Genomic DNA, 65,823 nt, shown 5'->3' on the forward strand with positions numbered 1-65,823 from the left:
GACTCTTTTAACCGGGGTTCAAGTTTAAAGAGACACATGAGAACACACACAGGAGAGAAACCTTTCAGCTGCTCAGTTTGTAAGGACTCTTTTAACCGGGGTTCAAGTTTAAAGAGACACATGAAAACACACACAGGAGAGAAACCTTAGAGCTGCTCAGTGTGTGATGGAAGATTTCACACGATTACTCATATGAGAGACAACCGGCTTTATTTATTTATTGATCCTCTCACGTAAAGAAAACAAATACAAATGTATACAATACAAACATCCCCAAAACATGTCCAGCAGCATTAAACATGTTGCACCTATTACAGTTATTGTTTTATTTATTTATTTCTTAAGTTGTCATAATGTCTGTTAATGTTTTATTTAAAGAACTTCTAATAGCCTTGTTGTTGAGAGGTGCTTTGGCAATGAAATGGCCTTTTACACCTATTACAGTTATTGTTTTATTTATTTATTTCTTAAGTTGTCATGATGTCTGTTAATGTTTTATTTAAAGAACTTCTAATAGCCTTGTTGTTGAGAGGTGCTTTGGCAATGAAATGGCCTTTTACACCTATTACAGTTATTGTTTTATTTATTTATTTCTTAAGTTGTCATGATGTCTGTTAATGTTTTATTTAAAGAACTTCTAATAGCCTTGTTGTTGAGAGGTGCTTTGGCAATGAAATGGCCTTTTACACCTATTACAGTTATTGTTTTATGTAAGGAAACCAAATGTATGATAACATCCTGAATTTGGAATTGTTTTTCTCATCTGTATCATCTTCCCTCGCCCCCAGTGAGGGTTTGGCTGGACACACATGCTTGGACATGAGAATGCAGATGTTTTGCCCACACTCCCAGCACTGTTGCTTGATGTGTGGAGAGCCCTGCTGGGTCTTCCTCTTGCACAGCGAACACACATCTGCAGCACCAGCGCCACCTCCTCCCGGTTTTCCGGGCGTCTTTGAAAGAAGCTGTTGAAGTTCCTTCTGTATGGTGGGGTTCGGTGCCTTTGCGATGCGTGCCACCGTCACTCTTTTGGGGTCAAACACATCTCACTGTTAATAATAACATGCGTGTCCTTACTTTTTTGGGCAGAATCCTCGCTAAGGCCTTAACGTTATAGATATGGGAAGAAATTTCTTCATGGATTATACTGTACCATTTCTTACAGCATGATTTCTCTCACCCTCTTGTCATTCATCATATTACACAAAGAAATCAGTTTTCTTTACAAAATTAAAACAAATGTATTGTGTTGACAGAATTTTCTGGAATCCATTGTCATTAGTTATTATTGTACTGGAGCACAAACCCTGTTTATTTTTTTTCAACCTATTGATAAGTATTTGTAGCTGGCAGATTTGTACATGTTTTGACAAAAAAAAGACATAAAACTGAATAATTTACAAAAGTTGTTATATGATTTCCGAGCAGCGCAGATACTGTAATCCATTTTTTCAATAAAATATGACATTGATGCCATTTTAAGTTGCAACCAAGTGTACTTTTAATGTAAAAATAATTATACATTAACTTGCAGATAAAGGCATTGGAACTGTGATGTGTTTGGACGAGGGGCTCCTTCATGTAAAGAAGCGAGTAGTTGGTGGTTTGCCTGTGAAGAGGAAAGAGAGGCAGCGTTAAACCATCAGATCCTCGAACATTTCTTTTTTCTTTATTTACAGTATGTCAGATAAACTTTGCATCAGATAGTAAACAGTTCCTCATGAATGCGCTCTGTTTTGTCACATCTCATTTCAGTCCAACAACAGATGGTTGATTTCTGTGGTCAGATTAGATTCGATTAGAAAACGTTATGAGTTTCCCACTGGGGATTAATAAAGTTTTCTCATCTAATCTAAACATGACCACAGAATAATGTTGATAGTTGGTATGAGTTACTTACAAGTATAAGTTATCGCCTCAAAATAAAAAACGAACTTTTTTTGTTTTAGCCGACCATCATACTGCGATATTGAGATCAGAGTTGAAGAAGGTGAGTTTCCACTGAGATAATTAACTGTTCACTGACAGCTGCTGATGTTTCAAATACCTCGATGTGTTTAGTCTAAAATCAAGTCCAACAACTTGATTGTACAGCGGAGGAAATACAGATTGTGGACATGTCCTCAAAAATATGGTCTCAAACAAACTTCACATCATCTTATGTTTCAGAGTAAGGTGGTGCCTTCTTAAGAAACAGGAACAAGGCAAGTTTGTGAAATATATTTAAAGCCACAAGAGAGAAGTACAGATATGTGGTTCAATACTAAGAAATAGATCGTTAAGCAGCATACATAGGCTACTGAAATTATGCTCATGTGACAAACAGGCGACTGATGGCAATATTTTGGATTATAAAAATTCTGATTACTGTATATCTGCTGATATTTCTTTTAAACATTAACACATAATATAAACAAACAGTTTTTAATTCAATCCTATCAATTCGATGTGTATTTCTAAAAGATTGTGGCCAATATATTAATAAATATATACTGTATGTTGATAAGCTTGTCAGTGCTGTCTTATGGACAAAGACTTTTGTATCTTACTACAAACGTTCCTGGATTGCATTTAAGAAAATACAAGAATTAAAAAGTTAGTTTATTTCTAATGCTCAGAAACGCTCGATAGTAATACATATTTTAGCTTGGAGCTTGGTTTTGCTTTGCTAGTGTACGGAACACAAAACCCTGCTGATGTCAAAACAACAAAGAAAAACATTACATATAATGTTGGTTATTATTTTATAATAACTAGTATGCACATGATAGAAAAATAGCATCTTTCAGAACTTTAAGGCTCTGTAGATTATGTGAATATACAGACAAAAAAATCTTAATTTGTGTAAAAAATATAATACAGTGTAAAAATGCATAAGGAAGGGAGTAGAGTAAAGTAGAGGATGTGTTTGGAGGAGGGGCTCTATCAGTGAAGTCTATTTAGTGAAGTGAAGACTGAAGAGAGGCCGTGTTAACCATCAGAACCTCAAACATGGACGTTCGTCAGACTTTGATCTGCTTCTTCTTTTTCAGTGAGTACGCTGACTTTCTGTTTCTTTCATTCTCTTATTTTACGATGTTATTTCTTTCAGTCGGTCAGTTAAGCTTTGCAGTGGATGGGAAACAGTTTCTCATGAGTGAAGTGTGTTTCATCACATCTCATATCTGTTCAACACACATTGTTGCTTTCTGTGGTTAAACAGGATGATCGGTTTGTATGACTCACTCAGTGGTGTGAGAAGTACTAAGATCTTGAAATACTATAAATAACACTGTAGAAATATTCCGTGACAAATAAAAGCCATACACTCAAATCTTTACTTAAATAAAAGTACTACAAGTATTCAGAGGTAAAAGTACTCATTATGCAGAATGACCTATTTCATGCCATTTCAAATGAAATGGTCAAACTCTTAAGTAAATCTGAAATACAGCTGCAGATAGTTCAGTAGAAATTCAATCTTGCAAAACAAGCTGCATCCATTGGATGAATTGGGATCAATTAAATCTTTCGGCATAAAGTCTTTGTTTTCATTAATAAACCTCTCATTCAATAATGTTTGTGCATCTAACAAATACTGTGAAGTAAACGTGTTCAGAGAGAAGACAAAGCTCATTTTTGCCTTTTATCATCTGTATCAGTTTGACTGTTTGTGTTGATTCGCACCAAACAGTCAATGTACCAACGGTACAGACGTTAACTACAAGCTAGCCAGCAACAGACGCACAGTGCGTGTGTATGTGTGTGTGCGTGTGTGTGTGTGTGTGTGTGTTGAAAAACAGAGACTCCATCTCTTTCAGCAAAACAATCAAATAAAATGAACAGCAATTACAGCAAACTGTCTCACAAATTCTCAGAGACAACAAAAATAATCAACATCAATAAATATTACATCTCCGAGAAGGAGTAATAAGTATACACTTTTATGGTCTTAGCTCTTCTCCATAACTCAAACTATGAACTCAATATTTATCAATACTATTTTTCAGAATTTATTTTCTTGTATATTTGTGTTTTCTTTCTCGTAAATCTGCCACTTTAATCTCAGAAAATCGTTTTTTCCTTCTAAATGTGTGACTTTGTTCTCTGAGTCTTTTCTCTGAATATTACCCCAAACTGTAATAATATTACAGTGACCTTAAAACCCCGTTGTAAGAATGTTACACAGTTTTGATGTTTAAAATCTTGGCTGAAAGAATACAAATTAAATTTTTGTTGTATTAAATTATTACCCCTCAGTCACAGACTAATTGAACTGGGTAGTTTATCTCAGTAGAGGAAGGGAAGTCCAGATAATAACTGTTGATTGATCATCCTTTCAACAGCACTGCGGGGCAGAAACACTGGCCTCATCAATGCAGACATCATCCGCCGACCAGGAACTGAAGGAGGAAACGTCACAGTTGCATGCAAATTCAATTTCTCTGGAAAAAAGAAGATCTTCTGTAAGCCACCATGTAAAGAAGGAGACATTCTCATTGAAACAGAGGATGTCACAGCTGAGAGTGGCAGATACAGCATTGCATATAGAGAAGGATTGTTTCCAGCATCTTATACAATTCTGTATGTGAGCATCACAAAGCTGACTAAGTCTGATGCAGGAGAGTACAGATGTGGTTTGCAAAGATCTTTCCGATTCCCATTATCATACCAGGATATTGAGATCAGAGTTGAAGAAGGTGAGTTTCTTCTGAGAGGATTAACTGTTCACTGACAGCTGCTGATGTTTCAAATACCTCGATGTGTTTAGTCTAACGATTATATTTAGAGCTGCATTTTTTCATCATTGTAAAAACTGATGAATGCTCCTTTAAAACCAGCAGTTCAACTGTAAAATATCTGATGAATTCAGACTGTCCCACACTACAGCTGATCTGAATAGTGATCAAACACATTGAGTACCTTCTGCATTTCTCTGTATGATTAGAAATTCATTGATACATTCGCAGAGAATTGAAGTGAAAAGTTACCACAGATTTATTTGTATCTGTATAATTACTATCTGATTGTGTAGTTGTGTGATCATTGTTTTTTGTGTTTCTGAGCTCCAATCTCTTCAAAACCAAACGTGACTCTCCAACCTCTTCCCATCAGCCTCCACACTGACTACAACACAGTTGAGCTCCAGTACAGGAAGCTACACACCTTCATCAGCCTCCCCTGAAGGTACCGAGCCGTCTCAAAGGGAACAGACACCAGCTGCAGGTTGGAACATTTTATTATGAATTTAATGATTTCAATATTTAGTTGATGTTATTATTAGCTTGACAGTTATGCAGGCTCCCAGATATATTGCAAAATAAAGTGTAAAACAAACTTGTTCCTCTGCTCAAACTACCACAGGTGTGCTGCTGTATGTGCGTCTGACTCTGGTCATCATGATCATCATACTGTCAACGGCTGTGCTGATAATCTGCAGGAAGAAGGCCAGTGAACCCAAAGGTGAGGCTACAGGAAACACACACAAAGGGAACTCAACGTCTAAAACTCTTCACTGAAAGCAAACAAAACACACACTTTGCCTGTCATGCCAGATGTGTAAGCAGTGGACCTAATCTTCTGAACCACATATTTTTCAGAACCTCCTGTAGAAGCTGTGTACGCTAATATCACAGAGGTGAGTTTGAGTAAATTTGGGATATTGAGCATTATTAATATTGAAACCACCTGCTAATAATACAAACCTGTTCTCCTGCAGGCCAAACGGGTGTCTGAGGAGATCAGAGAGGAAGACGAAGATAGCAGAACTCCTCCTTTCGAAATGTCTGCAGTTTAAACTTTCTACTGAAGCCAGTTCTCAGAAGCAAGTAAGAATAAATTGTGAAAGGAATTTAGCTTTGGGTTCAGATCACAGTATCTTTACACTTCATCTGCTAAAATCAAGTCAAACAACTTCATTGTACAGCAGAGGAAATATTTTTGCAGTAGCAGAATACAAAACAAAATGGTGGACATGTCCTCAAAAATGTGATCTTTTAAACAAACTTCACATCATCTTATGTTTTAGAGTAAGGTGGTGCCTTCTTAAGAAACAGGAACAAGGCCAGTTTGTGAAATACGTATATACAAAGCCACAACAGAGAAGTACAGATATGCAGTTCAATACTAAGTTAACAGTTTACATGAAGCAGCATACATGCTGAAATTATGCTCATGTGACAAACAGGCGAGTAAACTAAAAAGAGTGCTGCAGGAATGAGCCCTAACACCCAGAATTGGGTTAGTAACTAAAGGTTACCTCATCTGAAAGTCAATGTTTTTATTTTTATTAGTTCAGTTCGTGACATAAAATAAGTCAGTTAATATCTCACTCTTGAATTTTGAAACTTTTACATGTCTTAAAAAAACAAGTGGCTAAATGAAACGACTGAAGTAGTGGGGACTTGAAGTCATTCGACCGCGGTGTAGTTTGTTAGCGTTTTACTTATGGTGATAGTATTTACCCTTTAAAGATCATGAAAGTGATGATCTTACTGAACAATTCAGTATTATACATGTTTGTTTGATACATTACATCATCCCTGCAGCACTCTAGCAGCCGGTTGATACTGATGGTAATATTTTAGATTATAAAAATTCAGATTACTGTATATCTGCTGATATTTTTTTAAAACATTAACACATCATTTAAACAAACAGTTTTTAATACAATACTATTAATTCTGTGTGTATTTCTAAATAATTGTGACCAATATATTACTTTTACAGGATTACAGGATGATCGGTTTGTATGACTCACTCAGTGGTGGAAGAAGTACTCTTAGTCTTGAAATACTTTAAATAACATTATGTAGAAATATTCGGTGACAAATAAAAGCCATGCAGTCAAATTTTTACTGCAGTAAAAGTACTACAAGTATTAACATCAAAATATATTTAAAGTATTAGAGGTAAAAGTATTCACTTTGCACTGGCTTCCTGTCCAACAAAGAATTGACTTTAAAATCCTGCTGTTGGTTTACAAGGCACTGAATGGTTTCGGGCCAAAATACATCTCTGATCTGCTGCTACCTTATGAACCATCCCGACCCCTCAGGTCGTCTGGGACCGGTCTACTTTCTGTTCCCAGAGTCAGAACTAAACATGGAGAAGCAGCGTTCAGTTTTTCTGCTCCACATATCTGGAACAAAGTCCCAGAAAGCTGCAGGTCTGCTGAGACCCTCAGCTCATTTAAATCAAGATTGAAGACCTTTCTGTTTGCTGCTGCCTTTAATTGAACCATGTTCAATTAATATATTAATCAATTTCCTGCATTTTACTACTGCATTTTATTTCTTGCACTGTTTTTTAATGTTTTAATGAATGTTCTTAATTGTTTTTAAATCTCCGTTTCTTTTGCCTTATGTTTTGATGCTTTTAATGGTTTTATGTGAAGCACTTTGAATTACCTTGTTGTTGAAATGTGCTATACAAATAAACTTGCCTTGCCTTTATGCAGAATGGCCTATTTCATGCTAATGTAGCTCATTATTCTGCATTTTAATTATTGATGCATTAATGTGTTCATCACTTTAATGTTGCAGCTGGTAGAGGTGGAGCTGATTTTGACTACTTTATGTACTGCTGCTTAGCTGATACAGTTTCAAGGGGTCCTGTTTGGGGACATCAGCAATGCATCCCTGACTTTTGCAGATGATTTTGTTCAGAGTATAGCATGTCGAAAAAAGTAATAATATAGCATTTTGAAAAAAAAAATAGTCATAGTATGTTGAAAAGTCATATTACAGCATGTTGAAAAAAAAAAAATCATCGTACAGCATTTAAAATAGTCATGAAATATGTAATAGTATATGCCCAAAACAGGCATACAAAAGTCATATTAAAGCATGTTGAAAAAACTCATAAAGTCATAAAGTGAATAGCATGTCAAAAACTTCATAAAAAGTCATAGCATGTTGAATAAAGTTATTTTATAGTATGCTGAAAAGATTCATTAAAAAAAGCATAACGTAGCATGTCAAAGAAATTCACAACATAGTAGATAAAAAGTCATAAACATTGAGTGTTGTAAGTCGAAAAAAGCCAAAGTATAGTATGTTGAAAAAAGTCATATGGCATTTCAATCAGGAGAGTTCATTAGAATTTAACAATAATTTATTATACATGCATTCAATTTGCAAAGTCTTTGGCGACTGGACTCGACGAGGGGTCGGGATGCTGAGGTCAGATGAGGCCTAATCCCCCCTGGAGTCCAGACACTGGTGGTGATGATGAAGCGAGTTGCTGCAATCCACTGCAGCATGTCTGTGATGCTGACTGGAGGTGACTGGGGTGGAGGGTCGCGTCTACCTTGAGCTGAATTGACAACTGACAGCAGCAGAGAGAACACCTTTGAAAGTTTGACAGCAACGATGTGATTGGCTTTCAGGGAACTGTGCAGAATCTGGTTGGTTACTTTAAGTGAACGCCCCCAATCAGCTGATGAGGGAGAGAGAGACAGAGATTATGAATGAAAAGGAGTGTAAAGAGACGAGTCTTCCTCACTGAACTGAACTAACTGTCATTAAATAAGTCATTGCATAGCATGTGAAAAAAAGTCATAAACGGTTATGGTATAGCATGTCGAAAAAAGAAATTCACAGAAAAAAGAATTCTTTGTATAGTTAATTTTTTTAATAAAAAATCATAGTATAATGTGTCAATAAAAGTCATAATATAGTAGGTCGATGACGTTGTTTACTCTGTTCTTCGGGTAGAAGCACGCTTTGACTGCAACCACGCCGAAGACGCTTCACCTCATCTGTACTGCACTTTACATCTGTAGCTTCAACACCGTGCATTTGTAAGGTAAAAGGTATTAGGAACCAAATGGTGCTTTGATTGTCATTTGGGGTTAACACCGTCTCATCTATGACTTTACTGTCAACAGGTTTCATCAAGTACGACTACCAGCGGATGTCTAACTGTAAAGACATTTCTTTAAACAGTTTCTGTTTGAAGTGAAAGAAAATAACTTTGGTAAAAATAATGAATTCGAAGAGAACAAGCAATTTACATTTTTTAATGAAAATAAACTTGACATAACATTGGCAGTTTAAACAGTACATGGTCTATCTTTTATTAAATATTTTTATAAACATTTTTCATCCACTAATATCCTTCAGTTTTGTGTTGCAAACACGATACAAAATATATGAATTGCTCTTCCCACAAGTTAATGTCCCAAACATGTTGCTTTCATCTGCATCAGTACATGTGGCAGCAACAGCTGAACCAAAAACATAAATATTTCCACAGAATAACTTCACGTGACGCCACGAAGGCAATGCTGCCAAACTGCTGCGTGGCTTGTCCATATTGTATGTCCAAAACATACAAAAAACAAATTCATTGCACTTAAAATGTAAGAACAATCATCATAAATGGAAGACAAACACTTGGTAAATATTTCCCTTTACAGCCTTATAGTGCTCAAAGAAGAATACACATAACTGATACAAAACAATAAAATAAACACGTGAGGTTAAAATAAAAGGTGAAAATAAATGCCGTGGCACATTAAAGGTAAACACTGAGGAGGAGGATGAAGGTCAGCTGACAGAGTGATGGCTGCATAGAATCAATATCACAAATCTCAGAAGACAACTTTGGACGATTGTGTGCTGTCGTTCAAGCTTATATTTAACATATAGTTATTTAGTAATCGTGCTTCTTTAAACCTCTTAGTTCACCAACTTTAACAGAAGAATCCCAGCTGTTTGTTGACATGTGCTTTTTTTCCTTGATGGATTTTGACAAAGATAACAGTTTAAATACATGATTCTACTGTTTCAGTGCAAACTATGAAGCATGGAGTCGTCTTCACTGCTTAGAACAGCAGGATACAAAGCTGCAACAGGAACATGTCTTCATGTTCCTCCAAGCTTCGCTCCTTAACTTCAACTTATGTACAACTTATATTTCTGCTGACCAATGACAAATAAAAACATTTTGGATCAAATTGTTTGTCTCAGCTTTCAGGCAGCCACTGGTTTCATTTCCCAGCAGAGTACAACAATCAAATTGCTCTTGTGATGACTGTGAACAGGGGAGGGGAGGGGAGGGGGGGGGGCAACTTATTATTTTATCTGTAGATCATTTTCTCGTTAAGTCGATAAATTGTTTTATGAATAAAATGTCATGCAATAGTGGAAATTACTCTTAATTTCCCTGTATTCAAGACAATCTTTTACTGTGACGTTACACAGTTTGATTTTCAAGAGTGTGCTGCATGATGTACCAGAATGAATGGAAAACAGTGGCTGCATGGAAGGAAAGACAAATATCTTACAAATACTACAACATGGTTTTGCAGCATTCAAATGTTGATTTTAAATTTGAATGTGAACGTAATGAATGAAGCCTCGAACTGTTCGGTACAGCCATTATTGGCTAATTCAAGCTAATGAAATGGTCATTCCCTTCTTCCCACTTGGTGTTTTTGAAGATGATTGGCGCTCAGAGAGGAAAAGAACATTTTTTTTGAAATAACCAAAACAAACCCTACTTGAACCCTCAGCTTTATGCTACAAAACAACCTGAAACACGATACCATGAGAGTACCCATCAGCTCCTCTGCTCCAACACTCAGACTCCAAAATACAACAAAGTGCTTTTAACACAAACACACACACACACACACACACACACAGGAAAACAACATCAGAGGAAGACCATTGAAGGGAAACCTCCAGATGAAGAATCATATTTTAAAACCAGAACCTCGTTTACAACTGAATTATCTGATTTGCATCATCGGCTCAGAGTTTCATCGTAAACATGATTCTTCATCTGGAGGATTATTAGCAATAAATACATCTCAGTGAATCGGTCAGATTTCAATGTACAATAATACAAGAACATACTTTACACTTTTAATGTAGAACAATATTATTATCCTCGTTACTTAGTGATGAAATTAAGAGTCAGGATCGTGAAGCAAGAAGGCAAAGTGCAAAAACAACAGAGGCCCGACAGGAAGTGTTTGTGCTGTAGTCTCTCCTCCAACATGACCGTCTGTAGGACATGGTGACCACTTTGGTTTTGGATAAAGCAGATTTTACTGCTGCGACATGGAGGAAAAACAGCCACAACCCACCTGATAGAGGCCTCTGGTTAAATATCTGTCCCTTTATGATACAGTAAAAGAATAAATAACAGAATAAATTATTCTTTCTAAGGTAGTTTATGAACAGGAAGGTCTTGTTGGTACTTGATGTTGCCTCAGGAAGTCTGTAGCTACAGCAAGTTCCCTTCAAGAAACACAAACAACGTCTTTGCAGTTATTTCCACCTTTACAAGCCGTCCTGTCCCAAAAACATCATCATAATAATAATAATAATAATAATAATGACCGTCGTTACAGGCCTCTTGTACCTTAAGTGAGCTGGTGTGTTTGTTTCAGAGCCTCCATCCGTAATTTATTCTCTCAATAAACTCATTAAACATTGGTCTATAAAATGTAGGTTAACATATTCAAATGGTTTGTTTTGTCAGAACAAGAAAACCAGCAAACGTTCATATTTGATTCAACATGGTATCATGAGTTCCATCGCTTTGGGACACGAGAGACCCTCAAAAGGAAACACCTGTTGCGTCCCCCAAACTTGGGCAAAAGAAGGAATCTTTCGGGTTGCATCTGAAGAAGCCTTGAAATGCAGAGCATGTCGGACACGGTGTTTATATGACAATGTCAGTGATGGTTTCATCTGTTGCTTCTTCTCATCATCACAGCATGTTTCTGAGGATGCACTGCTTCTCTGTGACCACCAGAGTGAGCAGCCGTCTGCTGGTGGAGGGACGACAACATCAGAGCAAGACAGCGGTCAAAATACAGAGGAGAGGTGGAGATAAAGTGTCTCGTTTGAATCCCTGGATCCGGACGGATGAAATAGAAAAACAGCCAAAATTCAGGTGCCCTTAGGCAAGGCACTTAAACATCGTAATATTTGTTACAGTAAAGCGGGCTCATGATAACCTACCCCTCGATAAATGAAATCACGATCAGAGCAGTGAAGAAGCGATTGAGTGGCGGTGTAAACATCTTCAAGAAACATGCAGAAGCCTCGAAAAATCATGCCGATAATTCAGAAAAAAGCCGACTGGACGTTCAGAGAACGAAGGCTGTAACATCAGGACTGCACACAGAAAAGTGCTGACGCAATGTCATCAATGCGAGCGAGAGACCAAACTAAACGTCTGACCAGTGAAACCAGTCTGAAGAGAGGACAGGATGCAAGGAAGCACTGGGAACTGCAGTCACCACAGTGCTCGATCAATTCCCTCCCATGGATGTATTGCTTGAATTGAATTTCACAACAAAACATCATACAAGAATAAGTGAATGTTGTTCAAATCTTTGCTATATTTTCTGAAAACACTCAGCACTTTTGATTTAAGATGCTTTGAAAAGCAACGATTGTCAAATGCACAAAACGTTTTGTTGAGTGACTGTCATGTCAGCACATTTGAACTAAAGTAAGGACGGTTATTTTTAGCCTTTATCTCCAATGTCTTCGTTCTCACAGTCTCAGTGTCTTCGGCCCACAGTGTTACACAAACAGTCAACTCTAAAGTTGTCAAGAAATTTGGGAAATTGTAATTGTGGGAACCTCATGGCAGTAATTTGATTGGACGTGAATATGAAAGTGTATTTTAAAATGTCTCTTCTGATGAGATTTAGTTTGGAACTAATTTTCTCCACTGATTTGAAAAATTGTGAAGCGATCCTGTAAACCTGAAGAGGGTGCAGGTGCAGCGGTAAAACTTGAAGGGAAACCTTTGGAGTTTTTGGGCCAATACTCACATTCTCAACTGCAGAAATTTCAGAAAGGATTACGCAACTGTTAAACACATAAACTCAGATTTAACCAAAATGATTAAAGTTTCAACGAGCAAACATTAGAGAGCCGTGTTCAGCAGAGTTTCCATCACTAAGATAGTGAGGGAAACCTTACAACAACAAAACAAAACATAAGAAAGAAGAAAGGAAGAAAGACATGCTTTTGAGCTTTATGATGAGTGATTCTCGTGGTGCTGTTGAGCCAGGCATCGGTCCTGCTGCTGAACCATCGATCACAGTGTGTCGTCACTTTGGTGTTTGAGGGAGGAGAGCAGGCGGTGTTGTCTGTGATGCCGAGCCGTTGGGCTGTCGTACTACCATCACAGTGTGGATGAGCTTTGGTGTCTGCGTTGTGAGCACAGAGGAGGATTACTTCGTACCTCAGAGTCGCTGGAGGGCGGGACCAGCGTGTCACTGCTTTGACTGCTGCAGCTGCACCAGCTTCCTGTAATGCGGCATGACTTTGCTCTCCGGTAGGTAGAGCGCCATCTCCAGGGCCACCAGGATGGTGAACTCAAACGATATCAGCTCCCTCCTGCTGATCCTGAAACGCTCCTCCAGCTTCTACAGAGACGCAACACAAAGAAAAGCACGAGAGACACAATGCCTTCTTTCAACATGGCTTTTTAACTTTCTCTTTTCCTTTTCATTGGCCTATTAGAGGATGAATTTCGTACCTTTTGAAGCTAAAATTCAGTGTTGAGATTCAATACCTTCTTAAGGTGGCTCTGAGGTGAAAAGTGCAACTCTTAACAAAACACAAGTGTAAAAACATGTCATCAGGTATCTTCTCACCACAGGGCCACCCTACTTACTTAAATAATGCCAAAATCAACGCAATTCTGATATGACTGCATCAAAAGCATTGATTAATGGTTTAAGTTATAAAAGTTTCAAATTAAATAAATAATTACTAATAATTAGTATAAAATCTGTTAATCTGAGACAGGATTCATCATTATACATCCCAGTAATCAATAGATTATTTACATGAATCTGTCAACAACATGATGATGTCTTTAGACTTGTTTTAACAGTCTAAAACCCCAAAATAAGGTTTACAATGAAATAAAACAGTAAAACAGCAATTTCTCACATATGTTTAACATTTTTGCTTCATATTTGATGTAATTGATTGACTATTAATTTACTAATCAGATCAACATTTTGTGATAAAGCTGTTCAATATGGTTATTAAACAATTGTAACCAAGATAAGAACTGACTGGAACATTGTATTGTTGAAAAACAAACGTGTCGGTACTTCCTGGAGTAATGGAGACACTGTTTCTACCAGAAACATATTGTCATTTCTGTGCCGACGTTTCTTTTTACTTATCAGCTGACACACACGCTGATTTTTCTTTGATAAGCTCAAATTTCCACTTTACCAGTTGGGATCTGATGACAACACTACTACGGCAGATTGTTCTCTACGGTGTGAGGCCAGTCGTGAGTTAACTGTGAAGGACAGAAACTGACCTGCAGCTCAGAGACGCTGCAGGTCAGTTTCCATCTGCTCAGGTAGATCAGCTTCACAACATGAACTCACTGACAGGCAGAGGTAACCACCATGATCCTATTCTCTGTGTGTGTGTGTGTGAGAGACTCACATCTATGAGGTGTTTGACCTCCTGTTTCTTGAGATCACTGCTGATCTTAGCAGCCAGTAGGATGCAGGCAGCTGACACCAACTTCCTGTAAAGCCACAGCAGTAAAGAGGAGCTCATGAGAGAAGATGATGACTAATGGACCTGGAACAGGTCAGATTCATGTGTTTTTACTTCATTACAACAGTCACATAACATTAAACGTCAACAGGCAACATCCACAGTGTTGAGATTTTGGACAAAGACATGGGGATACCACATTTACATCCAAAACAAAGCCCCTGATTTAGATTGAACTCTCCAGTCTAACAACATGCACTGTTTGTTTTGCACTGCTTTACCCCGTGGGGTACGTGCAACGAACTGATGGAAGCCAGAACTAGCTAGTTCTGCTGAAACAACATCTAAAGTGGTGTTAAAACGGTAGAAATGAAAGTTATACCAAACACGGTCAATATGAAGGAGAGAATTCAGTTTTCAGTTTCTCGACAGGCTAGCAGCTGTTTTAAACAGAGATGGGTCAATAATCTATAGAACGTCTTGAATAAATCATGACAATGGTAATAGGAAAGTGTTGATGTTTTTTTTTGTTACCACTTTTATGATATTAACTAAAAATGAACACAAAAGAGAGCCACTCCGACACCACACACTGTGGACTCAGCACGCACACCGTCAATTAATGTCCATATTACCGATCCATGTTGCATATGTGTTCTGTTAAATAAACATAAGAGGCTAATATGTATACATGTAAAGTACCTGTTTTGTTTATTGAGTCGACCCTGCAGCACCAACTTCTCAAAGTAGACGAACGCCATCGCGATGGTGACGGGCTGCATGCCGCAATCCTCCCCAACTACTCTCATCTCGCTCTTCAGACTGAGACAAAGACCGTATGAAAGTCAAAGGCAGGTTTGATATTCTTACAGTAGTCTCAGCAACATGTAGAATGCCGTGCTGTATATAAAAACGAATTGAGTATTTTATTGTCATAATAATACATTTCAAGGTATTTTGTCAATTCACTTCAAATACTACCTGCGTATCTTGCTGAGTGTGAGTTTAACGTGAGGAAACTTCTCCTTAAACGTCTCGTTCATGTCTTTCTTCAGATCAGACGGTTTGACGTATTCTATGACCGTTGTCTGGAGGATGAAAGACGAGAGGAGAAAATGTAAAGTAAAACAGAACAAAGGAAAAGGAGCGGAGGAAGAGAAGAATGCATAAACAGGAAAGGAGAGACGTGTCGTCATGTGAAAGTGTAAGCACAGACATTTAAAAGCCAAACAACGAACCTCACGATGAAGTAAACACCGACTGCTTCACTCTGAGCACAAACTGCCAACAGTACAGCCATGCCGATGCCTGTTAAGTATCCTTGTGCTTTTATCGGTATTTATTAAATATTAGACATCAGTTAATTAAATAAGTGTTGTGTATGTGCAGTTCACAACCTGGAATAATGTCGGTTGAATCCTGCTTCTCAAAAATGAATGAATGTCTTTAATATTGATATGAAAGACCAGCTTTACAAGTAGTGTGAGAAGAATGATGGGAGTAGTTCATGTTTTTATTTTCAGGTATTGGGGGAGAAAGCCACGTCAACTCACATCAAACACACATAATAACAGAAGTCCTGAGAGGCAAGTGGACCTGGTGAACCATTTTCTAAATTGAATCTAAACTAAACTGTGAACAGGTGAAAAAAGGTTTTGCCAGGATAGACTTTCTGTGTGTGTGTGTGTGTGTGTGTGTGTGTAAGTTTGTTGTTGTAATACTCATTTCTGCCACAAGAGGTCAAAGTGCACCACTACACAATGTTCTTAATAGGGCTAAAAGCATTCATGATTTCCCTAACGGCAGAAGAGCACCTATTGAAATACATTTAAAGCCAAGAGAGATGTGACATTACACAAGTTGCTAACGGCTAACGCCTGTACCGCATCTTTAGAGTACATGGAAATAATGGATCTCACCAGGGAGAAGACATGAAGCTTTAAGTAGTATTTACAACATGTGGCAGAGGTGCACTTCAGCCTCTTGTGGACAGAAATAAGTGTTACAACAACAAACACTACAAAAAAATGAGAGAAAACATTTTGTATCAGATTTAGAAAATGGGGGCACACACACACGGTGATCTTCTCGACAGATTAAATAGTAATGATAAAGCATGCGTGTGTCCGTAGTATTAAATTGATCTCAGTGGAAGGATAACACTAAGCTGCTGCCTATAGGATAATTATGTTGATGTAAAAGAGTCATCTGTCGTCACGCACAAATAATCCCTGGATATTTACTGCTGACACATGTTAGGAGTTGGGTTTGGAGAATTGTAATCAAATTGTAGAATGATATGTAATGCAGCACATTCTTGAAATAATCAAAAAGTGTTTTTTTTACCATGTAGGAGGCGAAGATCAGCACCCGTTTGTGTTTCCCACAAGGCCACTGGGGGTCACTGAGGAGGTTAGGGTCGTAGTCCGTCACATCTTCAAGACCTTAACACACACACACACACACACACACACAATATGATAAAAAATATGATAATCAGAAATTAATTTGTCAATAAACCACATGATTGCTCGAGGTTTTTGTGACGAGTTAGCCTGCTAAGAACAGATGTGTGAATGTGAATACGGCACCTTTGGAATCTGAGAGACTGAATAGACGTGTCACAAGAGGACTAAAAATATAAACCTGCTATCAATATGCACACTAACTAACACACACGCACACACACACACACACGCATGCACAGCTGTGTTGTGTTAATGAAAGGTTCCAGATTAGAAATAGAGGATAATAAAGGGCTCTGTCACTGTGGGTGAGTTTATAGATAGCAGAAGCATGAGACACACAGTGTGCACGTACACACGCGTGTTTAAAATACAACAAGAACTCCAGTACGACTGCAACAACTCTCTCTCTCTCTCTCTCTTCACCCAACCACTCTCAAATCTCATCCCTCTATCCTGCATTTGCTCGTCCTTCTGTATTTTTATTTTCTTTCTCTCTGCAGCCATAATCACACCTCTTCTGCTTCTACTTCCTGTCACAATGTTCTCACGCTTACTCTGAATGCAGGGACGCATCAACTAGCAATATTGCATTTTATTTGGTGTAATGGTATAACCCAATATTTAGGGGTATGGCAAGGCACATCAACACTATTAAATAACTACGTCTAGAAGGCCACAAGAAGAGTTTAGACCTCTGTCAAGCAATGTCGACAAAAGTGAAATATAATGTGTGTAACCGCCCCATCATTTGGATCCGCTCCCAACTTTAATGGGCTCTTCCTTTGCCTGTGCTACACCCAAAAACAGAACCTCCTTGTCGGAGGTCACAACACGTGTGTATGCATGCATTACCCAGGTCCAGCCCCACAGCGCTGCTTAGTCTGCTAGGTGGGCAGCTCCTGCCCTGCATGCTGTGTGTACTCCTGGAAACTGGAATCTGTAGCGTCAGGTCGCTGGTCGACGACGGCTTCTGCCTCACCAGTGCGTTAGTAGAGTACAGGAACTGGGCGTACGACACAGACTGAGGCAGAAAAAGAGATGAATTCATAGGATCTGAATCAAAAACCTCCCTAATCATAACAACATCTGACCGTGTGGTTATCTACCCTGCCGTAGGTGTCCAGTTGGAAACCCTCCAGCCCCGGTAGCATCTCCAGGGTGGTGGAGATGTTACCAGACGAGTGTCTCCTCCTCGGGTGGTTTAATGTAGGGTCACTGGAGAAAGACAGAGAGAGAGAGAGAGAGAGAGAGAGAGGTTGTTAAGGTGACGTGAGAACAGAGTCCTTCCTGGCAGCAGGTTTACCATCAGGAACGTAAATTAAGGACAGTTCAGATAAAAGATTCACAACATAAGGAATGTGAGCCAGAACACTGCAGCAGTTTAAATTCCTCAAAAGGCAATGGCTGTTGGTCTGTTGGCATCATGAAAAACTGATCTTGCTGAAGAGGTGCAAAGTGCATGTGTATGTGCATGTGCATGTGTATGACGTGAGTATGACGTGACGTAAGCACGCACACAGCAGTTGTAGATTACCATGTGAAACTCTGTGTGTGTGTGTGTGTGTGTGTGTGTGTGAACGTGATAGAGAGAAAGGGATTAGGAGAAGTTTACATAACTGTAATAACATCTGTATTTTCAGCTATCCGAGTGTGTGTATGTGTTGGAGTTAGAGAGAATAAGAGACCATGATAAGCGTAATTTCTGCTCCATGTTTATCTGTAAAGTGTTTATCAATGGGAAAGTTTATGTGTGATTATGTCAGTGTTTTTTCTTTTTGAGAGTGTGTGTGTGTGTGTGTGTGTGTGTGTGTGTGTGTGTGTGTCAGCCGCTAAAAAGTCCTCAAGTCAAGTTAGGAGGCTCTTAGGCACATGGGAAAAAATTGTCTTCCCGAGGCAACTCCTTTTTCTTCGTCTCTCAGTAAGGAAATCACTTCCTCTCCTCCCTCTTCTTTCTGTGGCCAGCTCTAGCTCTTCTGCTAAGCTCCCCTCCTACTCTTTCATCCAGCCAGACACCGACCTAAATGTGTGTGCATGTGCAGGTGTGTTCATTACCTGAGGTAGAAGCTTTCTCCGTAGGGTAGAACAGAGAAGGCAGCACACAGAGACCTCTTCGCACAGATCAGCACGATCCTGAAAGACAACCAAACACACACATTGGTGGTTATTGGTATATGGTTGTTACAACATCTGTCCGGTTGTCTGTTTGTAAAGGAAACATCAGGAATTAACATCGTCAAGGTGAACAGCAACCTTCCTTATGACACACTTTTAGCAGACTAAAAACAAACAAAAAACTAAGTCCAAAAGCTAAGAGCTCCCCTGTTTATCAACCGTTATTAATTGTTAGAGGTAAATATGACAATTAATCGTGATATTGTTTTTAGGTTATATTGCCCCTCTGGTCAGAGAAAACTCCCCACGTCTGAATATAGCGTGTAACAGATTGATATAATATTGACATTTTACCAATAATGTAATACTCTTCAGGTGGTTATTTCTTTTCTTACTGATGACGTAATCATTTTGAAGAAAAATTATGTAAAAAACTGTTTGAAATTTGGAACAGATGGCAAGCAGTACATTGTTATCAAGCAAATATACATACGTTATTGCTCAAGTTCTTTTATGATTGAGTTCAATTACATTTTGGATCAGGTGAAGCACACATTAGATTGCATTTGCAGGAAATGATTACATTATTGGGTGCAGAACCCTCAGCTCAAATAAACCATAAACCATCTCTCAGTTGTCGACACAGTCGGGTATTTTATCTGATCCGTGTTCTACTTTGATGCAGTCATTACCACGTTGGCTCTTTATTATATTTTGCACTGTATGAACAACATTCACAATAAATATCAGAACTAAACTAAACTGATTTAATTTTGAAACAGATTTTCCTTTTTCCAACTGTTGTTTTAGGCACAAGACTCAACCTGTAAACAAGTGAAACAGACGTGTGTTGGATGATATTTCTTTGTATTGTGAAAGTCCCTCGGGGTTTTCTCAGGTTCACACTCATTAAAACGGGACTGCGAACACATGAGACACCTTGCAGTACCTCAGAGTGCTATTACAGGAACACAAACCCAGTGGATGTGCTGAGCTCCAACACGACGCTAAAAGACCACAAAACAATCATATCTCTCTTCAGCATGGACTTGAATGTTTTGCCGAACCCTCAAATGACACTTTCCTAACTGACCCAAGTGTATCTCACCAGAGCTTATTATCAACTTGTTATAACGGGGTTTCAATGGAACAGAGTGCGAGTGTGTGTATTTCTTATTGCAGATCCTCTGGAGTAGAAATCCCAGTGGAGCAGAAACTGCACATCCCTCGCCTGGTTTGTTTCTCACAGGAACATGTTTACAGTCATTATCTTTGGCTCAGGCACCAAAGAGACTGGAAGATGATTCACAGTGTGTGAAAACATAAACACACTTATCTTTGACTCTGTCATGCTGGTGATGAATCATTTTATCTTCTATATATATAGATATATATATATATACACACACACACACACACACACGAGTCCTTTATACAGCCACTAGACCTCAAATCATTAACCTTGACTTTTCCTGACAGCCGTACACGTTAAAAACAGACCACACAGTGTTTGAGCTGCAGCTCCACACAGAACTGAGGTTGACCACGGAAACAACATCAAGTCCATCCTGAGACTGTCCGAGGGAACGGCACCAGACGCTAATACAGACAAATCAATCGAAGACACCGACCGGCTCTGCAGCTAAGCAGAATACTGGCAGAGGGAGCAGTAAGTCTACCGAAGGAGTTACACAACCTGGATTAAACAATATGAGCGAATAAAATACAAGCTTCAAAGAGGAGCAAATCCGAATCTTATAACAGTCTCCGGAGCCGGCACTCTTAAGGCCTTTACACACCGGGGGGGGCGTGACGAATACATGTCACATGATTCCAGTTTCATCTCTGTGTACCTCAGTACCTGTGACAGTACCTTTACAGTTAGAGCCTCTTTAGCTTCTGTGCTGTGAAGCATTCCCCACTGAAACGGAATATTGGAGCGGTCTAGAGTTACATGAGGGTTTTAGATCAAATCCTTTGCATTTGACTGGGCAATTAAAAAGTGGGCAATTCATCATCCCAGGAGGAGGTAGAACTGTTTCATGAAGTGATTCAAAGGAGACAACCAAGGAAGTAAATGAAACACTCTGGTTCAAAGAGCTAAATATGTAGTTGTCTTCTGGAAAAATACATGAAGTATTAATGTTGGATTTTACTGTGAATAAATCATGTTTAACTTTAACTTGGCCACATCTTTATAACTGAACTGTGGAAGAAGTGACCGTCCTCTTCGGCCCCTCCTCCTCCTCCTCTGTCTGTCCCATGAGACAGACGAGTTTGGATTTAATGCTGTTGCTGTTTGTGTGTCCACTCTGACACACACTCGGCTCGTTCCCTATGATGCGTGGGAAAAGTGGAGAGCAGGAAGTCGCCGGGAGCTCAGAGGAAACAGCAGAAGCATCAAAACAGGTCTGCTGGAAATGAGACTCTGCTGGGAATTCTGTGCCCTCCACAAATCCATTTACTACCACACATTTCACAACACCGGGGGCACATTATTCCATGATCACTTTAAAGAAAAACACCAGACGAATGCCACTGGGAGCTGGACCCACACAGGATGTATACTCTAGCAGGTTTTTATTTTTTTTAAACTTGTGCTGCTTTTTGTTCAGTTAGTTTACTCAGAAATACCATCAATTGACACATAGGTGGTACTTTATATCTTCTGGGACAGTTTAAATGGACAAAGTAGTGCACAATATACATGTACTGATATTGTAAATCCATAAGAAGCTTCACTTTATTATATTAAGCTATTTAGATTTAGGTGCACCATGACAGCTATAGTTATAGATATACAGACAATCATTTCACGATTGTCCTACTTTGACTATGACTAAGAACTGCTGGAAGCAGCAAGCTGGAAGCACTGTTATTGTTGGTCACCCATTTAAAATCTCCCATGACCCAGAGGAGGGTTAAGCCCTCCTGCTTCAGACTCTAACATTTGCTTTTCTCTTTAAGCCGCCGTCTCTTCCCCGTAATGCCATGGTGACTTGGCTGAACAACAAACAAGAGCTCTGCTGCTCTTAGCTGGATTTATTCTAAAACAATCAGCCCTCAGTCTATTATTATCTGATGAGTATGTCTGTGTTCCTTTGACACAGAGCTCTGACTTATACACAAGGAAGGACAAGGATAGAAGACAGTAGAAGAAGAAATGGACAGAATGACATTGTCCAGGCTTCAGCTCCGTTCCTCACCTGGAGAGTGAAGGCTGCACACTTCCGCACGTCAGCAGTTTGTAAAGGTTCAAGGCTGAAGAGACTAAGCCAGAGTGGAATACTCAAAGTTACTTTCACCTTAAGAAAACTTCTACAAAGAACTACCTTAAATGACTGTAAATACAGTAGAATATATAGTATAGGAGATTTAAGAGGTCATATTTCAGGTTGGGAAATACCGTTTGTGGCTTTAAATGAAAACATTTTAGGGTTTTCTTCCAGCTGGATGTGATCAGAATAACTCCACATGGGGTCTAGAGTAAGTGGTTTGATTTATCGCAGATTATAGCTCTGAGAACATAGAAAACACAGGTCTCTCGGTCAAAAAACACAAAATTGAAAAGAATAACAAGGTAAATTGCACAAAGAATAGCTGTGTCTTTCTCTGAATTTAGACCCTAAGCCCACTGCCATGACCTCGCTGTGCTTAGGTTTTGCTCTGTAACGCTACACGCTGGGATCGACATGCTGCTCAACCCACGTCTAAACCGGGACAAAGACTCGGCTGCAGCAGTGGAACAATGTGATGTGTGCTACTTTCAACTTTTACCTTTAAAAAGGGATACAAACCCACCACTGCATTACTGGACAGGCCACAGGATTTGAACCTGTGGCGTTGCAGACAACAGCAACTGCAGAATAATGTGCGTGTCTAACCTGCTGCCTCTTGTGTCGTATTGTTTCATGTTTTTGATGAAGTGCATCTTCTTGGTGTGTCGAGGTCTTGGAGAGCCACCGGAGAGGTTACGAGTCCTACGGGGAGACAGACAGACATGGAGATAAATGAAGGGTTTCGATCACATTGTAGCAATTCATGAATAAGGATTTAGAGCATACACACAACATTCGATCTGAAATCAAATTGAACATAGAGTACAGTGATTAAGAACAATCATTTTGGTAGTTACTGAAACCCGGTATTAAACGGGCCCCGGGGCTAAAGACTGTAGTCTTTATCATCACGCTAAAGCCCCTCCCCTGCTCTGTCGGGGCTGAAGTCCTTCTCGCACGCACGCACGCACACGCACGCACGCACGCACGCACACGCACACGCACACACACAACTGATCAGAGAGGCTGCGGTGGAGATAATGAAGCGAACCAGGTGACGTCAAGTTGACAACAACTGCACTCGTTACTGTAAGTGTAATAAAACCGTAGCATATATGACGCCAATACATATCTATAGATCTGTTCAACAAGCAAAAACTGTGTGTTAACATATAAAAAAAGCAATACTTTAATCTGCTCTGTCCGCAGTCTCTCATCCAATTCATCTGTATTACACAAGTGCAGCGCACTAGCTCAGCTAATTGCGGTTTCTTGTCTCTTCGTGAATGCTCTGAATGACACACGCGCACGCGCACACACACACACACACACACACACACACACACACACACACACCCCCCCACACACACACACACACACAAACCCAAGCCCCGGAGAGAACAAGAACACAGAGCTGCGACGACATAGAGCTGTTACACAACTGTGAACATGTGTAACTTAATGTAGAAACATGAACACTTGTGCTCACAAACAGACAGACAGACATCAGACAGCATCTGTTACAGGTTTTGTATGACTGACCTGGTGAGTCCACACCACATGGAGTTTGAAAACACACACAAACACACACCTGCTTCATTTGTGAAGCAGATGTTTGAGGGAGCTGTGTGTGTGTGTGTGTGTGTGTGGCAGTGACATCTGGGTAGTTTGATGATCCTTTAACATTCCACCCCAAAACAACAATCCACACATTAGTTTTGTTTATGAGGTACGAGAAGCGTCACTCTGTCCTGTGAGAGTGTTTTGTAGTCCTAAGCAGCAACATGTAAACATTTGATTTTGGTCTGAATCAAAGAGTGAGGGCTTCTTTCTAGAGCCACCGTTTCACTTGGATGTTGTGTGAAGCACAGCACTGTTTCAAGGGTTTTCTTTTAATTTGAACGAAGCAAGTCACCAATGCATTGATATTTTTGTCACTCAATTGAAAAAAACTCAAACCAACCCCAGGACCCTCCCAGCGGAACTGAAGTGCCTTTGAGCAGGGCACAGCTGCAACCTGACCCTCTGTAGGATATCCTTAATGCGTTTCTTCTTGTTTGTGCAAGTATGTTAACATTAGCAAGTAGTAAGGCTGTAGTTTGAAAAGTTTTGTTACAAACGGCAAAACGTTTTTTATTGCTTTACGAAAAATCTCCATGTTGCTCTACAAACATCTGTTTTTCATTTAGCAAACAAAGTCAACCATCGCATCATGTTGAATGTTGTATAAACACAAGCAGCCACACAAGACCTTTGTCAAAATGAAATATCCTCACATTGGAAAAATGATAATTCAAATCAGGAGCTATCTGATAAAATAAGTAAACACGATACGTCCAACGAGACATTTAATGACAATTTGTACTGTTGTGGTTTTTCTTTCCCAGGATGTTACATGGAGGAATAATGAGCTGGTTCATATTCAGTGCAGCAGTAACTAACTGTAGCTTACTCATCTCATGATTGATTGCTACCAGTAACAATTAGGACTTAAGTTAACAACGTGTTTGAATGAACCACAAACAAACCCCTTAATTACAATCATGAGGTTCTTCAGCAGTGACAATTAATAAGGTTTATGATAGCAAATGCTAAACAATAACAATCTATGTTAACTTTAAATCATTCCTCTCAGCTTGGAGGCGTCCATAAGGAAAACACTGAAATCACAAACATCAACAATATCTGGCTGACACCATTGCTCTCACAGTCTCTCTAAATGTGTCCCAGTATCTGAGCTGTGGATCTGCAGACCAGTGGCCCATTTCCATGAAAACCTGCTGCGTCTCTCTGGGATGTTGTGGAAACTTTCCTTTCTGTGGGAATGGAAACATCCAGTCTGTTGTTTCGCCTGCTGCTGAGAAGGATGATGATTGGAGTACAGTTAACCTACTTTTAGAAGAATACTTTCTGAACATATGACATTTTTCTTGAAATGTTTTTATCCTTGTGCCATCAAGCTAAGACCAACGAGCCGAAACAAAAACAGCAAAGCTTTCCCTCGTTGCTGTCACATTAGGTCCGGCCGATTACAAATGTTGGAGCAGGACAGAGCTTCAGACTTCAGAAAATATTCACTCAGCTGCCCGTTTTGTGCATAACCTGCAGCTGGCAATAAGTGATAGATATGACTATACATTAAAGAGCACCAACTGTATGTTTGAGAATGACCGCTATAACTTCATATTCATGACACACTTTTACCACACACACTATTTAAAGGATGGCATTGAACTGAAATTCTAAGCTTGAAAGAATCTGACCAGATGTTTTAAGAAGGGATAAAGTTTCATTCAATTTAATCCAAGATACAAATAAACACCGACACCACACCAACGGCAGGTGTCGTACTAAATACTGCACCGAACACGTCGCTGCCGTCTCTGTCCCGACTCGTCCTCGAGGATCAATGATATTTGCTCTTGTTGTATCTTGATGAGCGAGCTGACAGCTGCTTCCTCCTCACATACAGCTTCCACTGATCAGAGGCAGTGAAGCTCAGAATAGACTCTGCACACACACACACACACGCACACACACACACGCACACGCACAAAGTCGTGTGTCTTACATCACTAGATTAACAGAATCCTCATGCTTCTTCTTCTGCAGGATTTACCGCAGGATTTTTTTTACTACGTATGATTTTAGCACAATTTCAGAAGCTATAGTAATAAATCATTTTACTACTCGTGAACTGTTCAGGAAGCTTTCTTAGAAGAGATCTAAACGGAGTATATAACTAGCAGCACGTGACTGCAGGGATTTTCCCGACTGTGTACCTGCAGAGTATCTTCAGCAGATTCATTTGTATAATCCAGCTCTGCTAATGGGGTTGTTCTTCTCACTATGATTGTAATCCAAATGTGACATAACCTGGGTAAGGGGTTTATGTGACGGCCGGGATTAATTAGATGTCTGTATGATGGAATTAGAAGAGTTTATACAAACACACTGTATGCATTTGAAGCAGGGCGTCTTTGGAGAATGGCATGCTGCATGTTGGGGACGTTCAAATGTTCACTGAGAACATAATACTGCAATCTGGATGTGACTGATAAGTGTGTGTGTGTGTGTGTGATTAGCATCTATTATCAAACCGGACCTCACATGCACACATACACACACACACATGGTGATAGGAAGACTGCGGCGGCCTGTTCACACTGATGGTGAAACACATTAACCAGTCAGAAGTTCCACTCTGCAGCTCTAAAGTAATCCACACTTAATACCATTCTCATGTTGTAGTGTGGACTGAGACATGTTGGGTTTACACACTTAACCACAGTATGGAAACCTTCACGGACAATTTTTTTTAATTTCCTGTTTTTCCGGTGAATCTTTATGTATCCATTTATGGTGAAAATGTCTAATTACAGAAAAGAAAACACAACGTTCAGGTGCCAGGTGAAATTCAAAATATAAAAATACAGTAGGATGTCAGTCAGCCATTGGCTGCAACGACTCTTATACATTTTTTATTTTCCAGGATTAAAAAATATATATATTTTACTTTTGACTGTTTAGTTGATCCATTACATAAAATCCAAATATAAAATCCATTTTAGTTTCAGGTTGTAATCCAGCAAAATAGGAAAAACACCAAGTGGGATGAATACTTTTGCAAAGGCTCTATGGCGGTGCTCAGCTAACTTTAATCAGCAGATTATTGATAATGAATATAATCTTGTGAAGGTGAAGTGTTTCTTGTGATTTATCCACATTAAAGGAGGACACGGTCCGCAGGAAAGTTGATGATTAAGATAAATCATGTGTGTGTTAGGGGTGTGGAGGGGAGTGGAGTTCAGCTCGGTTTTCACTGGAGACTCTCCAGTGGAGAGTCGTGCATGTTTAGAAAAACACACACAAGATGATGTCAGTCAGATTCCATCTCTTCTTTGGGTTGTGTGTGTTGGTCCAGAGGGTGTGTCTAATCAGTGATTTGTGCTGAATCTGATACGTTTCAGCTTAAGGAAACAAAGTTCAGCACAAAGTTTTGGGAACAGAGCAGCTTAAACTTGCATGCAGTCAAGTTTTATGTGTGTGTGAGTGAGACAGGGGAAGGAGTTTGACAAAAAATGTAAGGCCAAAGTCAAAACAAAATGTATCTGCTTGTACGCGAGTGTCACGCTGATCAACCAAATTGCAATTTTTGTCGACAAAACACTGCTACACAAGTGCTGGAGCAGTGGAACCAGGCACAGTACTTGATTGCAGACATTTCAAGGTAGTTTTGGCAATTATTATTCATATTATTTTGAAAATGGTCAAATTCTGATGATAAATGTTAATAAAAAATGTGCGCAGCTTTACACCCATCAGTATCAACCTTTAACATCAGTTAGCACTGGGCAATATACAGAATTGTGATACAAGACGAGATATGATCTTAGATTTTGGATATCGTAATATAATGACATGTGTTTTCCTGGTTTTAAAGGCTGCATTATAGGCAAGGCAAGTTTATTTGTATAACACATTTCAACAACAAGGTAATTCAAAGTGCTTCACATGAATCCATTAAAAGCATAAAGGCAAAAGTAAAGGAGATTTAAAACATACATTGAAACAACAATCGATGTCTCCCTGAGACATTACGCTGCACGCAATCAACCATACACTGCCGCAATTCTGCAATTACTCGCACACAAACCACGGCTGGAAAAGATCTCTGCCGATCTGCGTTTTATAGTGTACGCCTTGCACGAACTCGGTCCCGGAGGAAATGGCGATATATTGTGCAGTCCTTTTAAAACCATTAAAAGCATCAAAACATAAGGCAAAAGAAAAGGAGATTTAACAGCAATTAAGAACAGTGTAAGAAATAAAATACAGCAGTAAAATGCAGAAATGCAGGAAATTGATTAGTATATGAATTGAATGTGGTTCAATTAAAGGCAGCAGCAAACAGAAAAGTCTTCAATCTTGATTTAAATGAGCTGAGGGTCTCAGCAGACCTGCAGCTTTCTGGGACTTTGTTCCAGATATGTGGAGCAGAAAAACTGAACGCTGCTTCTCCATGTTTAGTTCTGACTCTGGGAACAGAAAGTAGACCGGTCCCAGACGACCTGAGGGGTCGGGATGGTTCATAAGGTCGCAGCAGATCAGAGATGTATTTTGGCCCTAAACCATTCAGTGCTTTTATAGTAAAGTCATGTGATTTTCGGAACTTGCCAGACTGTTGGCTGTTCTATCATTTGCTTTTACCCACTTAGTCATAATATTCACATTACCTATGAGTTTTCAAAAATCTCATTGTGTACATTTTTTTGTGAAAGCACCGATAGTTAATCATACAATATTGTCATAATACCGATGTTGAGGTTTTGGTCAGAAATATTGTGATATTTGATTTTCTCCATATTGCCCCAGTATCAGTTCAACCCATGTGTGAAGTAAAGAGATAAAGAAAAGGGAAAGACTCCAAAGACAGAAACAAGAGAGGGAGCGTGAAAGAAACCCGAGAGAGACACACGGGAGGAGAACAAAAGAAACGTTTGAACAACCAAACCCTAAAATGATGTTTATTCTGCTAGGAGAAAATAAAGGGAGGAGACACCGTGAGAAAACATTGGAGAAGAGACAGAGAGGGCTAAAGATGTACAGATAAACCGGCTGTCAATCAGGGCTGGGCGATATAGAGTACAGTTTCAAAGATTACTGATTTCAAAGATTGGGGGTTAGTAGTATCAGTTAATAGCAAGAGTTCAGTAACAATTCAAGCGTTGATTTTCCTGGCCATTTAACAGCAGGTAATACGCCGTCTCTTAACTGGTGTTAAAATAAAATACAAATTTATTATGTGACTAATAAGGCAGAATTTAAATCATGGAGATGTTCTGCTTGTTACAACACGATCACACCACCTGTAAACTGTGCCCGTGTCCCTTTGAACTCAATTGGAAATGGTCCGCCCATGCCTACATTTTTGCTTATGTGATGTCATTTCTTGGAGGAACCTTGAGTCTTAGATAGGGCTGGGCGATAAATCGATTTAATCGATTAATTCGAATGTGTGCTTTAAGGCGATGTGTTTTATTGAAAATCGAGAAAATCGCCCCCACCCCTCCCCCCCGTTGGGTTCCCGTAGTAGAGTGCGCGCGCATTGTTTACAAACTAAAACAATGGCGGCCAGCAGCTTCACTGCTGGCCGCCGCCGCCGCCACCTCACAACAACAACCCAGCATTTTGGAGACATTCACCAACTGTACTCCGCATGAGAAGAAGAGTGCCCGGTGGAAAGCCATCACGGATGCAGTCGCGATGTATATCGCAAAAGATATGGTGCCCATATACACCGTGGAAAAGCCGGGGTTTATTCACCGTCTCAAAGCTTTGGACCCCAGGTACGTGCTACCAAGCCGTAAACATTTTTCTGACGTTGCCTTGCCTCGACTGTACAATAGTACACGCCAAAGGATCTCTGCGGAGCTGGAGGGGATGTCATTCTACTCCGCAACAACTGACCTGTGGTCCAGCAGGTTGACCCAGACACCGATCCACTTGACTGGTAGAAGCGTCACCAACTTAACTTTCCAAGGCTAAGTACTTTAGCAAAGAAATACCTCTCTGTGCCAGCTACAAGTGCCCCCTCTGAGAGGCTTTTCAGTGTGTGGGGGGGGCATTGTTACATGCCACCGTGCATGCCTGAAGCCAGAGGTAGTAGACAGGCTTGTCTTCCTGGCAAAAAATATTTAGAAAAAACATGCACTACTGTTTAATACTGTTGGTTATGTTGTGAATGCACTTGATTTTGTTTACATGCACTTATTTACTGTGCAAAATATGTTATGTTGATGTTAGATCAGATGTTGCACTTTTGAAAATGTGAATGTTAAAGGGTCATATACATTTTATTTCATGCTGTGTTTGTATCAGTGTATTCAGTTAGAAAAGCTTACTGTAAAAAGTTACATTTGCACAGTTGTTTACAATGGAAGGCTACTATTTAATGCCATTTAATGTTATGTTTAATTTAATTTTATATTTAAATGATTCAGGCAAACAAAAGAGTGACCAAATACTTTTTGTATACTACAGGCACCTTTCTACAATGTTCAGGTTTTGTTTGCACTTTATTTTTATCAACCTACTTGGGAAAATCATCACAAAATAAAAGAAAAAATTGTTTTCAACAGCTTCTGTCATCTGCAAAAAATTTTGGGGGAAAAAAATCGATTTAAATCGTGAATCGGATTTTTTGTAAAAAAATCGGAGATTTTTTTTTTAGGCCATATCGCCCAGCCCTAGTCTTAGATGGACCTTGATGCAGAGAACCTGAAACGCAAACGTTTGAAATAAGAATATTTGCCCTTCTTGGCCCGATGTCATCAGGGGGAAATGCCAAAACCTCATCTGAACCAGGAACAGCCCTCATTACCTCAGTGTCGAGGCTTTGACTGGACACGTCACTGAATCCATGATGTCATTCGGGGATCACGTGACCTCTCCAGACCTGCCTGAACGTCCTCTCGGGTCTGTCGGTCAGCAGAGTTTCACTGCGTTCTCCACATACTGACCTGCTGCGTCAGCCGCAGGTTAACCTTACACTGACCGATGAGAATACTGCTCATGGGTCCACTAGGACGATCCCAATTATGTTTTTTGCAATGGATCCTTAGCTGAGTCACTCAATAAATAGCCCCTATATATCTGATTTTTACTATATGCTTCCACAGCCGAATAATAAAATCACACGATGCATACTTGCACATTTACCCCAATAAAAGCAGCAGATATTAACGTGATCATACGTGTCAGTGTGTGATCATGCTAATGAAGCAGTTGGCTGGTCGGTTAGCAGGCTGGCAGGACTTCACACACGGAGCTTTGTCACAGACAGCGAAGCTAAACGGAGCGTGACTGATGATCGTATCCGACGACAGCCAAATTCATCACACCAGGAAGTGTGTAGGTGAGGAGAAGGGCGCTCAGCAAAGGAGCCGCAACACCACAGCTGTGCTGTCTAAACGTAAAAATAAGTATTTTAAAATCAATAAGTAAGTACTGCAATAATTAAGTAACATCACTGAAGAAACCAGCAGCTTTAATTACGAGAAACATTCCCATGTTAATGACATGAGGAAGGTAATACATTTATGAATTTGTAATTCAAATATAGTTCACATCAACATGCAGGAAGAATTTCTTAAGTAGCATCCAACCAATAAATCCGTAAGACAATATTATCGAGGTATAATCGCTCATTACAAATATATATACAGTATATACACAAGAGACAAGAAATTGCAGTTCACAAATATGTTTGCACTTCGCAGAAACGAAGGAACAATATTTCTATTTCCATATTTCATCCACAAAAAAAGAGTTACGTAGTATCCCACCCAGTAGATATATTGGTAGAAATATGTGCTAAATTAAACCGATCACAATCAAAAACGTTTGTTCATGTTCTTATTTTATTTAAAAATATATATATATCAGTTGATATAAGTTTACATTTTATGAAGAATAAATAATGAGTCAAATCATTGATTAGTTGATGTGTGAATATCCTGCTTTTCTCTCTTTTATATCATTGTAAATTGAATATGTTGAATATTTTGGGGGTTCTGGACTGTTGGAAAACAAACAAATATGGTGATGGAGCATTTCAGTTGTTTTGTGACATTTTAAGACTTCACTAATCAATCAATCTATTTAAATAAATGCTTGAATAATCAATAATAATAAGATGAAGCCTTTTGCAAAATAACCTTTTTTAAACCTCACGTTGCAAAGTCGTCTGGTCACAAATCACACTCATTCGTAACACTGACAACAACAATCTTGGCATGAAATCCTGTATTATGGAGCATCGCAGTACATAAACAAAATGAAGTCGCGCAGCAGTAGCTGCAGGTGACGGTTGGTGTCTGATGAGCTCTTATCCGTCACTAATTTCCAGCCTGTCGTTAGGTATAAATAGGTTAAGCAGTCATTATCCCAGCGGGGCTGATTCTCGGGGTTTGATACGCTGCCAACATGGTGACAAAGCTGATCCATCCATCAGCACTCACACACAGTCCGAACCACAGATGCTGCATACACACACACACACACACTACCTCACATCCTCATAAAACCACATTCATACAAATGAATCTCTTTTACCACTTCATCATTCTGATCTCAGCCAGTACATATTTCTCTCTCTGCGTCTGAATGTCTTCCTCTCAGCAGAGAAAATCCAAACTAATCCTGAGTTATTGTAAACACACCAAATGAAAGCGATTCTGGGTTACTCTGCCACAGAAACAGCTTGACTTTGTCTGTTAGTGGTTTTTAACCGTCACCAGGTTCACTTCCCCCCTACAAAGCCACCATCTCCTCCAGCAGGCTATACATTAAAATGATGCGTCCTATGAGACTACAACCAAGCTCAAAGTTATGATTAAGGCTGAGAATAAATACATGATATTCTTGCATTGTATATATATATGATATATTTATATGAGATATCGCAAATCTTCATGTTCAAAAAGGCAAGTTCAAGGCAGTGTTTTAGAAAGAGGGTGAAGGTTGGTGGCATGAAAGGCCCGTCCAGCCCGGGAATCGAACCCATGCTGTGAGTCAACAGTGTTGGCCACTACACAGCCATGTCAAAGTAAACATATCAGCAAAAAATGCATATTATCTGTTTACAATGAAAAAACAATGCATACAAGCAGCTGCCAGACATGAACATGGTGCAGACGCACGAGCATCCTTTAATGTATTTAATTAATAGGTACATATACAAAACAATACTTTAAATACCTTATGTTTAGGAGTATAAACACATAATTACACAAAACCTGAAAAAAATGATGCATAAGTTCCCAGGTGCATTTTACTTTTGAATCATGTCTTATTAAAGACGGAGAAGGACTTTGCATGAATTAAACCCAATAAATAAGACCACCAAACACCAGGCCACCTCCTTAGGTCAACATTAGTCATGATCTCCTCTTAAGGAGCACTTCAACTGAGCATGTGTGGGTAAAATGTTGCCGTTCTGCCTTTTACCTCCAGGCAGTGAGGGAAAAGTGAACTTAAAAGAGAAAAGTTGCATCAGGACCAGTGACACCCACCACAAACAAACGCTAAAGGGCACCGTGGATTTACAGCTTCAAACAGAGAGGGAACGTGAGTGTGAGTACTCTGAACCAAAGCTGAACTTGACCACACAGCCCAGATAAAGACACGACCAATGACAGCCATCTCCGTCCTCAAACTTTAAGGTAACGTTGAGACTGATAACAAAAACATAGCCGTGTGTCTCTCACCTTTGTCGCGGCTCTGAGGACACCGAGTTGCAGCTCTGCACAGACAGCAGTGTGGAGGACTTCCGCGGTCCCAGAGGTGACGGCAGCATGCTGGCGTTGGACAGAGACGGAGACAGCAGGTTACTGTTCCCCGATGGGAACGAGTCTCTGCGGCACTCCAGCAGCACCTCTGCGCTTCCCACGCAGTTAAACCCGGTGTCCGACGGCAGGACGAGGATAGGCGGTATGTTGAGGAGACCCATCCTCGGTGCCGAGGAGGGATTAACGTCCCCGCAGCTCACGTCCACTGCCAAACCGGAGAATGTCCCGTAGCTTCCAGTGGCACCAAGCTCCGGACACAGCTCGCCCGCTGCTGCAGAGCCGGAGACGAGTCCCTCTAAGTCGGTCTCTTTGTGGTGACGGCTTCCTACGTGGTCGGCTGAATTACTCTGGACTGGCCGTCCGTCCAAAGAGATGTTACTGAGAAATAAAAGAGCAGCTTGTCTCCGGCGCGAGTTCTCCCGGTTCCTCCGCATGTGTTCCCTGTTGTTACCGTGCGTCTTTTTGCCGCTGGCGGTTATCACAGCGCTGTGCTGGCCGTACGCAGCAGCCGCCGCCATGCCGCCGTCCCACCGAGGAAGTCTAGTGGAGGATCAGCTCCAGACCCGCTGCTGTCAAATCCCTTTTACTCGGCGCGAGACGACTTTACGCCCTCCTCCACTCTCATTGGCCAAGACAGGAAAACGTGATAACGTGCGTTTCCCACACTCTGAACTGTTCATACTGTTACTGTTACAAACAAATATACTGAACTGAAGTGGTAAAGAATGCACTGTAACAAATTATTGTATTTTTAATATATTTTCTTTAATAAACCATTGATTTAAATTGAGATCAAGAAATGTTTTTTAAATTATTTTGGGCCTGGTCACCATTTTTCATACTTTTTTTGCGTATCTCCTTGAAGCAATAATACACTTATTAAATATATGAAAACAATGGAACAAATATACAATAACATTTGAAATGGAAGCAGATTATCCTTTTACCAATTAGTACCAGAGAGTATCGTGCTTTTTAACATTTTAGATCCACTATTAAAAATACGAATCCCTCAGCCAACTAATCTAAGCTAAATTGCTTGTTTGGATTGTGTTTAACAATTGCAATGATACTGTGTCTGTTTCTAAAATCGAATTTGTCTTATGTCCCTGTTATATAAACAATCAGATAAACAAATATATAATAAATACATCTTGTCCTATTGTTTTGCAACAATAAGTACTATATGGTTCCAAGCTGGATATTATGGTTGAATTGTATACGCTTTATTCGTTTTGTTTCTTTTTGCATTCAAGTGGTTTTACCTTCCTGTTACTGTTTTCGGCAGTGTCTGTGTAATTCTGTGTGTTTGTACATGTGAAGAAGCTGGCTGGGGGCTTAACGAGCTCCACAATAGAGATTGTAACAAAGAAAAACATTTCTGCACTGCACTCTGTGCACTGAAAGGTGTACGGTGTGATGTATTGCAATACATTTTTAAGATTATTATTACTTTTGACAATAATACTTTGGTTGTCAGCTGAAATGAAACACAATTATTGACATAAATATTACTTTATAGATATATAAATACTATCCAAATTGAAATATGGATTCAAAGAATGTTCATTCCTGCCACATATGCAAACCATAACAAATATTCATGGGGTTAATAGAGTACTGTGTTGTAGGAGAACACAAAAATAATATTTTGCCTAGGACTGATAGTAAACAGTGTATCCATGATGACGCAAGGCGGAGGGGATCCTGTGTATGTGGGGGATGATGATGATATGATAGTAAATGCCGCCACATGATGATTGCAAAGCTGTAATCCGATGATGAGGATAAGGTTCATACAATGTGCCTGCATGCAAACACACACACATGCACGCACACACACACGCACGCACACACACACACACACACAAACACACACACACACACACACACACACACACACACACACACACAGCTCTAAAGCTACAGTAAATGACCTCAGAGTTGATCTCCTATCTCCTGTTCTGATAACAGAACCGAACATTTTCTCATCGTATTTCTTGGTATCATTTTGACTGATATGAATTCTGATGACTTTAACCTTTTAGAAGCAGTTCAAGATGTATCTACAATATAGCCTTCAATTAGCCAAGCTTCCAACAGAGAAGAAAGCGTTTCATTATTTTCCGTGCGCCTCTCTCTCTCTCTACCTCCCTCTATCTCTTTTCTCATCACACCCAGTACTCTCTGTGCATGTATGCTATTTAAATAACTGTGTTTTTACCGTTATTATTTATTTGTTCCATCAATCCTGTTACATTTACAGAATTGTTTTCACTGCTGCTGTTTTATAAAGTTACTCTGTTCATGATAAATTAATTGAAAAGTAAATGCACACAGCATGAGTCTATTAGTACATCATGAGAGTGAGGAGACTAACGTGACTCGGGTGAAGCCCATGGTGGTACTGACTCTGCCACTCTGATGTTCAGTGAGTCTGGCAGAGGAGAGGACCCGGGGGCACAGAGAAGCAGTGCACCATGGGAAGGTCATGATGTTGCTGCCAGGATAACGGGTCAATGCAGAGTTGAGAGCATAGACTGTATGGTTGGGAGAGAGAGAGAGAGCGAGAGAGAGAGAGAGAGAGAGAGAGAGAAGGGGGGTTCTCATCATATTAATAACAACACATTCATAAAAATAATCTGAGCATGCACTTTCTTTGATTTTTTTATATCAAAACAGTAGCATTTACTAGCAATATGGTACATCTATCTATATATTTATCCATTTATCATTCATCTGTTTAAAAAAAAAAATAAACCTATAATTTCTGACTAATAACTGTTTAGCTCACCAGTGGGAATGGAAATCAGCTCTTTCATCCTCAGTTGCCACCATGTGGTCACTGTTAGGTATTGCAGCCCCTACAGAAAACACCGTTATACTGGAAAGCAGCTTCGTGAATTATTTAGATGCCTTGATGTTATGCAAATTGAGTAACAGAGACTCGATTAAAAATGGATTCAGGAGCTCTTCATGGTGATATATATATTTAGATTGTATTTTCTGATTCCTTTTACAAATTTGTTAAAGGTAAGAAATGAAACACAGTGAGTTACATTCTCACTCTTTATAAAACACTGTTGAACCTCCACTAACTGTGGAAACTCAAGCACAGTAATTACCTGGTAATAACTGTATGTTTTTTATTTTTACATCTTTTATAGTTACGAGATATTTAAATTGAAATTTCATTTATTTCTGATAATTATGTCCGACACTAGTCGACATATACTCTAATCACGATCTTTGGATTGTGAAGCCTCGACAACAAAACTGTACTGCCCCTTCTGAAAATGTCATTTTTCACATTTAGATATCATTGATCTCTCTCTTAAATTACAGCCAAAGGAAGAAAATTCAGTTTCATTCAGGTACATTTCAATACGAATGAAATACCGATGCAGGAGAATACACGATCTGTAGTTTTCATTTTCATTTTAGCAGCAGTTATTTATTATAAGTTTCATCATAGTATACATTTTGCTGTCCATTTACTGTGTGATGCATTCAAAACTGCATTTGTCAACATTAAAAAGGCTGCCTCTGTCAGATTATTTATATTTACGGTTTATTGTGGAGAGAAAATGAACTGTGGACAAGCTGCTCTTGCTCAGGTGCACCGTGGCAGATTCAAAGTTCAAACTGAATTCAACAAGGAATCAATCGCTCTCTGTTTTCCTTCATCCCTGCATCAGAGGTAGTAGTCTTCCTCCTCGATGTCTCCGTGTGTGTCCTGGAAGCCAAGCGCCTGGATGTCGTGGGTGATGTCAGTAATGCGTCGGTTGAATTCTTGAGATCCTGAGGCCAGAGAGCAGTTATCATACCTGCTGGGGGGTAAAAAACAGATGATGTAAATGATAACGCATCTCTCTGACTTCCTGCTTACTCAAATCATCGTCAGTTTAGAATGAACTTGCTTTTCCAAAAATAAATAAAAGGTATTTTTTTGTGTTTGCTAAAGGTCGAAACTGGCGTGGTCTTGCATCAAAGTAAGATAATGCATGACCAAATGCTACACTGTAAAAAAGGGTTTCGCGTATAGAGGTAAGTTAGGGTATACCCTAACTTTACAATAACCTTATTCCCCAAATATGTACACCAAAAGCTTTTCGCAAACACAATTATGTCACGAAGAATAGGGCCATCATCTCTCATAGGCTCACAGGAGATTGGTGCTCAACAAAATGCACCATATCAACAAGAGATGATGGAATGTGAGACAGCAGTGTGGTATTCAGAAGCAACCTCACAGACCAGTCACAAGCAGGTTTCAAACCAAGCCTTCAGACGATCACAAATCACAACCTACACCTCCTGACCTACATACCCTCTCATGGCCGTAGCTGATGTGTTGCTCATGCTGCGTTTGATGCGTCCAAAGCTGTCGGTTAAAATACCACCCTCACGGATCCCGATACTCTCCAGGAAACTCTCAAACACCCCGACGTCCTTGTCTGGGATGAAAGGACGCATGCCTGGGAAACAAAGGAAACAAAGATAACGAGTCTGGTGTTTATGGATTAAAATGACTTTTGCTGTTCAGCATTGTGTTTGGGTTGTGTCCTCTCTAGCACTATGAGAGACAGCAACGAATGTGTAGGGCTTAATATTTATTAAAAGAAAGATAGAAACTGAAATCATTTCAACATTACTTTTATTGTTAAATAATGTTACCTGAAGGTTCAAAACATGACTTCTTTCTAATGAATTTTGCATAAAAAAAGGAATAATTGCGTGATGTTCAATCTGGGGATATCTGTAGTCTATTCAATCATAATCACAAACAATTACAATAATATTGACAACTATAAAACAATCCCCTTTGCTTGAGAGTTTTATGAATTTTCAAGTTTGAAGGAGAGTTTTGTCAATGTGTTAAAGGTTCACTTGGAAACTTTACATAAAATAACGTTTTTTCATACTCTCAGACTGTCACTATCCTGTCAATATTACATGAGATGCCGAATATTCCTTGTAACCGGTATGCTTGGTTAGTAATTAAGATGTCTCATTCACCAGTTTAGTTGACTGTGATTCTATTTAAAAGTGATTTATTATAACTAAGATATCTATATAACATAAGGGAAGACAATGAAGTGAACCTGGATGAACTCATGGGGTTAAAAATGTCTCAGATCACAAGGTAGCCACACTCTAAACTAAAGCATACCCTGCTTTATGGTCTATTTTGCTCTATATGGGACCATAATTATCTAAATAAAGATTATTCAGATTTTAAACTTGGATACTTGAAACTAGTGATTGAGACCATAAACTCCTACTAACAATGTTTACTGAAGTAAAAAATGTAATTTAGAATTTAGAAGTAGGGTCCTTTTCTCATTGACTTCCATACAATCTGACTTAATATTGCAACCAGAGGAGTTGCCCCCTGCTGGCCATTAGAAAGAATGCAAGTTTAAGGCACTCCAGGCTTCACATTTCAGACCTGGAAGTTGCCGCCTGCCCTTTCCTGTGCAACACTACCATAATAACAATAGGAATAGTAAGTTGTGGTTTGCTGCAAAGTTTCAGTCAGTTAATGAGCTATGTGGCGTGTGTGTGCATGTCTCTCTCTCTCTCTGTCTCTCTCTCCCTCTCTCCCTCTCTCCCTCCCTCCCTGTCAGTCGCTATGTGCCTTACCCATCAGCAGGAACTTGCGGTTGTCTCCATACAGTTCCAGGAGCTCGTAGCAGAAGTGGTCGATGTTTGATGCCAGTCTATATTCTCTCAGCAACACCGCAAAGTGCTGCAACTCCACCGGACTCAGCTTGTTACGCAGCTACACATGCACACAAAGAGACACTCTGAAGAGCATACAAACACACAAACAATATTTTTTCTTTGTTTCTATTTTCCAACTTCAGCTCAGCCGTGACCTAGCCTACTATTCTGGCTAGGTCATGGCTGAGTAGTTCAGTTAAAACTGTTTCACAGACCCTCTTTCATTATCGGTAACATTTGTTAGCTTGTGAGCTAAGACTAATTAGTTGCATAAAGTAATTGCTTGGCAGCTAACATTAACTCATTCACTTGCCAACAAACTATGACGATTATGAATCAAGACGCTTCTATGAGAATACAATTTATATATGACAATTAATAAATGTATAGTTGAACAATAGGCATTCTATTAGAAATATCAATGGAATATATTCCTGTTTTAGACTGCAGACAGACAGCAAGAACCGCTGTTCCTTTTGTTACTGTCCCTGTGTATTTGGAGTAAAGTTGTATTGCTCTTGCTATTACAGTAGCCGAGCTCATATTTAGCATTCAATATATCTTGAGGCTTCTGTTGGCAGCACACTCTTCTTCTCTAGGCGACACACGCACACACATACTCACAGTGATCATGTACTCCTGCATCAGCAGCAGGGCTGGGTTACTGTCTCCTCCCTCACTGGCTGAAGCGAGACTGCGATGCGAGTCCTGCAGCGAGAGAGATGAACTCTCACTGTACGTTTCACTGTAGTACAGCTCAAAAGCATCCTGGGAGCCTTCACTGAGAGAGCGAGAGAGAGAGAGTGACAAACTATATTATCGCACCATGGCCAGGTTATCATTATCAACAAACATTGACGGAGTAATTGATAAATTCATTTTAATAGAAGTCACAGTCTCTGAATGATCAATCATACAGTTTGCTGGGCTTTCATTGTTAAGTTACGCATACATTCTTTCAATTCACAATAAAAAGAATTGCAAATAGACCCTCTGCTTTATCTAAAATGCATTCCGTGTCTGGACAACAGTACCAAAACCCATAACTACAGTAGAGCGGTTGGTAATACGTTTATTGAATGTGGTAAAGATTTTCAAGGCTGTAAGAAAAGAAGTGTCTAAATATTTAGGATATTTTGTGAATTGATAACACAATATATTTATCTGGAGGCCGTAACATTTACAGAATCAGTTCGGACAGAATGTTACTCACTATGAGCTGCAGCAGCTAAACTCTGGATCATAACCGTAGGACATGTCAGTCAGACAGCTGTCACCTGCACAGAGACAGAGCGTTAAGTGTGAACTTTACCATCAACACCCTCTAAGGAATAAGAGACCCACAGCTGGCTGTGTTCGAAATTGCATAGCATACTGTTCATACTTAGTATGACGTCAAGTTTAGAAAGTAATGCTGTCACACTGCACAGTATGTGTATGATGTGTTTGCAAAAAATGCCCGGATGTATGATACCTGAGCAAGAGCATGAGACGTAAGCTTACTGAACATACTCGACTGCCCCACAATGCACTGCGTCTGTGTTCCTGGAGACCGTCTGTCAGTTGTGTGAGATTTTAAGGCAGGCTTAAAGCTGTTTTAATGTCACTTTATTACGTTTTAAAATATTTTTCCGATGAGAAAGTAACTGTTTAGATTTACAATGTGTTGTCAGTTTATCCAAAATAAAGGCAGGATACATACATACAAATTGAGTTTGTACGATACATTAATACGCAATTTCGAACACGGACGCCTTGTTAGCATCCATGTAGAGGCTGCAGTATTCACTAAAACTAAATGCAAAGACATACTGATGATGTACTGCAGCTTTTCTAAGCGTTACCAGTAGGCGAATGAAGCTAGAGTTCAAAGTTGTGATTAAACTGCAGTTTTTCTGAAGCATTGACAAGTGGTGTATCCTGACCTGCTGCCGTGTGTAGTTGCAGGTCAGGATACGAACCAGAAATAGGTAGTATGAGATGAGATGTGTGTGCTATACTCTGCCACTATTTTTCCTCTGCTCTACTTTTGACATATAAGCCCATGTGTCACTCACTTCTCTCCAGCCAATAGCGGTCCGGCATGGAGTGGTGAAACCCTGCTCTGTCGACACACTCGATGGTCTGATGGCCGTAAATGATCTGGAACATCTGACAGATCAGAGAACAGTACTCCTCTGCAGCATCCTGCACAGACACACACATGAACAAACAAAGAGGCTGTCATCACACTGAGTTGGTTGTCATTGTACAACAGGGTTGCACAACGGAATTTAAATTGTAGTCCCAATTTGCTACATAGGAAAGAAAGAAAAAACAACAACTACATTATATATGGACGGTGTAAGATGAATGAAGGAGTCTCAAAGTCAGAGGAAAGAAGCTGTTTTGAATCTGACGGGTCACAGTAATATAAAGCCAAGCCAGTAGTCCGTTGTTGTGATTGAAAACAATTGGAGACAATAACACACACACACACACACACACGCACGCACGCACGCACGCACGCACGCACGCACGCACGCGCGCACACACACACACACACACACACACACACACAAACAAACAAACAAACAGTTTTTAGTCTCTAGCAGCACAGATCCAGGGAGAGTGATTTTGGTTGATCCAACATTAGAGTCCAGATTGAGCCTAGTTTAGCATAACTGGAAACAAGGGGCAACAGCTCGCCTACACCAAAGCACCACTAAAGTTCACTAACTAGTCTACTTGTTTCTTGTTTGTTTAATCTGTGCACGAGCAGGAAATCAAAACGTTTTCCCCCCTTGCTTTCAGACTTTATGCTAAGCTACGCTAAATGCCTCCCGGGTCCAGCTCGACACTTAACACAAACACAAGAGTGGTATCGATGTTCTCATGTGAATGAGCATATTTGCAAAAATCTCCAACTATTCCTAAAAAAACTGATATTTTTTGGGAAAGAAAATGAAACTGTTTAGATCTTAGTCCCTTCTCCGTCCTCCTGAAAATTCAAAATATGCTGTGCTTTAAAAAAAATAAAAGAAATGTGATTGGTCATGGACCTGAATTTCAGGCAACATTTTGCTTTACTTTGAAAAGTAACTTTCAGCAGATCAGGTGACCCACCCTGTTCTCCACAGCCAGGATGACCAGGTTGCAGTAGGCGTCAGGGCAGGGCGTCGGCTCCAGTGGATTGTGGTTTCTCCTCTCCCAGCTGCCGTAGCTCTTCCCCCGTTCCCAGCTTCCAGTGCAGGCTTGCCGCCGCTCCCAGCTCCCCCCGCCACCGCTGCCACCACCTCCTCCCCTCCTTTCCCAACTTCCAGCTCCTCCACCACCTCCTCCCCTCCTCTCCCAGCTCCCTCCACCACCACTACCTACCCCCAACCCCCAGCTCCCGCTCATTGGCCTCGCTCTGCGGTTCTCCCAGCTCCCACCTGTTTTGCGTGTTTGCTGCCTCCTCTCCCAGCTCCCTCCCACTCTCTTCCTCTCTAAACTTCCTCCTCCTCCTCTCTCTCCCCCACCTCCTCCTCCCCCTCTCTCTCCCCCACCTCCTCCTCCCCCTCTCTCTCCCCCACCTCCTCCTCCCCCTCTCTCCACGTTCTGGTTTTTGTCGTGGTTACTCCTGGACAGCGACGTCCTCCAGTCGACTCCACAGATGGTGTGCCGTCGCTCCATCGTGCCCCCAGCCGGACGAGGGTCGGTGTTGCTGCTCATGGTTTGACGTCGGCCATCCACGCTTGTTGGCTTTTTCCTGTCCAAGCTGTCGTCCCCAGCAACCACTGTATCCACGTTCAGACCTGTGGGATGAGGTTTAAAAATGTGTACGCTCTCGTTCTCATAGAAGAAGAGATGATCCATACTACCAAATTTCACTCACACTAAACCAAAAACGCATACACAAAAAGAAAACAAGTAAAAGACATTGATTATCTGTTCGCAAAACCGCCCCTGAAGGCCCCGATTGGTACCTTTTCAGAAGTCCAAGAGAAAATATTAAGGAATGGATTAAACTGTGTGTCTGTCTGCAAACGTTTGCCTGTCCGGCCAATGAGCTTACTACAACAGCAGTAAACCAGCTTTACTTCCAAAGGCAAGGTGGCATTACATTACATTACATGACAGTCATTTTTAGCAGACGCTTTTATCCAAAGAGACTTATAATTCAGATTCTATCACATTTCTAGACCGTAGGCACAACTACGGGAGCAATTTTGGGGTTAAGTGTCTTGCTCAAGGACACATCGACATGCGACTAGCAGAGCCAAAGCCGGGGATCGAACCGCCGACCCTCTGATTGAAAGACGGCCCACGTAGCCACAGTCGCCCCAGTGGCATGTTACTAGCGAACATCATTTTGCGGGGTTACAGGTTTTGTTTGGAAAATACCTGCTTAGAGCCGACACATTTCTACATCTACTGCTCTGAAATCGAATTCAACTTAATTTAATACTTTTTTACTCTGCATGGTCTTAGTCTTATAGTTGCATTCTTTCTAATGGCCACAAGAGGCAACTCCTCAGATTATAAAAAGAAGTCTGATTGTAAATAAGTCAGTGAGAAAATGACTCTACTTCTCACTGTATTTATTACCTCAGTAAACAGTGTAAACATGAGTTGACTGTCTCAGTCGTGAGTTTCAAATCTTTTTCAACACGATGTTCATTGAGTAAATGATGGTCCCATTTAGAGTAATATGGAGAATGAAGCAACGTTGTGATTGACAGGTCGCTGCCACGGTCCGTTTCGGTAGTTGCTGTGTTTTCGTCTTAGAAGTTTAACCCTTTCACAGTGTGTTTTCTGCTTCATGAAAGTTAATTGGAACATTTTTGGTCGACTGAAAATGTCTTATTCAGCGTTCGATTGTACTTAGCTCAACCCTCTCGTCTCACTTCTTGTTGCAAGCAGAATCCAACGGCTAAAAACCAAGATGGTATCGACCAAAATGCCGAACTCGAGGCTTAAAAACGGCAAAACCAATGGGTGACGATACGTTGGCTGCGTCCACTTCTTTTCTACAGTTTATGGCACTGTATAACCATATCCATATATATATACCATGAAGTACAAATACACGAACCATTACAGCCCTATACTCTAAACTTTAGTGACAAACATCATCAAAATTGTGATGTGAGGAGCTTATCTTCCATTCTAAATACTTTTTTGTCAACTGAGAAGTGGAGGCATCATTAAAAACACACTAATTGCTTGTTGTCCTTCAGTAAATGACAATGTCTTGTCATCAGGTGTGTCCTCACCTGTCTTGAGGACCAGCAGGTGCAGTGCGTCGTCTCTCAGGTAGGAGGCAGCAGCGATCTCATGTGTGGGAATCCTCACCAGCAGCTTCTCGTTGTCTCTCCACGTCAGCAGCAGACAGCGAGCGGACAGACTCAGAATACAGTCCTGATCCACGCTGGTCTTCAACGGCAGCACCTTCAGCTGCTACTGACCAACGCACAGGGAGATGTGATGATAGATGATGGATCACTGAGTCAGACATCGTTGCAGCCGTGATAGATGTAACACTGGGAAAATTGGCATTGCCTCATTTAATGAGATTTAATGATTTTTGATCAGTGCTGAAATGATTAATACATGCAACTATTTATTAACCTTGGCCGTCAATCACTGCTTATTGATTACTAATAACTAATAATGATTTAAATAACCAGGCCCCTAGTAATAAGACAGACCTAACATCGGAGCCCATGCTCCCTCTTAGACCAGTTGATTTGCCTCCCGAGCTTTTCCAGAGCCCGATTGGCACCCAAACTCTGGAACGATTTACCATCTAAATCTATCACCACTTTTACATCACTTCTTAAAACACTCTTCTTTTAAAAGCTTTGATTGCTGTGTGAATTTTATTTCATTGCAATTTTTAAAAATCTAAAATGTATTATTATTGTCATTATTATTAATATTATTATTATAACCCTGGCTTGGATTATTTATACATCAGTGATTCATTGTCGATAATATATTGATTACTAAGCCTGGCTTTTTTTTAGCCATAGATGTACATCATTATCGACAGAAATGCTTCATTATAGCTATGTTATTGATAACTAAGCAGTGATTACCTATAGATAGGTTATTGATTACTTACCCTGGCTGTGTCCAATAGTTGAAGCAGCTCGTCTCGGCTGGAGGGGTTCAGTGAAACCGACACCCAGGTCAGGTGACCAAGGAACTAAAGGGAGAGGTGAAAGGTCAAGCAACTGTTGCTGTATATGTATATATATATATACTATATATTGAATACGACAACAGTTGATATATATATATATATGCATTTTGTTGTACTGTAGTGTATTTCAGGTTCTACCTTGACCTCCTTCTCTACATAGTCGAAGATGAGTCTCTCAGGGTGGATGAGGTAGTCCGGGGGATAGAGAGGGACAGTGTGCAGCGGGCGTCGGTAAACGCTGCCTCGATCCACCGGCCTGCGACCAGCTTTTGACCAGACAAGCCGCTTAATTGGTGAGACAAAACTCTGAAAGGAGAGAGATGCATATAGGCATTGGGACAGAGAAGATAAGAGAAGAAGACATTCAGCATCATAATTTCAGCAACATTTTCTCTGCATGTTCATGGCCCCGTGGTAATGAAGACAAGCTTTTCTGCTGACCTTTCCTTTAGAGCCACCATCAAGCCAAATGTTGCACACAGTAATCCCTTATCTCAACATTGTCGTCATAAACATTTTGAGTACATTCCTGGTCCCCAGGGGCAAGACATTCTCACTCCCAACTCGTTAAAAACCAACACTTGATCAGTTAACCAGCTTTCAGAGCAGCCGTCATTGAAATCTGTTTGTAAAAGGGCAGACAGTTTCAGAGAATGATTGGCAGGTGATTGGATTAATCATCTGTCAATCTGTCAAAAAAACTAATTTTTCATCGAGGAAAGCCTTCAGTGCCAATGTGTGCTCTTCTTTCAATGGAGGAATTATCTCCATGGCTGATATAACTGATGCTATAGCAGCATACGCTAACGTCTTCAGGAGCCGCCATTGGTCGGCGCTCTAGCTTACTGAACACAAAAGCATTATTTTGTGATTGTGTAAGGTAATTCAAACATATGATGCTCTGGGCATATGGTACTCCTATAGTGTCAGTGTCGGACGTGTCAGGAAGAGCGTGTCAGATCCGTTAATTTCCTGCCTAGTGTCTTTTCAAAATAAACTTCCAACGTACGTTTACTGAGTTTTTTGTTTTTACTTTGGCAAGAAGCTACTTTAGGTTAGGTTTAGGCAAAAAAATGTACTTGGTTCGGTTTAGGTAAAGATAAGTGTTTGGATTACAATAAATACATTTGTCACATAACATAAGTCAACAAAGCTAAAATAGGTCAACGTTGACTTGGTTTCACGTGGGACACAAACAGCAGTGTCCTGTGTGACAGTCTTGTGTTTGTTTGAGCATCCAAACACCCCGCCCAGTCGCTCTTTATTCTAAGTCCGTTACTCAGACCTGATGCTAAAGGGTGCCACGGTGCGTCACTATCAGACGCCGAGGGGCACTGACCAAGCACCGGCATTTCACGAGTCGGGAGTGAGAACTGGATGTAACCGATTTATTTTAATGACCATGACCGTCTCTCTATATACCCGCAGGGGAAACTTTAAGCTCGACAACTGTCTCTAAAAATGACTAAATCGGGAGTATGCTGTACGCAATTATGGATATAATTATCTCAGCAGTCTCTATAGTCACTAGGTTTTGGTTTTGAATCTGAACTAGAATATCATAGAAGACAGTTCATTTGTGTGGACATACATGCCTCTGTGTATTTGTGTGTACATGTGTGTTAATGCAGTACATCCCCTTGGCTGTTCCAGCAGTGATTGACAAGTAAGCAGTAATCTTTGACAGCTCCCTGCTGAGACTCACTGTCAACAAAGCTTCCACTGTTAGACACCCACTGACACACGCACACATTGATATACTGGTGCTGGAAGGCGTCAGGTGAATGACCGTGACACACACACACACACACACACGCACGCGCACACACACACACACTGAATAGAGAGAGGAAATTAGCTTTTTAGAATGAAAAACCTGTCTTGTCTTTATGAATTACAAGGACGGTTTCTGCATATCAGACTGTCTGATGAACATCTCTGCAATCAGCTGGATTTCATTGTAAGACAGACGAGTGTCATAATGAGTTTTGTTCTTCCGCTTGTTCCAGTTTTTTTTTTTGAGGAGACATAAAGAGGAAAATAATTGGATTTTTGTAATGAATGTGCTTAATAAAACTAAAGTGCTGCAGAGCAAATTAATTCTGAGGTTTGCGCTTTTTTTCCTTCTTCTGATGCATTTTTCTTTTAAAAATATTTGTCTTTTCGCATGCTGTTTTATTTAGAGTTTTAGAAAATAGGAGGCCAGGCATCTAGAAGATTCTTCTCATTTACTGCTTTTAAAGAGTTGAATCAATCAATTCAATTCAATCGTGGAGAAGTTTATCCTGTTGTTCTCAGGAAATGCAGCTGCTGAGCTAATGGCTAACAGGCTTGCAGGTTGGGGACATATTCAGTCACACTCTGTAGTGTGCTGTTGTTTACTCCTTTACCATACTATCCTCATTGCATTCAACAAAGTATTAATGAAGCATGGAAAAACAGCTTGCCAGTTAGTTAACTCCTGAGTTCGACCACTAATAGGACTATACATTGAAACAGTTTATTTAAGTATTTTACACCATCGACTCCTGCCTCACACCATTCCTCTTCTGTGCAGCAGCTCTAGTAACAGCTAATAAGTTACAACAGGTGCCACCAGTCTGAACTCACTGAAACAGTTTGCTCTTGGTCAACAGCGTAAATCTGGCTTTCAGAGTTTACTGAACTGCAAAAGATTCACACTGATTTACTTCACCCCTGCAAGTGAATTCACTAAATTGATTTCCTCACAATTAATGTCGTTTTAAATGCTGGTGTGACCAGGCATACACTTGTGTTCGTTTGAAACTAAGGATTGCTTGAAAGAGCAGCATTTTTCAAAGGCTCAACAATGACACTAAAAAGGATTTGCTGTCTGGCACTCAGAGCAGAGCGAAAGTGACTGCAGGCCTACCTTCTTGGATTTCTTGGGTTCATAGTCCATTGCGATTCAGCCCCCCCCAGTACTGGTCCTGTTCTGGGTCAGCTGAGTCCTGGTTCTGGTCACGCTCCAACTGAATGTATTTTTTTTTTTCAGTTTGTCTTTTGTTGTCTTTGTATCTGTCTCCCAGATATTTTTTTACATCGTTCCTACTGTTTCAACGTCTCTCTCTGTTGAAGTTATTTTTGCTTCTATCTCGGCTGCTTCATTCTAGTTCTTTCTTGTTTCTACACTGATTGTTCTTTTGGGGCCATACAGACACACACAAGAACAGGAAGCAGAGGAAGCCCACTTCCTGTCCGAGAGGAAACTCCACCAGAGACTGATAAGGCCCATTGTCTCTGCACTCCCCCCCCCCCCCCCACCCCACACACACACACACACAATTAAGGGATTTTCTCTTATTTAAGTTTCCTTTCATTGAAAACCTTGGAACATTATGTTTGGAGGTGCGAACAACTATGAGCTACTGTACTTGCTAACAGAGAGTTGTGGAGCTCGTCAATAATCAGCACCTATCATTCATTTTGTTTATGATAAACTATGAAAACATAACCGGGATTGTAAAATACCTGCATTTTCTTTTCTTCACCCCTTTACATTTTCAACTACATTGACACTGTTCACAATGCAACATCATGTGATGATGTTTACTGCAAACCTATTGACAGAGACTGACACTGTGGGATTTTTTTAAAATCTGAACCTAAGATCTCCGTCACGCTAACCAAGGAACATTGTACAAAAGTGACCCTTCAGCTGCCCAAAGGGAAGAGTAACCCATGCTCTTATTATGACACTTCTCGACTGACGTCTAGTTCAACTGCCTCAGCAGAAAACTGCAACAATTCATTTTATTAACAAAAACTATATGTAGATCCAGTTTTAACTTCTCTCCATTATTCTTGATGTACACCACATTTCATTGGTGTTCTTTTACGTCCCTCGCCCATTTCCAGTAAAATAATTGTTGGCATTGTACGTTTGTGCAAACCACAGGATACAGTGAATGTTTGACGTTCTGAACCAAAGAGACATTTCATGAATACGTCACATATCGGCCTTGTATCACACTTGCAGAAACACACAATGACACGCGGTTAACGCCGTGAAATGATTGGTTAGGTTTAGGGAAGAGAAATACTTGGTTGAAGTGAGAAAAAAGGTGATGTTTGTGTTAGAATGATAACAAAACAATGTAGCGTAAATAAATAACAACTGCCCCTACCGGACTTTCTAAACTAACATTCTTAAAGTTCACATAACTTTCTTAACACAAGCATAAAGTGAACATAAACAGTGGTCTCCTTGGTCAAAGACTCGTGTTTGTTTGACTCATGCACCATACTAACCGCACATCGATTTTCTTGCTTGTTATTCTTCTTACTACACCATGTAACTTTAAATAGTGAGAGCTGCAGGGATGACAAATGCCCTGGATCCCTCGAAGACAATTTGATGGGACTTTTCAATTGAATTTTGGAATATTACAGAAAATGAGCTTTATATTAAATACTTCCACATTTTGTTCAGCAAGATCATCTTCACAAACGACCCCTTTTATGATTTTTGCTTTACAATTCATGAGTGAGATATTTACTGAAGTATTTTATGTTGTAGAACAGCACTTTTAAGTTTGGCTGCAAGTTTGCTCCTGTCTTTAGTGTTGATCGCATTTGAAGTGATGATGTAATTTCCAGTTTCGAGAAATGATCATTTAAAGGGACAGCAAACCTATTGACAGCAAACCTATTGACTATATATGCTTCCTATCAGTAATTGGATCCTACATGAACACACATTTTCAGAATCCCAAAAGTTGCACACATGTCACTGCACCAACCAGAGTTTAGCAACATTGGAATCAAAATATGAATGCAAATCAAATCAAAAAGACAGTTGTGAGGTTGTTTGCTAATGTTGCTAGGACTGTTGCTAGGACTTGTTAGAGTCTTCAGGTGCAATGAGCAGGTTGGGCCACAGAGTGGCAGAGCTGTGACATCTGAAGGGAGGAGGAGGGGGAGGAGAGGAAGGAAGGAAAGACATATTTCTTCTCAGCAGGATACTGATGGAGGCAGTAGAGATGACATCAAACCTGTGACCTTTCACACACACACACACACACACACACACACACACACACACACACACACACACACACACACACACAAACACACACAAACACACACACACACACAGGGCTACGGTATATTAGTGTAAATTTAAGCATGCGGCTACACACTCGCACACACATATAGTATGCCCACACATAGTCATGCAAAATAAATGCACGTACACATAAACTCACCTGCTCTTGATGTTCTCTCTCTCTTTGACACACACACAAAAACACACAATAATTCATGCTTGTATGAAGTTCAAAGTACGTCAGATCTTGATGTGTTTTGGTGCTGCATCAACTCTATCGCTCCAAAAATGTGTGTGTCTTTGCAAGTGTGTGTGAGAGTGTGTATTGGGTGTATTATGTGTGAATTTATGCATGTACATCTGTGTGTGTGTGTGCATCAGTGGTATCAAAGAAGCAGAATCCTTAAAACACCTCAAAATCACACGAGGTCTGAGGAGAAAAAAATACAAGGAGGAAAATAAGAATCAAGGAGAAGACGAAGGTGGAAGAGGAAGAGGAGGGAAGGAGAAAAGATGGAGAGAGGGATGGAAGAAAACGAGGACAATGTAGCTTAAAGACGAGGAAGAAACGTTGAAAGTAGAGGAGGGTTGAGTGGAAGGGCAGATAAAGAACAAAGAAGCGGAACAAAGAGGCTGACCAGTGAGGAAGGAAGGCGAGGATGAAGATGAAGACAAGTAAAAGAGGGATTGAGACTGGAGAGAAGGCAAGGGTTTCAGTTTCTGCTTGTTACATGCATACAGTCATACAGTCTCTTCCAATATAGGTTTACTTCATTTTTAGGTTTATTCACAAAACAAACCTACTTGTTTAGCTTTAAAATCGCTGCCTCAGTTAAAATAAGTATGTTTGTTACGTACTTAACGAATGCCATGTAAGTTTTGTAACAAAAGTAAGGTAAAATAAGTCAACGTTGACTTGGTGTTACATGGACACTAACAGCGGTCTCCTGGGTGAAAGTCTGTGTCGAAGGTGATCCACACAGACCTCCTCTGTTAAGTGGACTTTCTCGCTCTTTATACTACTTCAGTTACTCTGACCGCCGATTAATGAAGCGTATGGGTTTACATTGGAGTCAGCTGAAAGCCCGGTGCGTCTCAAAGGACTCAAAGAGTGCCTTGGTGCGTCGGTATCAGACACCGAGCGGCGCTGACCAAGTGAGTGAGAACGGGGTTGATTGAACTTGAGAAAAAAGGGAAAAAAGGAAGGAGTGCTTGGAGGCAAGGAGTGCAAATGAAAAACAAAAGGTCAAATAAGGGGAGGAATACTCAGCCCATGAGTTCCTCCTGCTGCGAAGTAAAAGAAAACAGAGAAGAAGAAACAGAGTGAAAACAGACAAACGAAAATGAAAGCAAAGGGAGAAAGTCTTGAAGAGAAAAGGGAGGAGGGATTGTTGTTTGGTTGCTGGATCTCCAGAGATGCCTGCCAAATAAACAACTCCTCAGGATGGAGGTGATGTGAGAAAGAGATCAAAGAATGTTGGTTTGAGGGAGAGATTTTGTGTTGTCGCCTCGAGAGGAAGGAAAGAGGAGATTCAAGAAGAAACAAGAGAAACAGGGCGGGAAGATTCAGCGGAAAGCGTTGGTGGAGCTCCAGCTTCGGTTTCAGCTCCGCCTCACTCCGGTATCGCTCCTCAGTACAGTACAAACAGAAGAACCAGGGCCAGTAAGAAACAGACATATAGAATGAGTTAGATTCTGTCTCAGTGGCGGACATAAGTTACAGGTTTTGTAGAACTTGTTGGATGTATTCAGTAAAAACTAAATTCAGCAGCAGTGTTTAATGAAATACAGAGCTTTTGAGGCTCATGGGTACTGTAGTATTTAGAGACATTTGATAAAAAAAACGAATGTTCTCGATGAACTGTTCGCAAAAACTAGAAAATTGTGATTTGTTCCAGAAAGTGCATTGGCTTAGTTTGAAAACAAATCTGAGATCTGCTGTTCTAAACTTGTGTCCTTGAAATATGGGTACATTGTATAATACCAACGTATAACAGCAGATACAATTTAAAATAAACATAGTTACTACCTACTGATTGGTTCGTTTTTCTTTTGTGTGCTTCTTATCGTCATTATGTTGGTGCAGTTTTTTTTATTCCTTTTTAATATTTAGTTGTTTCTCCTTATGTTGAGGGGAGGTCTGTTGTATAAGCCTGTTTCTTCTTGACCTCTCCCGTCACATTTCTTACTTTGTCATTATCTGGTTTTCATGAAGCCTCATTTGTGTGCAAATAATATATATTATAAACGCTGACCTTTTTTTATCAACATAATCAGAAAATGTTAAATTGGCAAGTCACAAAATGTTCATACTGCAAATCTGCAACATGATATCCGGTCGTAGAACTGAAAACATAATTGAACTATTTTATGGTTATGCTTTGGCACTTTCTTTCCCTAACACCTAGCATGTGGTTAGGATTAGGGAAATATTGTGGTCTTGATGAAATACTGAAAATGTGAATAGTGACTTTTTTTTACTTAATTCACATTTAACCAACAACACAATCTTTTGGTTGTCTCAATCTAACATGCAGGACTCAGGATGCAAACCTCAGTCTGTGCTTTGTACGTCATTGAATGTAAAAATGCAATCAGCTAATTAAGCCCTTACATATAAGTGAAGTAAAACGCTCAATAAAGCTTCCCAAATAAGTTAAGTAAAGTTAAGTACAAGTACCTTAAACATTGCAATTTAGTACAATATATGACCTCATATTTATTTTCCATACGCTGTAACAGAAAACACAGACAGCAGTGTATTTCGCCGGCTGTTCAGCCATGTTTACTACAGTATTATTCCCATCTACAGTTATCAGCACATCATGTTGAGCTCTTTTTTTAACAGCGTCACAGATATTTTCACCACTGGTTTATTTTTCTGCTCATTCACTCAGAGGATGTTGAAGCAGCATTATCAAAAGAAGTTAGAGCACATCCTGACATACGTACTGTACATACAATACATACATACGCACCAAAGCACACACACTCATACATGTCCTAGTATAGCGCCACTCTGATATATACAGATATATAGAATGAGTAAAAAAAAAAGGAAAATCTATTTTCAGTTTTTACATCTTAATATAAGAGTCATACCAAAGACATGGCCACTGAGTGAGTAAACAATAGATACTGTTGGGGTCTGATAAATGGCTTCAACATGTGCTGTGGACAAAGACAATCAGGCCTTCACTGTTTCAAGCACAGGTCTCATCCTGACTTGTAGTTTGAGGAGAGCAAAGGGATTTCACACTCAGGTGTGAATTCCCCCCCCCCCCCAAATAAAGGAGCGTGTTTGGGTTATCAGCATTTAAGAAACTGAATTCTTGACATCAATAGAATTATTGATGTATGTAACAATTATTAATGATTATTAATATAAACGGGGCACCACCCTGCGAACAGGGACCAATAACCAAACGATAAAACTAAGTCTCATAATTAGTAGTCACTCATAATGTCAATAGTCTGCGTATGACTATACATTCAGTGACAGTGAAGGTTTTTAAGTTCGAGCACCGGCTACTACATACAGTCTTATCAAATACATATGCACAAGTAATCACAGACGACTGCTCCTGAAAGTATAACAGAGTTTATTGAATCAAAATAATAAATGATCAAATCAATTAATATTGCAACCAACAAACGTTATCATACAATTTTATATGCCTAAACTAAAGAATGAATAAAGTGGATGAGGGTGTATGTCTGTGTGTGTATGTGTATGTGTGTGTGGGTCTGTGGGTGAACAGGAAGGAGTCTTACAGCTACTCGAAAGACTACAAAGATGGCGGCGTCGAGTGACGCTGGCCAAAGGGGAGGGGCCTTAAGAACTACAGCTAAAAACTACAAAGATGGCGGAGTCGAGGGACCCGGACAAAATGGCAGAATGGGGCTGCTGTATGTAATTCACGTGTGCCTGGGCAGCACGTGATGTGAGGCGCTCGTTTGAACGAGGTTCCCCAGGAGTAGAACTAGGAGCTATGTGTATGTGCGTGTTTCGTGAAAGGAGGAACGAGAAAAAAGGTGGGGGCTCATGGATCAGACTTCTGCGTGCTGTCCGCGTTGTAGTGATAATGGGGGTGTCTGGCGTATCGTACATAACGTGCCGTTGTCGGTAGAACTGCCAGCAGTTATGTACAATAGCCGAGATTCCACACTTCACTCACAGAGCTGATTTAATGAGCAGAGAATACTACACGAAGGGTAGTAAAACCAATGAAAAGAAATCAAATAAATCCAAGCAAACAGTCATAGTTGATACACAAATACAGCGGAGCTTCTCTGCTCCGTAATGATTGCGTAATACCTCAATATCACGCGACAGTCTTAAACACACAAAAACACGGGAATATCAACATGTACATGAATGGCCTGAATTAAACTTAAGTTAATTTAAGCTAAGCTATGCCCAAATGCCAAGAATCTTACTTGTAGATGCTTCGTTGCAACGTTGAAGGGTTCGTGAGCAAAGTTGTCCTTTTTCTTCGAGAGGAAGGGGGGGGGTGCTTCTCAGCGCGGCGTTGAGCTGGCGCTGTTTCGGTCTGTCGTGGCGTGGCTCGGCTGGAGCAAACGCAGACGTGATCTGTCCTCGCGGCAGGGAGGGTGATCTAATTTCGGCTGACGGCGTGGTCCGTGCGTCTTACCGGGAATCGTCGGTGAAGGAGGGAGGCGTTGTCGTCTTTCCTTCGCCGGAATGTGTGCACCAAAAGAAAAAGAAACAAAAAGCGCTGAACTGATCGCTGAAGCAGATTCGTTATCGCGGGCTGTTTCATCCAGCGAAACGGCTTGTCAGGGTTTGAGTAGGGTTGAAGGGCCGTTGCTTCCTCGTGGCCTCGTCGTGCTGGAGGGGGGGGGAGGAGAGGCCGATGTGTCTTCATGCGTCCAGGACGAAGGTCCGGGCGAAGAGAGCGGTTGTGTGCCTCCTAACTCAACCGAGGTCGAAGGGGGAAAGCTGGATTCTCTGTGGCCTGGACAGGGGGGGGGTCCGGGCGAGGAGAGCGGTGTGTGCCTCCTGTTACCCCCGGAGGGAGAGTTGGAAAAAGCTATGAGGTGGGGGCAGCAGAGAGTTTTATAGAACAGTGGCCGAACCACAGGGGTCCTCGGGTCTCTTGGCTCTCGGCCAATGAGATTGCCGCGGTTACCATGGTTATTTGGGGGGGGGGGGGAATTCACACCTGAGTGTGAAATCCCTTTGCTCTCCTCAAACTACAAGTCAGGATGAGACCTGTGCTTGAAACAGTGAAGGCCTGATTGTCTTTGTCCACAGCACATGTTGAAGCCATTTATCAGACCCCAACATCCCCCCTTTGTTCTGAAGAGCGAGATGTTGGCTTCGGTCTTTAGAGCAAACCAAGGGCTGGCATGTGCATCCATGTGGTGGGGAAACCTGAAGAGGTGAGACAGTCCAAGTGTTCCTGAGACCAAAAGCAGTGGTTAAAACAGGCAGTGTTCATTGTTCATAGAGTTCAAGGTTCATAGTGTTCAAGTTCAGAGTTCATTGGCATCTGGGCAGATGACTAAGGTGGCATCTGGGCAGATGACTTTAACTACTTCTACCTACATCTACTATCATACACAATTCAAATCATAGGTGAGCAAAACATTATTCCCAAATAATTCAATCGCTATTATGATGTTGTGATAATCTAGCATTGTGGCACAGTGTCAAAGAAAGTAACAACCCAAATAAACAAAACAAAAGAGAGAGAAGGAAAGAATAGAAAGACAAGAAGCAGGTGAGGGGCAAACAGTGGTTACTGGTTCAACTCCTAGACAGGACTGGAGTCCGTCGGCGGAGCAGTCGTAGGTTGGCTACGTGGTGTTATGAATAGGAGGGAATCCAGTTTGTCTGTCGCTTCTGGATCTATTAGTACATGATATGTGCGTCTATCTCTCTCTAATCGGTAGATTTAGAGCGAGTCCTGTGTCTAAGTTTTAGAATCTATCGATATTGGAGTTGCGTTGCCAAGACTATAGGCCAGAGGTACCTGTGAGGGTTGCATAACAGTAGTGGTAGCAGATTTACAGATTTCATTAGCACAGCTAGTGTGACTAGCTAGGCTGGTCTCTCGCTGCTCCAGCTGTTGACAGCTGAGCCTTCTCGGATGAGGTCCTGGGTTAAATCTGACTGCTACGGCAGAGGTTATGTCTTCTTTGGTTACTTCTGGTAGAGTCTATAAAGCATGCAAAGGGTTCTCTATGAGAGTGGAGCATCAGTTTACAGTCGCAATGAACGTCAGGTCATGCAACTGTTCTGGTTGAAGTTGGCTGTGTTAGCGGTTAGTGCATGTCTACAGGGTGAGTTGGAGCATGCAGTTAAACGTCAGTAGTCAATAGTAAGCTGCCATTCTGCCGGTTGGTTTCGGCACTGGCGAGATTAGAGTGTACTTCCTGTGAAGTACATCTCTCTAAGTTTCTGTTGTCAGAGAGCCCACCCCCCTCGCGCTGTTTGAGTGGCGAGGGCAGATATCCCACGTTACCGTCAGCACTCAGGGAAAGGTCGCGAACAGTTTCACTCTGGAGTGTGTCATGGCGGGCTGGTGATATCTCCCTCCCCCCACCCTCCTAATTAGAGATGGAGACAGGTCCGGCGCACAGGTCAAGTTCAGTTACCTACGGCACTGGCGACTTGACAGGCCCGGCCGATGACTCGGCTGAAAGAAGGCGGTGGCTTCGTGGAACAAGCTGGAGGTGGCTCATGCTGAGAGAGCAGGAGAAGAAGGCTTAGTTGACGAAAGATTTTACGAGCTAGGGTGCTCGAAAGGGCCTCTAAGGTTGTGGCACCCTAGAGGTGTATGCGAAAAGGTGGGGAACACATGAGGCTCGTTTCTGACCCGGAGTCGGGTAGAGCAAGAGTGTTATGACCCCCCAGTAGGACTGAAGAATATGTATAGATTTATACATAACGGGCATTGCCTTTGCGAACAAGGTCGCCCAAGAAGGTTGAAGAACGAGGTGCGAGAATGGGAGTGGTCGTTTCCGGAAGTGTGCTGAGTTCTCTTCCCCCCCCCTACCACGTCGACTTGGCAGCAGGGGGAAAGGTCACTTGGCTTAGTCCGGTGGGCTGCGAGTCAGCGTTACCTGAGGTGTTGCCCTTGAGGGCGTCTTTCACCCCCCTGGTTCCGTTGGTCTTTCGACCGCCAGGGTCGTCTGTTCCTCGGGGGTGACCAGGGCTCGCTAGGCCAAGTCCTCTCGTCGTCTTCCGACGCTAGGTCGGAGTCGCTCGACTGTTGGATGCCTAAGACTATGGCGGTGTCTTCGTACCGATTTGGCGGCCGTCCGCGTGTCTCCCATGCAAGTTGCGCGTATTTCCTAATCTCTGGCATGGTGAGGTTACTCGTTCTGCAGTTCATAGTAACATCGTATCTCACGTTGTCGTGGAGATTGTGCAAGAATAGCGACTTGAAGGCATGGTCTTCTTCTAGACCTGGGGCGTTACGTCCTTGGAAGTACGCAGATCTCAAGCGCCTGAAGTAGTCTCTCGGAGACTCTAGCCTTTCCTGGGAAATGGCAAAGGCGCCGAGGGTGGCAGAAGCTGGGTTGGTGTACAGGGAGTACTCCTCCCTAAGGGCGTGACAAAGGGGTGAATAGCGGTCGCGGATGCTCGGCTGGAGCGTTTCCACGAAAGCGTGGACGCTTCGCGCAGTGGTTTTCCACACTAGCTTTAGCTTTTCGCGCGATGAGGGGCGCGATAGGTCGAGGAGGCAGCGATCGATCTCCCTTAGGTAGTCATCGATGCTCGAGTCGTGATTATCGGGATTGAAGCGCTCTACGTCTTTTGCCAGAGACTCAATCTGTCGAGTACGCAGGCCTCCAAGGTTGATGGGGCCTGGGCCGTCCGAGTCGTCTGAGTCTCCATACTCGCGATGGTGGTAACGACTATCATCCTCCCTCCCTGAGGGGGATGGGGTCAGTTCTTGTCGCGCGCGTGAACTGCGTGGAGGATTGCGTTCGCCTGAGGTGGTTTTGAAGCCACCTGGGCCGACTAGGACCTGGTGTTGGTCCTCTCTCCTCCTGGTCGGGGATGTCGCTTTCAAGAAATGCAAGGTGGTTCGGGTCTCGGGGAATGAGGGAGCCGAGACCAAGAAATGACTGGGCTGAAAGGCTCGATAGGGGGTAGCAGTACCTACCGGGGTTGCTGGAACACCTTGAAGCGCTTTCAGTTTGTCATCACTCTCTGATGCTTTAGAGAGTTTTAGGTTGACCTCTCTGAGGTCACTGCGCAGGCTACTATTTTCTGACTGTAGGGCTCTACAGTCACGTGACAACTCCTGAACCTCTGTTCGGAGTGTCCAGATCTCGCGTTGCTGCTCGTCGCTCTGTGCCCGGGTTCGGGCAGCTTGCAGCTGCATTTTCTGATGGTAGATGAGCAGTATTTCGCAGATTACGTCCTGAATCAGGCGCTCTCTGTTACCTGCTGGGTTATTTACATAAGCCACCAGCTGCTCTAATTGCTCGTCGCATAGGACAGCCGTGTATTTTTCAAAGTACTCTCTTTCCTTTGCTGTGAGTCCGAGGACATCAGCCACTGCATCTCGTAATGCGGTGTCTTCTGGAGCTACAGCTCCAGGTATGGGGGATTTCTCGTTGCTCATTCTCTCTAATGAGCGTGACTCCCAGTGGTTGTTAATTCCCTAGTGTTAGAACGGAAACTGTTAGTGTTTACGGTTCTCAGTGAAATGTCTAGTTCTGTAACTTAGGATTTCTACTGTTAGATGTTTATTACTGTTAGTGTTACGGTTCATGCAGGCGCACAGTGAAATGTCTAGCTCTGTGACTTACGTTTCTACTGTTGCTGCTCTGAGGTATCACTACTGCTTTGCAGCCAGAGGTGCGAAAATGCTAATGTGGTTTAGCACTTTGGGCCTGTGACAGCTGTGTGTAACTTCTTTGGAGGGATTTAAGAAAACAAGCAAGGTATTACAAATAAAACGATCAAATCTACTACACAGCTGGCTGTTAGTTTAAGAAATGACACGAATAATTAAACCTGGAAACGAAATAAAATTTCGAGAAGGGAATTAAAGATTAAGATTAAAAATCTGGATTTAAAATCAAAAATTTAATTACAATAAGACAAGATTTTGAAGATCAAATCCTACCTATTTTGGGAAATAAGTTTCAGGAATTTGGATCATTCAAAAGAAGAAAAAAAATAATTTTTCGAAAAAAAAAATATTTTTTTGGAAAATTAATTATTCAAAATTAATTATGGATTACTGTGCATATATACTGTAACAAAACTGGAATAACGTACCCTCACACGGGGCACCATTATGTTGGGAACTAAAGGAGCGTGTTTGGGTTATCAGCATTTAAGAAACTGAATTCTTGACATCAATAGAATTATTGATGTATGTAACAATTATTAATGATTATTAATATAAACGGGGCACCACCCTGCGAACAGGGACCAATAACCAAACGATAAAACTAAGTCTCATAATTAGTAGTCACTCATAATGTCAATAGTCTGCGTATGACTATACATTCAGTGACAGTGAAGGTTTTTAAGTTCGAGCACCGGCTACTACATACAGTCTTATCAAATACATATGCACAAGTAATCACAGACGACTGCTCCTGAAAGTATAACAGAGTTTATTGAATCAAAATAATAAATGATCAAATCAATTAATATTGCAACCAACAAACGTTATCATACAATTTTATATGCCTAAACTAAAGAATGAATAAAGTGGATGAGGGTGTATGTCTGTGTGTGTATGTGTATGTGTGTGTGGGTCTGTGGGTGAACAGGAAGGAGTCTTACAGCTACTCGAAAGACTACAAAGATGGCGGCGTCGAGTGACGCTGGCCAAAGGGGAGGGGCCTTAAGAACTACAGCTAAAAACTACAAAGATGGCGGAGTCGAGGGACCCGGACAAAATGGCAGAATGGGGCTGCTGTATGTAATTCACGTGTGCCTGGGCAGCACGTGATGTGAGGCGCTCGTTTGAACGAGGTTCCCCAGGAGTAGAACTAGGAGCTATGTGTATGTGCGTGTTTCGTGAAAGGAGGAACGAGAAAAAAGGTGGGGGCTCATGGATCAGACTTCTGCGTGCTGTCCGCGTTGTAGTGATAATGGGGGTGTCTGGCGTATCGTACATAACGTGCCGTTGTCGGTAGAACTGCCAGCAGTTATGTACAATAGCCGAGATTCCACACTTCACTCACAGAGCTGATTTAATGAGCAGAGAATACTACACGAAGGGTAGTAAAACCAATGAAAAGAAATCAAATAAATCCAAGCAAACAGTCATAGTTGATACACAAATACAGCGGAGCTTCTCTGCTCCGTAATGATTGCGTAATACCTCAATATCACGCGACAGTCTTAAACACACAAAAACACGGGAATATCAACATGTACATGAATGGCCTGAATTAAACTTAAGTTAATTTAAGCTAAGCTATGCCCAAATGCCAAGAATCTTACTTGTAGATGCTTCGTTGCAACGTTGAAGGGTTCGTGAGCAAAGTTGTCCTTTTTCTTCGAGAGGAAGGGGGGGGGTGCTTCTCAGCGCGGCGTTGAGCTGGCGCTGTTTCGGTCTGTCGTGGCGTGGCTCGGCTGGAGCAAACGCAGACGTGATCTGTCCTCGCGGCAGGGAGGGTGATCTAATTTCGGCTGACGGCGTGGTCCGTGCGTCTTACCGGGAATCGTCGGTGAAGGAGGGAGGCGTTGTCGTCTTTCCTTCGCCGGAATGTGTGCACCAAAAGAAAAAGAAACAAAAAGCGCTGAACTGATCGCTGAAGCAGATTCGTTATCGCGGGCTGTTTCATCCAGCGAAACGGCTTGTCAGGGTTTGAGTAGGGTTGAAGGGCCGTTGCTTCCTCGTGGCCTCGTCGTGCTGGAGGGGGGGGGAGGAGAGGCCGATGTGTCTTCATGCGTCCAGGACGAAGGTCCGGGCGAAGAGAGCGGTTGTGTGCCTCCTAACTCAACCGAGGTCGAAGGGGGAAAGCTGGATTCTCTGTGGCCTGGACAGGGGGGGGGTCCGGGCGAGGAGAGCGGTGTGTGCCTCCTGTTACCCCCGGAGGGAGAGTTGGAAAAAGCTATGAGGTGGGGGCAGCAGAGAGTTTTATAGAACAGTGGCCGAACCACAGGGGTCCTCGGGTCTCTTGGCTCTCGGCCAATGAGATTGCCGCGGTTACCATGGTTATTTGGGGGGGGGGGGGAATTCACACCTGAGTGTGAAATCCCTTTGCTCTCCTCAAACTACAAGTCAGGATGAGACCTGTGCTTGAAACAGTGAAGGCCTGATTGTCTTTGTCCACAGCACATGTTGAAGCCATTTATCAGACCCCAACAATACATATATATAAAACAAATACAAAAATAAATAAACATAAATACTTGCATCAATTAATAAAAGATGATTTGAGTTTTTGAACTCGCTTACTTTTTTAACATGTTTTTGTTCAAGTCGGTATATAACCAGCGCACCACTTCTTACTTTTATTTGACTTAAACCAAAAAGGGCTTCATTATCCAATCAGAGAAAGCGAAGCCTCGCCCTCGGCCCACGATTGGGTGGTTACCATATGCATTATCTGTACATTATCATGCTTGACATGACATAGAATTGTTGTTTTCAGCACCATTAACATCGCAGTGACTGCCACCACTGTACCAACATCCACTAGTTCATAGGACACAACACTGTCAGGATAATACTAATACCAAGTTATTACTGATATTGACTTTTAATTTCTATTCCTGATTTGTTATTTTTCCATTTCAACCCACCACAGACACAGTTTTCCCGCAGAGCAGGTAGGAGAGCTGATATGGAAATGTTGCCCTTGCTGTCTAATTGGGAATACAATCAAAAACCTTTTGAGGATCTGAGCGCTTACATACTTGCTTTTAACAATGCATTCGTGTGTGCATGATGGCCACGCGTGCACCCAATGCTCCGGCACAACATCAGATAACAATGCAACTCATCTGCAGGATGCAATTCGAAACATGGCCTCTCTGGCAGACTCTGACAACTAAACAACAACAATGATGGAAGGTTTTAAAGACAAACTAAGTAACTAAGACATTCTCACTACCATATATTCTGGTGTCAGCCAGGGATGACTCGGCCCGGTCTGCCCCCTACAGGATACACTTTTTCTTATCCCACAGGTAGACTGAAGTATATGCAAGATACTGCATCACAACCCCTTCTCTTCGTAAACGCATTGTTAAAAGGCAAGTATACAAACTACTCTTTGTGACTTGCTCCACCCATCGACCTAAAGTACACAAGGTTGGAAATACTACTGGGAGCCCCTTCGCCACTTCAGAATATACACATGCATCATCAGCATAAAGGTGATAATTAAACCCACCCTGGCTGCTGCATAATAAAGACATTTGTGTTGGCCCCAGGTGGCAGCAGGAAGGAACTGTTTGAATTCCTTCACTACCCAAGAAAGTAAATAGTAGATTACTCCAATCAACAGTAAACCGTGTGTCTGTCAGGGTGGATATGGTGAAGAGGTTCATACACGTTGAACAGCTTTCTCTGGATGAAACATTTGTTCAGTAGATGTTTTTAGTTTTTACACGATAAACATTTTGACGTAAAATGTCCATGTTAACACAACAGCCTGCCCCAGCTTTGAGGGGGGGTAAGGGAAGTGCCAAAGAAAAGTTGAGATGTCATTTATATTCATCCGAAGGAGAGGATTGTCCTCTTTTGTAAAAACTAGAATCTAAACAACTTTGACACAAGTTTATAGTAGTTAAATATGAGTTTTTACTGTGCCATAATAGTTTGCTTTTTAATGCTTGTGTCAGTCAACCTTAAATCGGTGACCCCCTGAACAGTCACATCCTCTAAATGCTTGGTGGGTTGTAAATTAAAAATCTTGGTATTGCAGCTCAGGAAAAATAAACGAAAGTTAAACTGCATCATGAACTGGGAGCTACACAGTATCTCAAATGCATCTTCAAAGGTGTTTTGATGGACATGCTTTTTGAGATGCATCAGAGTCAAATAGGGAATGCGATGGTATTAAGAGAAATGCTTTTGAGTGCATTGCTAAAAATGCTAACATCTTGTGTTGCCTTTATCTAAAACAATCACGACATTGGTATAAATGTTTCTTGGATGTACTCGAAGAACGTCCTCTTCATAACAAATCACAAGTCACCTTATATGCACAGACTAACCTAAGGCTTTTAAAGAAACTTTTCAAAGAACTTCAAAGAGAGATCTGTTGTGTAATATGAGAGAGGACAAAAATCAGCTTTGATGAGAGTGTTTTTTTTTGTTTTTTTTTCACTGTTCTGCCTCCAGGTACTGTTGCTGACCATGCTGGACTTTCTTAGCATCTTAGCATCTGCTTCTAATTGATAGTAAGACATTCACACCTGGGAGCTGTTGCCTTTAAACGCCAACCCTTGAAGTTGTGTGCCGATCAACTCCGCTGAATCTGTTCACGTTGTGGCACCTTTTTTTACGGGCATCACAACAGCAGTCTAAAAGGAGCAAAGAGGATTTCTCATCTGACGATGTCATTTTTCCTGTCAGTCGACTGATGATGTCACTTACCAGTACAAACCTGACTCTATCGACTTTGAAGGCCTGTACATGGTTTCATTTAGTAAACATCTTCTTTCAAAAATTCCAAACCCTTGTCAACATCCTATCTGTAACAAGAAACAGCAGCTTTTGCTAACTAGCTAGCCCGCAAAAAACAATCCTTGTACTTTGCAACTCTGAGTTTTTGTGATCAATTTCTTTTGCGCGTATATTGTTACTTGTATTAACCGCTCACTGGATTTGTTCTATTGTTTTCACATTCCAACAAACTGCTGTAGGATACCTTAAGGTCTGTTGATGTGACGAAGAGACACTTTTTGATCAGCTACTGTTGAACATGTTTTCATAGCACAATGAGGTTGTTTATGACACCCTTTATACCTCTACAGCTTATGTATTCTAAGAAAAGTGGACAACATTTAGACTCTTACGAGTAAATGAAGCTTCTTCATCCAAAAGTCATTCATCAACTAGAGCTTATTATAATAGCTTATATCTGACATCTGTATTTATTCAACTGTACATCACAGGCCTGTTTGTGGCGAGTTAGAGCATGCCATATGGGGGGGGGGGGGGGGGGGGGGGTAGCCATCGCGGAAATCATCCACCTTACATCCAGACCTGATTGATCTTTTTTCCAATTAAGTCCTTTATCAAGTTGGGGGGTGACAGAGCAGCTGGGATGTAATCAATGGAACTTTTGCTATGGCTGTTTTTGTACCACATATGGATGGCTGGCTGTTATCACTTGTATCTCAGGCTTACATTTCACAATCACTTGTGAGCCATTCACATGGTGGGTCCTGGTTTTGTCATGAGACTTGAGCCCAATGTATACGACTACATTTCTCTTTCGACACCACGGACAGAATGTGAGGGACATGCAACCTTTTGGAAGCATGATGGTACAGCAAATGTAAAATGTTTTAATCTCTGTTTAATTGCAAAGACAAATACTCTCATTCACTGTATGTATACTCTGCAAAGTCATTGCATTTCTTTAAATATTAAAGAGTACCCAATTGGCAATTAATTGGTGATTTGGAGGTAAAAAGAAATCTAGACGTCTTGATTAAAACCCGGCTAAGTGTTGTTAAAAAGTGAGATATCATTAGTCATTGTTTAATTCAAGTTTTTAGTTGATTTCATCCTGTAGTAATGTCCTACATTAACACATTTTAAGGGATGTTGAAACGTCATATGTAGCCTTTTACACGTCACCCAGATTTCTAAAAATAACTATCACTTTTCAACCATATTAGTTTTAAGCAAGCTGTCTAGGCATGTCATATATTTATGAGATAGTGAGTCCCCATTCTTGTCTAATTTGCTACCAAACCAAATGATTGCATGTCCCGTGCAAACTCCAGTCTCTAAAGGTTCCCAGGTAAGTCTCTGTTGCATCTCCGAGTCCAAGGCTCAAGTTCATGCAGCGGTCTGTTTCTCAATTATCTCAAACTCCGCAACTTCATTGCCCTCAAATCCTTTTACTTCTTGCTCTAACCATGCAGGATGAAACCAAATCTAACACTCCTTGGTCCCAGGATGAGCGATCAAATGTCTCACCGCCAAGCTTTTAGAAAAGACGAAGATTATCTCAGTTCAGTGTTA

The 65,823-nt window shown here is 41.0% G+C and overlaps 3 protein-coding genes across 3 annotated transcripts; 1 reads left to right on the top strand and 2 right to left on the bottom strand.

The window, feature by feature from the left end:
* Positions 1-2,966: 2,966 nt before the first annotated feature.
* Positions 2,967-5,776, top strand: LOC306780706 (uncharacterized protein; the record flags this gene model as incomplete). Its single annotated transcript, XM_079273140.1, has 6 exons — positions 2,967-3,031; positions 4,326-4,679; positions 5,095-5,205; positions 5,344-5,442; positions 5,580-5,617; positions 5,699-5,776. The coding sequence occupies exons 1-6, from the start codon at positions 2,992-2,994 to the stop codon at positions 5,774-5,776; spliced, it is 720 nt and encodes a 239-aa protein (XP_079129266.1). The 5' UTR covers positions 2,967-2,991.
* Positions 5,777-13,231: 7,455 nt separating this feature from the next.
* Positions 13,232-34,242, bottom strand: cables2b (Cdk5 and Abl enzyme substrate 2b; the record flags this gene model as incomplete). Its single annotated transcript, XM_079273141.1, has 10 exons — positions 33,618-34,242; positions 22,954-23,049; positions 19,010-19,087; positions 18,064-18,172; positions 17,810-17,978; positions 16,836-16,933; positions 15,471-15,577; positions 15,192-15,311; positions 14,433-14,517; positions 13,232-13,384 (listed from the first exon to the last, which is right to left on the bottom strand). Exons 1-10 carry the CDS (start codon positions 34,214-34,216, stop codon positions 13,232-13,234), a joined length of 1,614 nt encoding a protein of 537 aa, XP_079129267.1. The 5' UTR covers positions 34,217-34,242.
* A 2,993-nt stretch (positions 34,243-37,235) lies between these two features.
* On the bottom strand, positions 37,236-48,647 carry ccm2l (CCM2 like scaffold protein). Its single transcript, XM_079272843.1, has 11 exons — positions 48,488-48,647; positions 45,733-45,900; positions 45,514-45,597; positions 44,663-44,846; positions 42,531-43,201; positions 41,483-41,612; positions 40,639-40,702; positions 40,050-40,206; positions 39,345-39,483; positions 38,029-38,176; positions 37,236-37,525 (listed from the first exon to the last, which is right to left on the bottom strand). The coding sequence occupies exons 1-11, from the start codon at positions 48,515-48,517 to the stop codon at positions 37,393-37,395; spliced, it is 1,908 nt and encodes a 635-aa protein (XP_079128969.1). The 5' UTR covers positions 48,518-48,647; the 3' UTR covers positions 37,236-37,392.
* Positions 48,648-65,823: the final 17,176 nt, after the last annotated feature.

Source organism: Melanostigma gelatinosum (assembly GCF_949748355.1).
Source record: "Melanostigma gelatinosum genome assembly, chromosome: 8".
Classification (NCBI taxonomy): domain Eukaryota; kingdom Metazoa; phylum Chordata; class Actinopteri; order Perciformes; family Zoarcidae; genus Melanostigma; species Melanostigma gelatinosum.

What these genes read in the sequence shown, in the direction of transcription:
- ccm2l (XM_079272843.1), bottom strand. Translation starts at nt 48,517, where the DNA reads ATGGACTATGAACCCAAGAAATCCAAGAAG. An exon ending in CCGCTATTGGCTGGAGAGAA is followed by an intron (nt 40,703 to 41,482) that starts GTGAGTGACACA and finishes GTCTCTGTGCAG; the next exon opens with GTGACAGCTGTCTGACTGAC. An exon ending in TGCAGGAGTACATGATCACT is followed by an intron (nt 39,484 to 40,049) that starts GTGAGTATGTGT and finishes GTGCATGTGTAG; the next exon opens with CTGCGTAACAAGCTGAGTCC.